Source organism: Sesamum indicum, linkage group LG5 (assembly GCF_000512975.1).
Source record: "Sesamum indicum cultivar Zhongzhi No. 13 linkage group LG5, S_indicum_v1.0, whole genome shotgun sequence".
NCBI classification, from domain to species: Eukaryota; Viridiplantae; Streptophyta; class Magnoliopsida; order Lamiales; family Pedaliaceae; genus Sesamum; species Sesamum indicum.
The window spans coordinates 14,540,321-14,603,596 of NC_026149.1; the positions used below are offsets into that span (position 1 = coordinate 14,540,321).

The window sequence follows — 63,276 nt, forward strand, 5'->3', positions numbered from 1 at the left end:
GGTGGCGGAGCAGCCCAAATCCCAATACAAGTCCAGTAACCACAAGAGCAGTGACTATGAAGATGAAGATCTTCGTCGCTTTGCCCACGTAACACATTTCTCCCTCCTGGAATTTCTCTTTCTCTTTCTTTCAACTATGAACTCGATTTCTTGTGCAGTTCCTCTCACTCTTTTCTAGCTCGAAAAAGTATGTATAGGGTAATTATTATGAGTTGGGGTCTTTTTGTATATATGTGTAGAGGAATATGGATTCTTTCGCAATCCTGTGTGTTGTTTTCCTCTTCTTCCTTTCCAAAATTATGATGTGCGGTGTTGTGCTTTTCTCTTTTTCTTGGTTCTGGGCATGGTGAGGGAGACGATTGAGGGGTGGGGGTGGTTTTTGGTTGGTTGGGAATGGAGAGATGCACTGTATCACGTGAAGCCCATCGAAGGAGAATCTGAGAGGAAAAATAATTGTTAGTTAGTTCTGCTCTGCTTTTGGATGTTTCTTGATTAATTATTACTAGTAATTTCTCATTACTAGGTGAAAGGTACAGTTCCTGGGCTCTAAGACAATGCTTTTCTTATAGCAGACTGTTTGCAATATATATAAACAAAGCAAGTTAACAAAGAGTAAGGGAGTCTTGTGAATCCTCCTTTGATTCTTCACATTTGTATTCTTTTTAGAAGAAAGAAGTGTAAAGTAAAGAAAGAGGAAGGTAAGTCAGTTTGGTAATATCTTGAACAGAAAATTATTTCAAAATTAAGTTCTGCTGCCCTAAATCAATTACATTATAAATACTATTATGTTTGTTATATAATTAACTATATTTATTTTAGTGTGTGTTAATCATATAACAAGTATAATTCGTTGTCTTGTCCGAGATTGAGTTTGACCATAATGTCCCCTAGCCTGGACACTACCCTTTCTGAACAGATCAAACTACTACCGACAATGAGACTGGTAAACTGACTAATCGCGCAGCTGTTCTTGTGGGCTTGGGACCGGGTAGCATACACATATTGGATATGCTACCCGGATCCACCCGAACGCAACAAACTACTATTAGCAAGTTATCCATCCATGTGGCTTGCTGTACTAATCCGAGTTGGGCAGTAGCCAAGACAACAGTTCTATAGCATCTCACAGAGAAGCTTACAGCCGCTATTGTCCGCATCTGCATACAAAGAAGTGTGTGCAGTTCACAAGTCAGGCTCAAAATCAACTCCTATTTCTCAATCATTAAAGAATCTTCCCTGCTCCAAACTCTCCACACTGGAAAATCAGAAGTCAGAAGTCAGAAATCAGAAGTCAGAAGTCAGCCCGGGCTATTTCAAATCCAGCAGCCTCACACCCCATCCTCTATTTGCCTCCAGATCTCCTCAATGCCTCAAAAGGCAGCCCATTCTGGGCATACATGTGGATAGCTGCAATGGAGAAGACATTCCAGTTCCTATAACATAAAATCAGAATCGACAAGTGCGCTACTACTTTGGCATATAACCTAAAATGCATCTGTGTCCATTTTCCACAAACGCATTGCATCAACTCAAGACATATTATCAAGATTGACAGCAGACTGTATGCGGCCTCTGGAATGACAACCAAAGAAATCATTGGCGTACAAAAGCACACCAAATTGACCATTTTCTAAGAAATTTGTATAACAAATCTGATTATTGAAGCAGATTAGAATAGAAAGGATGGATGGAGTGCAATCGAAAGAGAATGATTATCACTCTTCTCAGATCTCGCACAATGAAAAATTGCTTATGCAAACGTCTCCCCGTATTCCACAAGCAGATGAACCTTGGGGAGAGAAGATTGTTATGCTCTCATAGCTCTTGACTGATGTCCAGCAATTAAACTGTAACTGATACCAAATCTTGGGAAGCAACTTTTGATCATTAGAGTGCTCTAAGAACAAGCTATATAATAGAAGAAGCATATAGTCAATTTCACAAGGTAATCCAATCTTGATATCATCTTAAGCATAATAATTCAAATAGCAGCTCATCATCAATCATTAACCAACGAAACAAATGTAAACAAAGTTCGTAATAAAACTAAATCCACCTGCCATAACCAGAATGAAAGATATCAACTACTAAATTCCAAGAACATCTTCTCAAAGATGGCAAGCAACAAAAAGCAGTTAACTGACAGAACAAAAACTGAATTGACAACTACAGAAGTATGCATTTCCACCAAGATCGACCCTAATGAAGCTCTAAGATGGGGAAAAAGCGCAAGTCAGATATCAAGCTGTTTTTCCGGCAACAATATAAATCAAAACTTTCTTATGCCACAAACAAACCAACCACATAATAACAATTCTTAGCTAGAGGTTTCTTGCTTCAACAGAAAACAAAACCAAAATTACTTGCATTCACATATCACATAGTTCAACAAGGGGAATTTCCAGGCCACAGGTAGTCTGCAGTCAAAAGCTCATGTCTCAACGGCAGTTAAATACACTTCAAGAATGAAGAATCAAACTTGATCAATATAAATTCAGATGGTGAGAAAAATTGCTTTAGCAATGAAGAAAAACCTATATAAGTCTGCAAACAACAGACTATCGAATTTCCAAAATCAAGTTCACATAAAGAAACTCGAAGAAGCTATACTTCTTTTTCTGTACGCAAGTAGCACATTAATAACTAGAAAACCTGCAAGAAATGTACAAAGTTACTAATAAAAGTTAGAAGTACCCCAGGTAATCTTGTAAGCATTAGAAGCTGATGAGCATTCCAAATTTCAGTTTACAAAAGAATAATGAATATCAAGTGTAAACAACAACAGCATCTGCATGAATACACAATTCAACTTCATTCCAGAGATTGCTCTAGAAAAAATTAATTGTAAAGATTATAATAAAGAAAATCAAATATCATCAACCCAAGGGGAGATCTGAGAAGGGGGGAGAGAGAGAATGATAATTTGAAGCTCAAGAGTGATTCTCAACTTCCATGAGAATCCTAGTCCTTCTCTGCGCGGCCAAAGTCAAGTTCTTCGCATCAATAAATCGCGATTTCTTAAACAATTTCACGATCTCCTCCACTTCACCCTTCCCACACTCCTCAACAGACACCACACAGACACCACCGCGCCTCACGGTCCTCTCGATATGCCACACGTACCGCCCTGGAAACAGGGAGCGATCCAAGTACGCACCGAACCCGAGATCAAAAACCCCATCAAAAAAAGGCAAGTTATGCGGATCCGCTCGGTTCACCAGCGGATAGGACTCCACCAGCTCCACCCCAGTGACGTCCTCCACGCCCAAGTCCCTCAAAGCCTGTACGGCATGCCCCGGCCCGGCTGATACAACCAGGACCCGAGAGTGATTCGAAAGGTAATTCCGGGCCTCGAGGGTTTTGAAGAGGGAAGTGTAGGACGAGACCGTCTTGGCCCAGGTCTTGGTAGACCAGAGGCGGTGGTTGCGCTTCTCATGGGAGGTGTAGGAGCGGTGGTTGAAGTCGCAGGTGGACTTGGGGAAACGAGTGTGGGGTTTCGGGTCTGGGTCGGACGGGTCGAAGCAGGTGTCGGGGGTTTGGAGGTAGAGGAGGAGAAGGATCAGCGTGGCGACTGTTATGGAGGCGAAGGAGAGCCTGTTTAGGAATACCTGAACGTGCCTCTCCATTGATGGATCATCTGAAGCCGGGATGCTGGAGATCGATTGATGAATCGGGATGATTCATACGGTGTCTTTTTCCGGGTGGTTGGGGCTCTGTAAGAATAATGCCAGAGAGGATAGTAATGTCCGAAGTCATATCCTCAAAGCCGAAAGGCAAAAATATTATTTAGTGGTAATCTATACTAATATAAAACTTAAAGGGCTTTCGTACTCGCAATAACTGTAAATAATATAATAATATTATTTTTTTGAAAAATTCAAATTGCCTTCAAAATAATTAACGGATTCAATTTTTTAAGTTTATATTAATTGATAAATTATTATTTTTTTTTTAATATAATGTATCGGGCTACATATTATATCTCCCAAAACATAAAAAAATATTTATTATATGCATGTAGGAACGATGTATCATAACTGCTAGTGTTCTCGTAAATTAAGTTACTGACAATTATAATTACACTTGGGATTTACACAAACCAGTCATTCTTTTGTATAATTACTTACATCATCCTGACAGCTGAAAAACAGGAATAATTTTTTGGAAAAATTGCATAATACCCCCTTGTGTTATGCCAAAATTGCACAAAACTTACCTATGTTAAATAAATAGTCATAAAAGATCTTGTGAATTTTGAAACCCTGCAAAAAACACTCCCTTTATCCAAAACTGACGGAAGGTGTTGTACACGTGGGGGAAATGAGAGTAGGGGCCTTTTTTTTTTTTTTTTTTCCTATTTCAACATTTTTGATAGTATAACGGTCCAAAATACCCTTCTCCTCCACTACATATACAACTTAACATCCTCTCACTAACATACTACACAAAATTTTAGGTTTTGGGCTGCTGCAAGCTTATTTTTCTCTAGGTAAAAAAAAATTCTAATTATTTATTTAACATTAATTTTTTTAAAATTATTTATTTATGATATTTATTTGTTCTTTTTGTAGCATGTCTTTTGCTTCTCGAAAATCCACTTCGAAAGATGAAACAATTGATTTTACGATATAGAAATTCAAAGTGTTCTTGCTAAAAAAATGCCGCAATTACAGTTGTAGGTCCAAGCAAAAAAAGTGAGGAGAAATTATTTTGTAATTGTAAAACAAACGAATGAAACATTTTTTGTTGGTTGGACCCTATTAGTATTTTTGGAAAGTTTTCACAGTCAACGTCAACACAATCTACTAAATTCGAAGAAGAGGCCCACTCCAGACAGATGAAAATGGAGGACGATTTTGATGAAGTACTATCTATATGCAAGGATTTGACATCTAATATCAAGAGACTTGAAGCAAATGAACAAATGATGAAGGCGTTTTTTTTAGTTCTTGTTGTTTTGCTTGTTGCAATATTATTCAAGTAGTTATATGTTGTAATTTAACGGATGTATTGTATGCCCCAAAGATTATAATATATAATTGTAGGACTAATTGATAAATCCTTATGAAACTCAATTAATTAGTAAATAAATTATAGGTCATAATTAGAATACAATAAAACTTGAACGGATTAAATTGGAGTTCATTATAATATTTGAGGATAACTTATATTAATTAAAAAAATTAGGACGGATGTAATGGGTATTTTGATAAAAGTTTAATTAAACAAATAAAATTATAATACTATTATATATATATATGTAAATAAGATATATATATATATATATATATATATATATATATAAAGAGGACAGTGACAGTGTGGCGAGGTGGACCGAACGTTGTGTTTAAACCTATGTTGAATTGAATTTGTTCAAGGGCATGAATTCGAATTTTGTTACGTTATGTCTCCATGAGATACTACTAAATACTTGTTACTATGAAAAGAGTACAAGCCACGACATCATCGAGATAAAAAAATACAATTTAAATTTTGATTAATTTATTATATTATTTAATTAGTTCGTTTATTAAATATTGTTTATATTGAGCGATTTACTATTTAATCAGAATATTTTACTAGTTTGGCTATTTAAAATAATGTTGAATTGAATATCAAATCGAATATGAAAATGATATCGTTGGTTAATTAGATTATTAAATTTATTAGATTTGAATATAACTATAGCTAATTTATACAATTTCATCATAATTTTTAACCAAATACACAACTCTATGTATTATTGTTTAATTAAATTATATAATAGCGAGAAGTTGGTAGAAAATTAATATAAATATTCTGAAAATTATATTTAAGAAATATTATGTTATTAAAGAGGAAAAATAAGGTTTCTAATGATAACATAATTTAGGAATGTTATTAAAAACGATAGTTATAAATTTATAAGGGGTTTGGTTAAATGATTCCTATGAATTACTTGATAAATTATAAATATTTTTATGAAGCCTAAAAAGTGTATAGATATTAAGAAGAACTAGAACGAAGATTTATATTTTGATAGAATTGAAATATTAGAGAATTATTAAAAATTACACGAATAATATTTAATATTATATTTAAAAGAAATTACAATATTCTCGATATATTAATTGTATGTGGTATAACTCATTACAGGTTACGGGGATAAGGTGAAAGAACTGATAATTATCGATTGAGTAGATAGGCGTTGTGAGGTCGAGGTAAGTAAATGATTAGTATTATCTATATATATTTTCTTTATTTGTGATACTACTGCTATATAGATGTGTGGTTCATGCTGACGTTGATTTATCTGAAAATATATGAGTGGTGAATGATTTAGTTTGATTGACGATATTATGTATGTGAAATGAGAAAATACGTTGAAACATTATGTCTGTTGTTTGATGTGTTGTGGATGTCTAAAAATGAGAGTGTATCGATATATGATTTTACGGTACTATTTGCTTACAAGAATGGTAATATGTGAAAATGAGGGAGTGGTTGGAATTGAATATAATTGTGGTGTGAATACCCCTTGATGTTGTTGAAAAGCCTGTAAGGCGAAGTGAGAAAAAAAGAGCTGTGATGCGATATGAGAAAGGAAATGAATGAAAAAAGCTTTGATGCGATATGAAAAGAGCTATGATGCAAAATGAAAAGTGCTTTGATTCGATATGAAAAGAGCTATGATGCGAATTGAAAGAGCTATGATGCGATGAGCCAGCTATCAAGGGGATTCACTTGAACTTATATAATGGTGAGATTGAATTAATGGGAAAAACACGATATCACCTTCTAGTAAGCAAACTAGGAAAGAAGGGAGTTTAATTGGTTGTTTTATTGCGAGTTAGCTATGTGGTGCAATGAAACTGATTATGTTAGAATTAAACCAACTATATTCTATGCATGTATCCTACTTATCTTGTTTGGCGTTGTATTTGATATACATATGTAGATAGGGCTGGTTATTTACTTACTGAGTGGCAGACTCATTCCTCTGCTGACATTTTTTTCAGGAATAGACTTTGAGGTGTCTACTTGTCGAAGACTAGGTTCAAACGCTATATTCTGTCAGGTCGGGCTAGTACGCAATATTCTCCTCGTTGTCAGTTTAAATACAAATCACATTTTAATTGTATAAAGAGAACGTAAAAGCATGGGGATTACTTGTGATGAATCACCTTGTGGTGTTTGATATACATATATATATATATATATAATGTTGTAGGTTGATTATACCTGTTATGACTTTGAAATTACGTATGCGTATTGATTAGATGATTATGTGCATATTTATATATATGGATACAGGGGTTACTTTAAGTATGACGTTTAGGGAGGATATAGCCCTAATAGTGATAGGGGGTGCTACATATATTTTGGATGTTTGCAATTGAAGTTGATTCCATTTTGGATATATTTAAATTGATTCCCTATAATATATACTTGAAGAACAAAGTAGTACAAAAAATAACAAAAAAAAAATGAATACTTAAATTCCCTGTAGCATAACAAAACACTTAGCTAAATAATAATTCACTGTAGCACAAAAAAACACTTAAACATGCCATGTTAGATTATCAAAACTTCCCCCAAAACACTTAATACTTCATTGTACCACAACTTAAATAAAGCCCATCTTACATTGAAAAAGCTACTACCAAAATACTTAGTTATAACATATACTATGCATAACATAACAAAAGACTTAAATTCCTCCAATGTTCATACCAAAACACTTGCATGATGTGTATACAATAATTGTGCATACAATTTTGCGGTCATTTCAATCTCTCTTCCTAGATGCATCCTGCCCCTTGGATGAGCTTGACCCAGTGCTTCGCCTATACGAGGCAGAAAGGCTTTTCAACTGATTAGTCAAAGTTGGCCTGTTGGATCGACAATACTGTCTTTGAAGAAAGGTACTCGTACTTGAACCTTCAGATCTTTTTTGTATTTTTGATGATGTAGATGTTGGGGTTGGTTGTTTTCCTTCTTGGAGAATTAGATACTGGCACATTGTTGTTGGATTGTGGTTGGCTAGTTGCATGTCTTTGTTTAGGCTCTGGGGGCATCTAAACCAACAATATTTTGATTAATTTACAAGTGAAATATTATTATGAATGAAACCAAAGTCCAAGTTCTATAAATCTACTTACCTCAAATGGTGAACTGAATTGTGCAGACCTTGGTGGCACAAAAGTTGGCCTTCTTAAACTTTGAAAAACTTCATGCTTCTGTGGAAGAATCCACTGTTCCAAGCATTCGATTCAAATTTTCAATAAATATTCAGTCAAAAAGGTAGGAAAACATATCTTTTCATACTGTTATGCCTCTGAATGAGCTTGTTGTCTCAACAACTCTTTCAAAGCCAAATACAAATAAAAAAAAAAATCATCATTAGATTCCTTCTTGTACAGTTAAAAAAGCTAAAAGTTTAAAAAAAATTAGGTATAAAATCGAAGAACATTCTTACCGTTGATTTTGACTTCGGGTACACAATCAAAAGCTTCACAACAGTCACCAACACTCGACTTTTAACCTAAACTACTAAACTTGTGCAAATAAAGGGGAATTTTGCAAGATTAAACCCAAATTAGCGAACCCACCGTGCCCGACCCTGTGAACCCTGATTTTTACTTCGTCTTCCCAATCAATAGCTTCACAACATCACAACACTCGATCTCATACCTAAAACTACTAAACTTGTGCAAATAATGGGAAATTTTGCAAGATTTAAACCCAAAATTGCAAGCCCTAACCTGTCGTCGTCTCCCCCCCTCTTTTCACAACTTGCGTCTGAAGAAAAAAAGGGTATAATGGGGAATTAAGAAAAAAATTAACTCTGTTAGCTGGCACTGATGGAATTGTGCAAGTGATAAACATTTACAATTACAGGGGGGTCTTTTTTGCATATAAAAATAACACGGGGGTTTTTGGCCGAGTTTTCATAACACCAGGGGGTTTTATGGAATTTTTCCTATTTATCTTTTAAGAATATTAATACTTTTTAAGGTGTACATATAATTTTTTAAAAACTATGAATAATTTGTGTAAGTAATTTTACTATTTTTGTGGGTATATATGTAATCATGTAACAGGCCATAAATTAACAAAATTTTATTTTTAGTCCTATAAAAATAGGTATATATTGCATTTTTTGTCTTTTATTTTGAATAAATACATTCGATCCTGAAAATTTTATAATTTCGGGCCATTTAGTCATGTAATTACATAATGAACAAATTAAATCATACATTTATTTGTATAAAACTTATTAATAATTAAATTTATTAAGTTTGGCATTTTTTAGTCATGGGCTTGGTCAGGGAGTTAGGATGCTGGCGGGAAAAAAACTCTTATTCCTCATACCTTGATGTGGCAGGTCTAATGCAAATAAAATGGTTCAGAATCCTAAATTCTCAGCTTTCCCTCTTGCTCTCAATTTTGTCTATGCTTGCAACATCCTTAAACACAAAGAATTTTTCTCTCAATCTACAATAACGGGTTTCAAATACACATTTGCATCAATTATCGTCTTCTTAAGAGCTCGACAACGATTTTAGGTGTTTATTTGACGAGATTTTGGCTTAATTCATTACAAATTTGGCATTTTCTAGTAGGATTGTAGGTTTTAGGGTTTGAGGCAACACAAGGAGTTTATAGAATTAGGAATTGCATCTTTCTTTCAAATGACTAAGTATACCTAGACCATGTTTACTTTAGTATATGAAAAAAGTACCGCAAAATTATAAAACTGACAGGATCAAATATATTTTTTCAAGAAATAATAGACCAAAAAAGCAATATATATACCTGTACTTAATGAAGAGGAACATGAAGTTATTAATAATGTATAATTACTACAAATTGTTTGAATTGTTTTGTTATGAATAATTTTATTTGTACTTGATAATTTACTTTTTGGATTTAAATATTTGAGTTAGGTCATGAACAATTTTATTTATAATTAATATGTTAAATTTTCTTTAATATATATACTTATAAAATAAATAAAAAATAAAAATAATGGGATCTACCAAGTTAGACCCGCCTCGGCAAGTTTTTTACTGGGGCGGGGTGTGGCTTAAGAATAATCAGGGTGGGATGGGTCCTGCGTTCACCCAAACCCGCCCCATTACCACCCCTACTTATAGGATTAAAAATAGAATTTGTCATTCTACATCTATGCTATTAATTAAGTAGGAGGACTATAGAGTAACTCTGTAATATCAGTCTACAAAATATGTATAAATTAAAATATCTTCAATTATATTTACTCTTCACCACCATATTTTTAAAGTTACTTTTGATTGATAATTTTTAGTTCATGCATATTTAATATTAATTAATTTTATCAATTTTGAGCAGTTAATGTTCCTTCTCTTTCGTTTAATAAACTAAATTATAATAAATTTTGTAATTATGCAAACGGTTCATGTGTGCTCCCATTCTAGTTATATTTTAATTGGTGAATTAGTGTTATGATTTTGTAAAATTATCTTTTTGTAGATTTTTTTTGAATGAAGGTTATGTGTTACTTCCACTAGTCAATGTTAACGATATTAAAAGTTTTAGGACGCTAAAATCAAGAAATTAATTTAAGGGACTAAAGTGATTCTAAATACATATTTAAAGGACCAACTATACTATTTTTCCTCATTTTGAGTAAATAGAAAAGTCAAGGTTCATTTGCTCTAAGTTGGTCAATAATCGCTTGAATAAAAAAATTTTAAATCTTTTGTTGCATCTGTAATATTTACCTAATGAACAAAAATAACATATATTAATAGAAGGTAGTATGCAAAGTTAGAAACATAACTATATAAAAAATAATGATTTCAAATGAATACTTTTAAGTTTTTTTTCATAAATTATTCATGTTTTTTTTAATACTTAATAGAAACCTTGACCTTGATAAATGAAAGTGTACAAATATTTCAATCGTCTATCATTGAGAAACTCTTTAACATATAAATTTTTCATTGATGATTTCATCTTATATCCTTTAGGACCAATCATTCTATCAGTTGTACTATTTTTTTAGGGCGGTTGGTAAAAGTAAGTTGCAGTGATAAGGTAGAATAGTATAAAACTTCACAATCATGGCTTCTATGGCCTATTAATATCTCCTTGAAACATCATTCGGTATGGGCAGTACATGGTACAATGATGCATTAATGTTGGTCGATTGAGGAACGTCGGGTGATAGTTCACGACAGGTAGACGTCCAGGCTTTGGGCGCACTTGGAAAATCCTTAGTCGATTGTCGGCATTATGTGGGCATAATGAATTGATGCGTCAGTGCATTAAGGCATGCATGTGAGACATAGTGGGAAACGACAAGCAGATGCGCATGGTGTGCGCACATGGGTGGAACTGGGTGCTATGTACGGGGACTGTTGGCAAACGATGTACACAAAAGTGCCTTTTTTGTGGCATTCCACGGTAGAAAGGCAAAGGGTGTGTGCATGCAGCACCTAATATGCGAGATCCTCGACAGATAATAGATGGTGTGCGCAGATGGGCCTAACGGTGTGCACACATGATCAATAGGTCTTGGCAAACTATTGGCACAACCAAGTCATGGTGATTGGCTAATGGCTAAAGCATGACTATTCCAAAGTAATATGTGGAAAGCATGTGACATACAGTTATGCTTGAAAACTGCTTATCTACATGGTAGCATGGGGCTGCAATTTGGTCCACGTAATGTGGGCGGTTTAGATAGGTTCCCAGTATTTTTAGGGATGTCAACTGCAAGATGCTATATTCTATTATTGGCCTTGCTTTATGCATCTTTGATGAGGTGAATGTAGGTTCATTTTTGTGCAAGCAGTCCCTTGTATTTAACATCGAGGAATAAATTATAAAATTTGAGTTTAGCTTGTAAAACTCTTTAGTTTGCTTGATTGTGTCTTTTCTAGCAATATCGCGTACACTTCTGGGGTGATTCTTAATTCATACTAGATCAGCATACACTATGTGAGTGTGTGCGCGAAAGGCTTAATAGTTTGCGAGTGCTAGACTGACATAGTGGGTGGTAATTATATTTTCACTGCGTAAGCCCCTACGGCACCTATCGTATTGTCATTAATACTCTAAAATTAAAAATTACAGCAAAAGAATTAGGATCATAGTGTAAAAGTAATTTTTGTGTAACTTGCTCCACAACAATTTAAACTAACAATTGCGGCTGTTTGGATTTCTGTTGGAAGCGCCTAAAGTTTCGAGCCTACTAAATGTGATAAACGAATGAGGTCAACATTGCTCATTTTGTTGCATCAAATAAGTGTTTTCCCCTCCATCACTGTGCAATCCACTCAATACCTTCCTACCATTGTTGCCGAGGCCAGTGCCACTCAATCTGCCTATGAAGGTGCCGACACCTAACGAATTGTGTTGCGTATGTACACTGGAAACAAATGTGGATGCATTTTTGTGGCTTGATGATCACATAATAAAGGCGTTGGATCAACCTATTGTAACCAAGGTTTGTCACAAGTCGACAATCGTTTCAAAATTGCTAACTAAAGGATAAAGACATTCCTTGAAATCTTTAATGGACCAAGGAGCAAAGAATTCCACCTCATAGAAGGGATTGCCCACTGAAAACGATGCATTGCTGAAGTTGTGGAAAACCTCCAAGTACCACCTTTGCATTTAATAACATCGAACCGATGGAAGATAAGTTGAAACATCAATGACTTCAACTGCTGCAGTGTTAGGCCACCTCCAATTCACATTGTGAATGACTGAGGACAGTTTAGCTTGCTCATCTACCCTATAACCAAAGGTACTCTATAGAAATGGTGGATCAATGTGCTTATGGATGCTACAGATCCTATCATAATCAAATGCTCTTTCCATTGCGCACAACATACTAAATCATAGGTAAAAGTGCAGCCATCTATTTCATCAGTTATTTTCCAACTCCAGGCTCCTATCAATTTCTAATTATATTATGATTACCGCATTGGTATATGTCAATTTACGGTGTATTGCAACATATGCATGAGATTTTCTATTCTTTTCCTAAAAATCACAAAATTCAAGAAACCAATTCAAGAGAAATTTTACTAAATCATCAAGTGGAAGAAGAATGCCAAAGATATTAAATTGATCAACCTGGAATACATGTTCATTCTCAATCAATAATTTCTGGCATACGACTATGTTAAATTATTTAAGGCACTTAAATTTATTTTAAATGTAAAGAAAAGGACACATGGGAGGGATTCTTCACTATTGAATTGCCATAATAATATCCTTGACAAATAATTACTTTCAATTCTTTCCTGTAGTGCCATACCTGACAAAGCAAATTAATAAAGTTAGAGATTGGGGAAAAAATAAAGTTAGAGAAATTGCTATTATGTGAGACATAAAAGGGCACAATAAACACCAAACTTATCAATGAACATAGAATTGTAAATTATTAGGCATTAACATTGATATGAGATACATCCATGTGCTGATGTACATATTGGTTTCACATTCAATGAAAGTATAAGTTCAGGGAGAAAAGTGGAGATGTATAGCATAAGATTTCAGAGCCTTATGATTTATTTTGTATTGCTTTTGCAAACCTATTATTTATAATTCCCAACTTCTTATCTTTTGAGTAATGTTGAATTTTGATTGGCAATAGTAGATAAGTTTTGATAAATTGACTTATCTTTATCACTAAAGGAAATTTAAAAATTAAGGTTAATTGTACATTGTTTGTCATGTCAATGAATATTGAACTTGGTTTAAGAAATAATATATGGGGTATTTATAATGGTATTGATAGTTTTAGAATGTGGTAGGGTGTATGTTTTTATTATGTGGCTTGAATGTATAAAAGTACTTGTTTACTCTTGTAAATAAATGGATACTACTAACATATACATGAGGGGATAATATGGATTTTCATTCAATACTTTTTGTTATATCATTCGTGAATTTTGTCTAATAGAAAGATCTATTTGCATAACGGCAACAAATGTCAATTATTCAACCTATAGGGATGTACGTGTAATTACACCAAATTTTAATGAAATACGGTGCAATTATCCCTTATATGAATTCCAATATTAATTCAGTCTCACCATCTAAGTGTGTGAACCTATTCGAGTAAGAGTATTTGCAATAGCTTAATATTACTACGAAAAAAGAAAAGCGGGATTTGGGGTGGATTGGACGATCGTTCCAAAGCCCGTTCCATATAGGAACAGTCCTTGGCACTCTTGAGGAACTGAAATAGGTTGCTGATGTCACGATCCTCCTTTTTTTGATTTATGGTTTTGAGACAGCAAAAACATTACCAAGGGTATTCTAAAGAAATTGTTACAAGTTGTGTTCTTAAAAACGGTCCAAACTTGTAACGATAAATAATTAAAACTCAATTTGGAATGCAATATGAAAGGTAGGGACGGACAAGAGAAGACTGATCCTAAGTGTGAGAAAAAACGTGATAAAAATAACAGTTGATAAATCTATTCCAAATTGAAGTACAACTTGGGATACTTTTATTACGTAAGAGAATGAGTATTATAACGGCTGTTCCTATGTATGTTTTATTTCAAACAAAATATGTTACAAGTATCGTGACAGAAACTGTTACAATGTGGAATGGTTTTCATGTATTAATAATATATATTACTGAAACCGTTCTAAAAAGGGCACAACGACTATATTTTAACGGATATATAACCGTTCGTGCATGTGTTCGTAAGACTATTATAGATTATGCATCAACGACTATTTTATAACAGCTATTTTTGTGTGCCAGAAATCATTCCAACGACCGTTCAAAATTTTTCTATATATATGTTCCTTTATTTCCATTTAATCTCACTATCTTCTTCCATTCTTCTTATATTCTCTCTATTTCCTAAATCTCTCTAATATTTATTGATCTCTCACTATCCCATTAATAGTTGCATACTCTCGTTCATCAATCTTTCTCAAATTTTTATTGATATTTAAAGTTATTTTAATTAGGTAACAACTCTCACCCTTTTTCTTTTGTCAATTGCTTATATTTGTTGTACTTTTGTGAATTGAATTTAATGTTATAATATATATATATGTGTGTGTGTATGAGTGTAGGACTCATAATGTTAAAACAGATGAGCAGATAGATGTATGAGAAGAACTTGCATAGGAGGGCGGGTCATACGCTGGAGTTTGTGGATGGTGTTATTGCATTTATAGAATGAGCCAAGTCTCAACATGCATATATGGATGGTGAGAAAATTAAGTCTACATTTCGGAAGTGCAAAAACGAAATTTTCAAAATCCCGGATGAGGTAAATTTTGACTTGTATAGTTTTATGTCGGAATATTATAATTGGAGTTCACATGGTAAGAAGAGGGTGCAGGAGTACTTTGAGGCCGTCACCGCGCCCCTTTTGCAGGAGGAGCAAATTTCCATTGCTCATGAGGAGAAAGGTACCAATACACACTGGGGTGATGCGATGCAGATGGATTGGGCACAGAGGATTATTTTCGATACTGTCGGGCTGGCTTTTTGGTCTAATCATAACTAGGATGGTGTGCCTGATGATGGTACAAGGTCTTGTCCTACTGATGTCGGGCCTAATTCATATTACGGCAGGGCCCCTATGATTATGTGTCTGGGTTGGTAGATCGATTTTATGATGTAGTGCATGCTACCGAGCAGCCGTTGTGGAATGGTTGGACCAAATATCAAATGGCATCTATTTATTGAGTTGGTGAATATTAAGTCCAAGACTCATTTTTCTGAGCAACATATGATCGAATATCCTAGTGGGCTAATAATATATTGCGCGAGCGACCACACCTGCCCCTCGATTACCATAGTATGAAGAAGTTGATAAGGGACTTGGGTTTACCTGCTGAGAAGATTGATGAGTGTAAGAATAGTTTCATGTTGTACTAGAAGGACAAGATTCATCTGGACTACTGCAAGTTTTGTGGAGAATTTAGGTACAAGCCAACCAGGGAGCGAAATCTTAATCACAAGAAAATCCCGTATTCCATTCTTAGGTACATGTTGCTTACCCCTTGCCTGTAGAGGTTGTATGTTTTAAAAGCGATTATCAAGCAAATGACGTGACATGCCAACCATTAGACGAGTGCGGGATCCATGTGCCATCCATCTGATGTAGAGGCATGGAGGCATTTTGACCGGACATATCCTGGTTTTGTAGCAAAGCCCCCTAGTGTTAGACTGTGTTAGTGCACAGATGGGTTCGCACCGCACGGACAGTATGGTCATATATATTCATGTGGCCAGTTATACTTACATCGTACAATCTCCCACCGAGAATGTGCATGAGTTTTGACTATATGTTCTTGATGGTGGTGATCCCTGGCCCTTTCAATCCGAAACGTTTCATCGATGTTTACTTGGAGCCGCTGATCGAGGAGTTGCAGAATTTGTGGCATGTGGGTATATTGATGCACGATAATGCAAAGAATGAGACATTCATGATGCGCACCATGAACTACCTACCCGTCTATGGGATTGCATCTGCATGGAGTACCACTGGCATTATTGTTGGAATAGGTGACCAGAAAGCTAATTGGATTAGCGGTTTTGGGAACTATTCAAGCGATCTTTATTCAAGTAACATTTCCCGATAAATATGTTAAGTATTCATCTTTGATATATGTATCTATTGTGCTTACCGATTACATTAAGCATTGCTTCAACGTCACAATAGATGCCCACAGACCATTTAGATAACCCATGTAGTTGGGTTGTGCATTGGATGGCGACTGAAACCAACTTCTGAGTGTTGGTCATAAATGTTCCAAGTCGAGCACCTTGAGACTGGGCATTGAGAGTCCTATTAAGACTTGTATTAAGTAGTACATTCATTGGATGAGTGTCATGTTTCATCGACGACAGACATTGGACGTCTATGCAATTTCAGTGGGTTAGTTGACAAGGTGGTCAACTGGCTAAACTGATTCGCGAGGATCGTCATATGGAAGCCTTGAAGGATTGATTAGTATGACTTGAGTCCCCGACTTCCATAGTACGAAAGTAGTCTTTAGACTTGAGGAACAATGGCAGTCACATGCGAACGATTGTTGTATCTTGGATCTATGCACGAGGTGATTATGTCACAGACATGATCAGTATAAGTCTTGTCCAGTGTAGTCAAAATGTGTAACGAGGACAATGGTTTCCAAGAAGAGGATCAATCCCCTGTCTGTATGTGACAGCAGCATCTCCTATACACTTGGAGACGTGTTTATGCCTCACAAAACCTGTAGCTACTATAGTTGATTGAATAGAAAATAGTTTTCTATGTCGAGCAATTAAGCGAAATAAGGTCTAAGGTATTAAAGCATATTTACCTAGTTTAGGATGGGAACTAACACCAAATTAGATCGAATTTAATTAATCGGTAGTGTTGGACACTAGCCCAAGTCTAGCTGAAAGGTGAACCTATAGAGTCACACAAAAATAATTGTGGAAGGACTAGGAATTAATTCCAAAAGATGTAAATAATTGGATTATTTACATGTGGGATGATGTATTGAATGGATAGCCTAAGATTAAATTAACTGGATTAGTTTAATTGAACTTGTCTTAATTAATAAATTAGATTTATTAATTAAAGAGAATCGGACTTATGTCTTTAATTGGATTAAATGACATTGGGCTTAATTTAGTTTGGATATATTAAATTTGATTTAATTAAATTCATTGGGCCTTGGATTTATTTTAATTTGATTAAATGAAACCTAGTTAATTGAATTAAGGCCCACTAGCAATAGAGTTGACTTTTATTGTTGGAAGGAGGGTTGGTCAAATTGCACTTTTGAAAAGTGTAGACTTGACCATATTTGGAGCGCTTCTTATATGACATGATTTGATTATACCATATAGGAAGGGGGTTGTCTTATAGGTAGGTGGAATATATCTAGATACATTTACACCTTCTCATACAAAGTATATATATGTGTTATCATCATTATTCGTAAGATGATAACACATAGTGAATAGTGTAGAGAACATACGCTCCATCTCTCCTCCCTATGAAATTCGACCACCCCTTTCTGTCTCTCTCATCCCTTTTGTTTCTCTAACTCTCTTTCATCTAGGATTAAATGATGAGTAGTGAGAATTTTGATGAAGGGAATACACTAGTTAATAGTGTAGTTCTCTTCGATCATTTCTTCCAACCGGTTTTGATTTCTTCTACCAAAGAGATCAAACCTTCTTGCCATGGTGTGGTGTGGATCATTTGTAGAGGCTCCTATGTCAGAGCCTAGGGTGAACCTTTATGCACGATTTCGGGTTGAAACATAAATGAGGTAAAGTTTCATTTAAAATACCGCTCTCTTTTGTTAGATTTATCTATAGTCTTGTACATTGGGATTTGTTATTTCTTTTTTTTTTAAATCCACATACTACATCCAATGCCCGAGAACACCAAGGGTACACCCCTTGGTTGGTCGTAGATTAATCTTAATTTGCATATTTTATTACCGCTTTATTTTTTTTCGCGCTTTCGTTCATGCGTTCCCGGGCCGATTCACTTGTTTTTTTCCTTATAGCTATGGGTTGTCCAGTTTGTATGGATGACACTCGTGCATTCTATTTGTAGAATGGTAGGAAGGTGTGCTACTTTACTGCTACAAATAGTTCCTCATCCAAGACCATCTGTACCGTAGTAAGAAAAAGCCATCCACTAAGAACCGAGTAGAAAGGAAGATTGCATGTCAAAACAAATCCGCGGTTGGGTTGCAGAGTCCAGTCCTATAGTTGGAGTACCGTTGGAACTCCCACCCAGCTACAGTAGCGAGCATAAGTGGAATAAGAAAAATATCTTCTAGGATCTTAAGTACTGGGGAGCGCATCTGATATGACACAATTTTGGTGTCATGCACATTGAGAAAAATATGTTTGACAATATATTCAATACCGTGATGGACATAAATGGAAAAATGAAGGACAATCTGGATGCAGAGAAGAACCTGAAGATCATATGTAGTCTTTAATCGACCGGAGCTCGAGGTGGACGAAAGGAGACCGAACGTGATACCCAAAGCCGTATATACCATGACGGAGGAGCAGAAGATGAGGATATGTGAATGGATTAGTCATCTTAAGTTTTATGATGGTTACGCATCTAATTTGGCTCATTGTGTCGATATTAAGGAGCTGAGGATGCACGGCATGAAGAGCCATGACTGTCACATATGCATACAGAAGTTGATCCCAATTTCCTTCTGTGAAATGCTTCCTAAGCATGTGTGGAGTGCGTTGACAAAAGTCAGCCTTCTATTCCAAATTATATGTTCGATGATGCTGGATTTCAACAAGGTACAAGAATTGGAAGGTAATGTCGCTACCATCTTGTGCAATCTCGAGAAAATATTTCTGCCATCTTTGTTCGAATCAATGGAGCACCTAATTGTTCACCTATCATATGAAGCGCGCGTGGGAGTGCCCGTGCAATACAGGTGGATTTACCCATTTGAGAGGTAAGTACACGAGTTATTTTAGTTTTTTTAAATAGTTCTATTGTCATATATTTTTAATAAATATTCATTCGAATAGATTTCTCCGAGACTTGAAAATAAAGGTGAAAAACAAAGCACACTTCGAGGCGTCAATTGTTGAGGCATATCTTGTTGGAGAAATCGGCCTATTCACTTCTCACTACTTCGAGTTGCAGACTCTTTGCAAATGGAACAAACCTCGTACAAGTGATGACCTCACGATGAATGACAATCATATCCAACAATTTATTTTCAATCACCCTGACCGAGCAAGTGGTGCCTCAAAGAAGAGGTGGCTTAGCGCCTCAGAGCATCACATAATCTAAATGTAACTCTTGTACAATTGTGAGGTAGTCACACCATACTACGAGTAAGTGTAAAGATATCAATAGTTTATAAAATTCTTATTTAGAGTTTTAACCTATATATTGATATGTATTCTATTTTTTTAATACAGGTCATTCTTGAATGAACTCTACGAGCACCATCATTCGGAAGACCCCAACATTGAACTACTAGTAGCTACTGAATTTAAGGATTGGTTCAAACGTCGTGTAAGTAATGCCTTATGAATTGTGTCATAACAGTGAAACCATCAGTCCTCAATTTTTTCTCTAATATGTGCATTGCAGGTGAAATCTGAATTGAATTACACAGACAACGAGCTGTTGAAGTTGCATTACTCGGGTCCTATCGCTGAGGTCACAACATTCCTGTGTTACTTTATGAATGGTTACAATTTCCACATTGAACGTCACAGCGTAGGCAAGTCAACTATAAACTATCGGGCGTGTGTGAAAAGCTCATTTTATATAAACATAGACATTGATTTCTACGGGATACTCGAGAGATAGTTTAGTTAAATTACCCACTTAATCCGAACATGCACATCATTTTGTTCGAATTCCGTTGGATCGATCACCTTGTTGATATAAATTTCAAGAAGGTATACCAAAAGGATGAACCATTCATCCTAGCACAACTAGTACAAATATACTACAGGAAATACCCTACCATGAAGAGAGACAGAGTTGCTTGGATGGTTGTATGCAAAACCAAAGCTTGAAGAGTCATCGATGACTCTTGATGGACTGAAGTCGAATTTTAAGAAGAGGAAACAATACCTACTCCACAAGTTGTTACGGACAAACATAGTTATGACCAACATGACCCAAATGGTATACAATTAGCCGTTGATCTTTTTGTTGCAAATCATCAAGGAGAATGTACATCCTGCTCGAAAAATGGTGAATCTGATAGCGAATCTGACGAAGATAGCTTTGACGAGGATTACGAGATTGAAGAAGACAATAATTATGATTGAAAGTTTACTGTTTCTCTGATCAAACATTTGTAAAAATTTTTGTAAAAATTATTGATTAAATATTTCTATAATTATTCTGTATTAATAATTATATATATCTTTTACAAAATAGTTTAAATTAGGAATGGTTATAAGTAGCCCACGCCGTTCCCAATTTGAAACAATCCACAAAAAGACCGTCCTTTCAATTACCGTTCCTTTTTGTAAGTGAATAATGTTAAATATCAAGCTGGAACGGACAAATAAATAATAACCATTCATGAAAATGTTACAACATTCTATAGAAAAGCGAGGGAAATTCAAAATCTAAGAACAGTCAAAATAAAATAACCGTTTCTAATGGAGTTCAACACAAATTTATTTTGGCGCCAAATAGAAAGTGGAGGAAAATTTATATTTAGGAATGGTTGTTAAATATTACCACTCCTAATATGAATATTATTTAAACCGTGCATAAAAGAATAAACAAACCGTTCCTAATATGAATATAAAGCAAACCGTGACTAAAAGCATAAACAAACCGTCCCTAATCATAACAAAAAATTCATAGTTCACTTCCCGGGTACTATATTTGCGCATCCACGAGCCTGATTAATTCCAAACTTAAACACATATAAATACTACATATATGTTAATATATATTGCGGTTTGATTTAAATCACATGGTCTGATTGACAATTGCATCGTTTTGAACCTCGTTGGTTGTGAATCAGATACGATATCTCAATATCCGTATAACAAAAATGTCCAAACTTCATCTAATGTAGTCTTTTGTCGATTTAATTATATGTAATGGTCTCATTAGGCGATCCAGTATAACAATATAAGATGCTAGTTACATCTATTTAAGACTAACAATCTTGGATATACAAATATACTTGATCTGCTAAATATGTATCAATTTAATAAAAAATATTATATGTGTCCAATGGTCTTAATTAATTTATGGTCTACTTTTCTCTGATCATTAACATGTCCAAAATGATTTTTCCTTCATTTATTATTTTTCAGTTGAAAAGGAAATATATTTGGCACTAAACTAGGAAAAGTCGTGTTAAATATAGGAACGGTTATTTAAATGCCCTCGTCATACGATGTCGTTTTCTGATAAAATGACATCATTTTGTGTGTATTGGACCGATTTTAGGAACACTTTTCCTGACCATGCCAAAATGAGTCCAAATTTTCGTCAATCCACTATACAAGAAACAACATCGTTTTTCTTATTTAGGAATGATCTTGGTAATGTAGTTAAATAAATGACCATTCCCGGACCGTACCAAATTTTAGGCAAAATTTCACTTTTGGTCCCACTAGATAGGGTCGTTTTCACTTTTAGTCCCTCGCTTTACGTGGTCAACACTTGTAGTCCCAAAACCTTAAATTTTTAACACTTTTAGTCCCGCACTGTTAAAAACTGACGGAAACTGCACGTGACAGTCACGTGCCGTTAGTCAGCTGCTATCGTAAAAAATTGGTCAACTGGTAAGTTATTTCAGACTTTAGGCAAAATGTTCTTCTCCCCTTTTCCCCAAGTCCACAAAACAAAGTCCCTAAATCCCTAATCCCCCAAATCCCCTTTCCCCAAATCTGAAACAATCATCCCAGTTTTTGGAGTAAAGAGTGGCGGAAGAAGATGAGCTTGAGGCACCAAGTGCTCGTCGATTTTCTAGACCCTAAGTACGAGAAATACAATTAGTAAACTTGCAAACTCTTTTTACGATTTCAATGATATTGAGGAACATGTACTACTCTGCTGGGCCAATCTGAAATGTTGGATAGCTTTCAACTTGGGTAGGGTAAACGCTATAGCTGTGAACATGCTTTAGAAATTCTAAATTAACTTTGATTAGATGTGTTGTCAATTCTCTTAGATTTTGAAAATGAAATAGCTTTCACCAGAATGAGTAAATTCAATTTAGTTTCCTTAACATCTTCCTACTATGAATAGATTTTTCAGGCAGACTTTAAAGTTGGAGATGAGAATTATATCCAATTCATTTTTTTGGAGAACAAGGCTGCGGGAATATTGTTAAAATAATTTCGAAGGCTTACGAGAAATATGTTGTTGTGTATGTTATTTTTGAGATATTTTGTGGTCCCCCGATATTATTGTTTTCAATTTCTGAGGATAAATGGGTTTGTTTTTGTCCATATGTTGTTGTGTGTGTTGTGTTTTAAACATATTTTTTGTCCCCCAATGTTATTGTTTTTGGTTTCTGAGAATAAAGGCATGTGGTCCATGCATTTGTTTCTCAGAATAAAGGCATGTTGTTGTGTGTGTAATGTTGCTTTATGTTTCTGGGGATGATAAATTATTGTGCATTGTGGTCCCTTTTTCTGATGCATGCTCTTTTGTTTTTCTTTTTTTTTTCTTTATATTTTTCAGGGAATGAACCTTTTATCACTATCATTATGTATCATGGGGGTTCAATTATTCATAGCCCTAAACCTAAATATGTGGGTGGGATTAAAAGTAAGTTTGACTTTGTGGATGTATTTAATGTTACTGTGGAGTACTTGAACAAACTTGGTGAGAAGTTGGATTACATGGGGCCTAAACAATTTTACAGACTACATTTGAATAAATTTACACAACTCAAGTATCAAACTGATATTGTCAAATTTACTGAAGCATACAGTCCCAAAAACAGAATTTTTACGTTGTATCTAGAGTGCGTAGAAACCCCAAATAGTCAGCTTGGTTCCTCAAACCCTAATGTTGAACCCCAAATGCAAACAAATGTCCAAAAAGGGAAGGGGGTAGTAGTGGATGATGGGAATGATTCTGAATTGAATGAAGTAGAATGGGATGAGGTTTGCAGACTAGTGGATATGTACGCAGATGGTAATGAGGGGGAGGGTACTGGGACAGATGATGATGATGAGATTGGGGTAAGTGAAGGGAAGGGGATGATGAGAATGATAGTTTACAGGACTCTGAGTATGATGGGGAGGGTGATGATTCAGATGGTTGTGGGGATGAGGAAAGTGGTTAGGAGGATGTTGAATCATATGACAAAGAGGATACAACATCAGGTGATGATGTATGCTCAAGTGGAGATGATTTTGACTCTGTTGCTAGTTTTGATGAGGAGAAAAAAGAACCTGATCATGTTTTCAATTCTGTAAACAAATATGATCCTCACTTTGAAATTGGGATGATATTTAGTAATAAAACAGAATTGAGAGAGGCAATCCACAATCATGTTGTGTGTACAAAGAGGAGTTTGAAAATATTCAAGAATGATAAAAGAAGAGTTTATGTTAAGTGTCTCGGGGATGGGTGTTAATGGAGAATGCATGCACTTAAATTTGGGGAAGAGAGTACATTCCAAATCAGACAGTATAACCAACACATAAATGTGCTAGATCATTTAATGTGAAGAATGTGAATAGCAAATGGTTGTCAACCAAATATGAAGATGCTTTCAGAACAGATCCTAAAAGGAATGTGAAGGGGTTTAGAAAGAATGTTAATTATGTAGTTGAAACTAATGTTATTTATGTGCAGTCAAGGAGACTTACAAGATCTATGTTCATTGAGTCATCCTCTGGACCAAATCTTGCAACTTCTCAGTCAAATACCACTGGAATGGTAAAAAAAATTCTATGTTCATCTCCTTAAACTCATTTTTCTTAGTCCATGTTCATCTCATTAAGCTGATTTTTTGTAGATAAGTGAACACATGCTCCACAACTTTACACAATGCTCAAAAAGTGAACCAATCTTCTATTAGTGGAGTCCCTTGTCTCACAAAAGGAGGAAAGAATTTTATCACAATGATAAACTTAAGTGCAGCATTGGATGCAACTAAAAAGAAGAAGAAGAAAATAGCTAAGAAGGCAAAATGAGATGCATTGGCAGTAAGTTTTTTGGCTTGTATAGCAATAGATTTTTGATGACTTGTTGGCAGCCGTTTTTGGTTTGTATAGCATCAGGTTTTTTGCTTGTATTAACAAGGGAAATTTGTGAAGTTTCAAGGAACAAAATATTGCTAGTTATTATAAGAAGACTTTTGTTACTTTTGTCAAAACCAGTGCATTTGAGTATATTTCTTGTTTTTTTTCAATTTAATTTATTGCTTTTGTGCAATTTAGTTTCCATTTTTATTGCTTTCAGAATTTATCCTTACACATTTAAACACAACATAAACTATAATTACTTGCAAAAAAGGCATATTCATTAGTCCTTTTACACATAATTGACCATTACTAAAAGGTCATCTAGTAATATATAAGAACATCAAATAATGCATAATAACTTAATTGTTCAAGCTACCAACATACATAACAACAGCAAAAAAAATCCAACCATTCAAAATTTGATTTCTTCGACGCAATTTTTGAATTTCTTCTTCTTGCAAATTCAATTGGCGCAACAAACCGGGAATTATTACGGTAGCTCTTAAGCACATTGGTGGATCAAACCACATAAAAAAAATCCACATCCACCTCTACCTCTCCTCGAAGAACAAGTATAAAACCTTCTACCTGGGTTGTCATTTGTCCATGAGGTCCTCAAATGAGCAGCTTTCTGACAATAGCATTCAATATTTGAAGAATTTTGAGATGTTTGTGACATCTTTTGGCCTATGAAAAAAAGATGAGAATGTTGTCTGGTGTTTGTGGGTTGTTTAGATATATATTAGCAAAAAAATGTGTCTTTGGCGCCATTATTTTCCTCCAAACACTGTACACAAGCATTGTAGTCTGTTTTCAGCACCAATTTAGCAGCTGACTAACGACACGTGACTGTCACATGCCGTTTCCGTCAGTTTTTAACGTCACGGAACTAAAAGTGTTAAAAATTTAGGGTTTTGGGACTACAAGTGTTGACCACGTAAAGCGAGAGATCAAAAGTGAGAATGACCCTATCTAGTGGGACTAAAAGTGAAATTTTGCCTTTTAATATATAAGTGACACTTAGTAGATTTTTCTTCACTCTCTCTCTCTACCGACAACGTTTGGGCTCCCCCCTCGCTGCCCCTTCCTCTTCTCTTCCTCCATTCAGTCGTCGTCGTCGTCCATCTCTTGTTGCCTCCTCCTCCGCCTCCACTCGTTGTGCCTAGGTTAGTTTAGTTTATTTTTATTTTCTATTATTTTTGCTGAATATTTTTAGAAATTTTTTCATCTTGCTACCCTTTCTGAGACCATTCACACCCTACTCTCCTTTCTAAACATTCAACCTTAGAAACTATTAGGCCTATTACCTCAAAATTCCAAGGAGTAAGAATATATCAAAAACTTGCAAAACTCATTTATTAAGATTATGAAGAAATTAGATCTCCGTATTCTGGACCCTCACAAATTCTCACAATTACCAAAGAATTAAGTCTGATTCACAAACTATGAATTTCTTTATATGGATATATCCAGGAGTTGCTTGACTTTGATACCATCAAGTACTAGGATATCACAACCGAGATAAATTTGAGTATAACAACCATTACTGAAACTATGCAAGGAAATACAACGGATCTCAAAAGAGATAAATATACAAATTTATATTATAATAATTATGGAATAATAATTAATTAACAAAATATGAAACAAGAGTTTGAGACAAGTATAGTTGAGAAAAACTTACTGAATTTTCGAATTTGGATACATAAGGAATTTTATAGAATAAACTGGATGTACAAATATATGAACTATCAAAGAAATCCGATTTCTATATTCTTGTGTATTACAAAAGAACTGAGAAGAAATACTTTTGGCAAGAAGCTATTGCTAGAGAGTAGTAAGTGTGTGTGAAAAATGCTCAAATTTTGGTTTTCTCTCTTCCAATTACCTCCATCTAGTGAACCAATTTTGGATTTTTGTTGGAGTGAATTTGATGCCGAAAAAAAAGTAAAAAGACATGGTGTTTTTCTCATTTTGTTTGAGGAGAAAATGTTGAAAGGCTTTGATAATCCTGACAAGATACTAGTGGATAGTTTTTGTTGCGAATATTCTTGAATTCATATGGACTTTTTCCCCAATTAGACAATCAGAGGATGCAATTTGTGAAAATTTTTCAGTAGCCAATTTGTGAGGTGTTGGCTGGGGCTCCTTTAGGGGGCATATTTTGAATGAAAATGGATTTTGTTGAAAGATGTCCTCATAAAATTGTTGAGTTTTTGGTGGATCTTCATAGATCCTGTTATGCCTTTGATCAAGGAATGTTTGTCATTTCTGCTGGATCACTTTAAGTTTATCCGTTGATTCGTTCATCTTCAATAATTACATCAAGATGAAAATATGATTTTTCAAGGTATGGTGAATTTGGGAAATTGGCTGGTGTGGAATTTGTTGGTGAACTGGTTGGTCTAGTAGTAGAAGTCCCTGCAATATTTTTGTACGTTTGGGTAAGTTTGGAAAGAGCAAGAAGAATTGGTTTCCCCAATGGTTAAAGTATAATTTGGAAAATTGAGTATGTTAGTTATCTAATTAGTTGGAGGGCATTTTTAATTTTACAAAAAAAAAGTGTGACAGTGTCATTAACCGTCATTTGTTAGTATGTATCTCCTTTTATTTTTATATTAGTATAGATTATTATAAATTAAAAAATAAAAAAGAGAATTATTTCCCACGTTATAAGTGACTATAACTTAAAAACAATGATAGAGATCAATATATATACTTTCGATCACGACCAAACAAAATCAATACAAGCTTAGGTATCGACCATGGCTAGCCAACATTGTCATGATTTTTAGCAGTGTAATTTCACTTTTCATACCAAAGTATACCCCTTTTCAGTTTGAGTACCTCAGGTTTTCAAGTCATTAGATTTGATATCCAATGTTTTTAATTTTCATCCGCCTGAGTACCCTCTATTAAGTTGACCGTTAAAACAAATGATCAACCCAATTTTAGAGGAAATAGGCGTGAGCTTGTCTATATAAGGACATATTTGGCTGTCATTTTATTCAACACACGAAAAAAATTCTACTTTGATTCATTTTAATTTTAATTTTATAGTTGAGGATAATAATTTAAAATAATACATATTTAATTCAAATTTTAGCAAAAAAATACTAATTCAAATCGTTATAGAAATATCAATTCAAACATTCCTCCGAATTCAAATCATTATGTAAACAAAAATGTGTACTTATGTAAACATTCCTCCCAATTAGCTGTTTGTCATTTGCACAATAGTTTGTGGTTGGGACAATGTTTTTTAAGGCAATTGGGTAGGATTTTTTGATTGAATTGAAGGGGATAGAATTTGTAAAGGTTTCTGATTTTGAGGACTTTGGGGTTTCAGCAATTGCAATTTTTCTGGTGTATTGGAGTCTTGAGAGAAGAGTATTATAATTTGAGAATTTGAGATGGACTTTTTCTAAAGGACTTACCTTTAGCCTTGATTCTTTTGTTGATTTTGACATTCTTGCAAAAATTTTCTTGTCAAAAAATCAAGAATATAATTGCGAGTCCCCTTAATATATTCGATATCAATATCAAAGACTGATAATAAAGCTTTTCATCTAGCAAAAATTTATTTTGAAACTAAATTGTTGACATCCTTCGTAAGCACATTTTTTGGAACCCTACAATCTATTTTTAAAAGAAAATTTTGATTTAATAAATCATCTTGGAATTTAGAAATGCATAAAACAATAGATAGATTTTTTTTTTATTATAGGATAATTTTGGCTGCAGTCTTCTCCAAAATAATATTGTACTATCGTTTCTTTTTCTTCAATAATTTGACTAAGAATGCCTCCATATCCTATTTCAGATGCATCTGTTTGGATAATTTTAGGTGCAGTGGGATGACATATACTTAAACAAAGAATTTCTTTAATTTTTCTTTTTAACTTCTTTACTAAATCAATATGAAGTTGATGACCATGGTGGTGGAGGAGTTTTTATCCTATCATATAATGGTTTGCATATTTGTCTAAGGTTAAGGTTTATGAGACATAATTTAAAACTACTCAGAAATCTTTGTAATTGTGTTTTATCTAGGACTTGTTCTAGAAATTTTTCTCCAAATTGTAAAGATCTTTGGATTGGGAAAATAGTTACTTGGTGGATTTGATGCCATAAAAATATGACATTTGTTTGGAAGAATTTTGTTTTTGGGGCTGATACAACAAGACCATTTTCTTTTATGAGTTTAAGGAAAATTTGCAGATTTTTCTAGTGTTTTTCTATATTTTTCATTAAAAACTAAGACATCATCGATATAGACTATGGTAAAAGAGGTATATGGGTAAAAATATCATTCATAATCTTTTGGAATTTTAAGGGAGCATTAAAACTAAATGGCATAACATTCCATTCAAATTGGCTAAAAGGGAGAGGAAAAGCTATCTTATAGCTATCTTTTTCATCTATTTGAATTTGCCAAAATTCAAACTTTATGTCAAATTTAGAAAAAAAAAATTGCATTATAAAGTCTTTTAAGAAGATCTGACTTATTGGATATGGGATACTTGATCCATCTTAATGCTTTATTTAGAGACTTGTAATTTATCACTAACCTAGGAGTTCCCCTTTCTAATTCAGCATTTCTCTGAGCATAGAAGGTTGAACAAGACAAAGGAGATTTTGAAGGACGAACTAAATTTTTGTTAAGAAGATCTTGGATTTCTTTCTTACAGTATTCTGATAATTCTTGGTTCATTTGGATTTCCCTAGCTTTGGTTGGAATTTGTTCTTTCATCAAAATCAGTTTCATATGGGAGGGTGATAAAATATTTTTTTCTTTCCCAAAAAGTATTTTGTAGTTCAGAATAGACTTGGCTTTGTATTTGGCTTTTGAATTCAAGGATTTTCTTTTGCACAAAAGGAGCAGAGATTTGTTCTTCTATTTTCTTGTGAGAAATTTCATCCTTTTAGGAAAAGAATTTGTTTTTCTTTATTATTAATGTTTTCTTGGAATATGAAGGTATCTTGGACAACTTTGATGTCTCTTTGGGTTACAAAAAATTGAAATTGAAATAAATTTCTTTCCCATTACTTTGGTTCTAATTCCTTTAGAACAAACATTTATTGGATAGAGCATTTGAAGGAAAGAATTTTCTAAAATTATTGGAGTACTAAGGTCTTTAACTAGAACAAAACTGGTTTTGGAAACAAATTCCATCATTGAAAATATTTCTTTTGAAAGTTTGAAATTAATTTTAACAATGATTGAATTAGCAGCTGAAAGTTTTTCTTTGGTTTTTTGCAAAATATTTGGTAGGGATTAACCCTTCTTGGATGCAATTCATGTCAGCACCTGAATCCATTAATGCAATAGCAGTTAATTTAAAATCATCAATAACTAGATTAATTTTTACGTACCATTTTTGGTAGACAATTCCAGAGATAGAGTTGACGAATGATTCTTCTTCTTCAGAAGTCTTAGATGGAGATGCTTTACTGGAATTTTCTCTATAAATATGATTTTGGAGTTTTATAATTAAAACTCTTGTTGTAATTGGTCATAATTTTCTTTTAGAGTTTTGACCTCTCTTTTTAATTGTCTAACTTCATGTTTTAAATATAATATGGAGACTTTAGAGTTGGAGGATTCAAACATATTCATAATTTATGAAAAATCTGTTTTGGGAGGAGGTTTCGATTTCTAAGGAATTTCATTTGAGATTAATTCTTGGAGTTTATGAAAATAAGTGTCATTGTCTTCAAGATTTTGAGTTTTTTCAATAAGATCTAAGATTAAGAAAAATTGATTGGTTAAAATAGCTATTTGTTTATTACAAAAGTATAATCCTGGGGGAGACCCAATACATTTATTATTTTCTTCTGGGTTAGAATTCTGGGACTCTTCTTCTGAAGAAGTATACCCTTCTTCTTGTTCGACTTAATCTAATTGTTCTTATAGATTGGGGTTTTCATATACCATTTCAAATATTTTTAAGTCTTCTTCATATAAGATATTCAACAATTGATTTGTTAAATCTTCTCCTAAACTTAATTCATGAATTTTTTGTCTCGTCCTACAACTATTGGCATAATGACCGGGCTTTTGACACTTGTGACAGATAATGGAATTAGGGACTTTTGAATATTTTTTCTTAGGGAAACTCTTCTTTGAAAATTAGACTTAGAAGGGATTTTAGAAAAAGGAATTTTCTTTGAAAACTTATACCTATGGGTGTTATGGTGCTTTGTTTTTGAAGAGGGTGATTGTATGTTTTTAAATCCAAATTTTTCACACTAACTTCTCAGTTCTTTTCTGGTAGTAAGGTTTTGTTTCTTTAATTGGCTTTTAAAGTAAAATCATTACATAATTGTAATCCTACCAAATTAACATTATTATTATAATTTATCCATAAGAAAGAGATGCAATATTTCTATATTTTTTCTTAATTTTCTCACGGACTTTTTCTGTAAAGAATTTTGGTAAACCTAAAATAAATTTTTCTTTCCAAAAATAACTATCTACATCACTTCTATCATATATTTTTGATAGAAAAACATCTTTATACCATCGAAAACCATAGAGTTTTCTGACTTTGTAAAAATTTTGTACTTCTTTCTTGATATATTTCAGAATTACCGATAAAATGAATGATAATAGTATAATTAGAGAGCATATTGCATTATGAATTGGTCTCCTATCATCACTATTAACAATATTTTCTTTTGCATCTCTTTTAACAGTTGAAAGAATTTGGATTTTTGCTTCAGGAGTTATGGTATTATCCCACCATCTTTTTAATCGACTGCTAAACCCTAAAATAAGATTTTTTGCAGCGTCTTCATTTGATAGGCATGCCCTTTCTTTATAAATATTTGATACCATAACCATTTATTTACATAAGCTAAGAATTTGATATTCAGATAAGGTATCTAAATTCCATTCATAAACTTCCATTAAAGGATCTAAAATTTTGGACTTCTTTTATCCTTAGATCAGAGGGAGTTTGTTTGTAATAACTGCTGTAAGATTGCAAATTTCGGACAGGGTAAATTGAATTTGGAATTTGTTTTTATCAGAAGCTTCAAGATTTTGTTCAATTATGTTAATGATTTTGTCTTTGCCTAGATCTCTTAGTCTTTCTTGGATTCCTAAAAGAATGAATTTTTTTTTAATTTAATTTTGGTATATAATCATAAATTTGAAAAGGAAGACTATCAGCAGTAACATTAAAGATTGGATCTTTGGAAGTAATTATGGAAGAAGATGAGGGATTCAGATCTCCTTTTCTGAAATTTCTTCAACCTTAGTTTCATTTCGATCAATTATTTTCCTATAGAATGGAGAATTTAATTTGAGAAATTATTTTGCTTGGTATAACAGTACTTACCTCGTTGGTGGTTGGCTCACTAACAGGAAGGCACTTGATGACTTGACCTTTTATGGAGATTCCCGATTCCTCTAATGGTGGATGTTCATTGGAGACTGTTGACCCATCAAGTTTCGTCCATTTTTTTTAGAGTTTTTTGGATGAGTGTTAATTTATCTTCTCCATATGTTTGACATAAATAAGAGAAAAAAGGAATATTTTGTTTAATGTATGACATAGACTCATACCATTGAAATTTGATGTTTGCTCGTTGAGATTCAGAAAAACTACTCATGAACCATTTCCTATCTTCTGAAAGAGAGTCTTTTTTAAGAAAATCTTTATCAATTTTTTGTAATAGTAAGGATCTGTGGGAGTGCAGAATTCGGAGGTCCAGTATCCTCATAATCTTGATAAATGGGTTGTGCAAGATTTTGATTTATTCTTATTCCCTAGAATTTTGAGGTAGTAGGCCTAATAGTTTCTTAGGTTGAATGTCTAGAAGGAATAGCAGGGTGAGAGTTTTGTTGTAATGTTTTAATAATTTTGTTTATTTTGCACGAGACGCTCCAGAAGCTGATGGACGATCATCAACCCAGCCCACGGTCGACGACCATGATACTCTGGCCGTATCAAACGCTTTTGGTGGCGATGATCGAGCAGCAATTATGGCTAGCTGCAGTCGAGGGCAAGAACAAGAGTCGTGTATTCGGCCTTAGTTCTGAGGCCTACGCCTCCAACCGGATATTCACCATCTCCACCGCCACCGCCAAACTTGGACATGGAGGATCACATGGTTCGGGTGGAGATGATGATGGTCGACATGATGACCACAATGAGGTCCATGCAGGCCAGCTCCTTGACTGGGGACCATCACAGCACCTCTCCTGTCCCGAACAAGGACGATATGGACATCGCTGATGAGGAAGATTGGATAATATTTTATATTAATATAATATTTTTTTCCTAATGATTCATATTCATAATGTTTATTACATTCCATTATTTAATATGTACTCAATTACTTAAAACCATACATATAATTAAATTTAATAATAATTATAAAAATCTAATTATTTAAAAATTTTATAATGAAAAAAAACAGGAACAATTTTAGTAATTTTAAATAAAATATTACAAATTTTACAAACACCACCGTCCCAAATACCATTGCTAAAATAATTCTACAAAAGTATTCATAAAAAATTTTGACTGTTCCTAAATTCATTCCAATCAAAATAATGCATACACCATAATGTGTTCCAAAACAAAATCCTAAAACAGTTATAAGAGACTGTTCCAAATAAATAAAAAATCGTGCCTAATAAAATTCCGAAAATTGAACACCATACAATTCCAATGACCGTTCCTAAATATATCACCATCATAAATAACAACAATTCCAAAATTCAGCCAAAAGTATTACAAAAATAGTTCCAAATTTATCCCGAATTAAATTATATAACGTTCCAAAATTTATCCAATGTGTTCCTATCAAACAAATCAAATTTTCATATTTAAATACACTATTAGGAAGGGTCAAGACTGAAGAACAATGTGACACAATGGGGAATGGTCCTCCATCAATTGTTCCTAAATTTTAGGAACCTGTCTATAACGACGGAATGCATATCGTTCCAAAGACCGATTCAAATTAGTTTCTTCAATTTCAAATCATTCCAAAAGGCAAAAAAATGTTCCAAAATCCGGTACAAATTTCACATTTTTTATAGTGTACAATTAATTATCATTTTTTTTTTGTTAAAAATAAGTTGAGAACAGTTATACTTTTGAACGACACAAATTAAGTTTATTTAAGCCAAAAATTATATATGGTTGGTATAAGTACCGAAAGGGATTAATGATTTCGTAGAAATTCTCATTGCCTTTGGAAAGGAATTAGTGATTCCATCCCAAAAACATGGTATTAGCTATTCCTCGAGCTTGGGAATGGAACTTTTTTCTTCTTAACAAACCTTGTCATTTCATTATACAAAGAATTAATATTTCTGGGGTATATTTTACCAAGTATGGTTTTTTTATTAATCCAAAATATTGTTTTGAATTAATAACAAATTATTGGGAACAAAAAATTAATTCATTGATTTTTATATTTAGTTTTAATTGTTATTAATCTAAAATATTTCTTTTTTTGAGTATTGAGACATAATTGTAAATGCAATGTGATCCAATAGATTCATTCATTTGTTTGCTCAAATTAATGCAATTTCTTTTGCAGAAAATACTATCTATGTGTAGATTCTAGCAATAAATTATTTTTTAAATAAATAAATTAATTTTTTCATATATATTTTTTAATAACATATAAGATATTTTATAAATTGCTTATAACATTCTATAAGTAATTTTTTAAAATATTACTATTACCACAAAAATTATTTTATTCCATCACTAATCATTTCTTTCTAATTATTAATTGTGTGAATGAAATCAATTAAGGAATGACAATTTCATCGCTTTTTAATTTTTTATGTATACTAATCATATGAATGCTATTCAAATATGATTTGTTTTTTTATCTTTATTCAATTCCTAAATTCATTCCATTCTTATATACCAATTATGCCCTAAGAGTTTTCTAGACAACTTTTACGGTTTATTAATAAAACTGTACATATTAAACTTTTTCCTCAAACACTGTAACTTTACCTTTTTTCCACTTTCCACTTCTGTTTTTAAAACCCTCTCAAATTTCGCTACAGCTAAACTTATAATTTTTTCTACAGCTTATTTCATGAGATAGTTACACCACTGTCTTTTGAAATTTACTTCTATTCAACAAATGGATACATCAGTTAGTCAAAATGTACGAAATTCACTGATATCAACAAAAGAATTGATGAATGAAAATCTATATTTATCCCAATTTTTCATTCAACTCTTTTGTTGATATCAGGAAATTTCATAAATTTTACTAATAAATGGATCTATTGATTAAACGGTAACAAACGTTGGGTATATTAGGTATAAATTCTCAAATTACAAAAAATATACGTATAAGAACTCCAACCCAAAAATAAAAAATAATGTACTTATTTCTATTTCCATTACAGAAGATGAAACCATTCCAAACATACCCTAAATACTTCCCAGCAAAAAGCCCAGAGGGTATCTACTGATCTCGGTTTGAGATTGTGTATTGAATTTTTGTTCACAAACTCACCAACACTTGGGCAATTCAAACCCCAACACAGATTCTCCATTGATTGTGTGTCCTCGAAATTTTGGCACACAACAAGTCATCATAGAGCATTTAATCTATGGCTTGGATCAACATTAAATGAGTTGACTCTTTTTCATGTCGCAGCAAAGCCATAAAATTTTGCCCTTCCTCTCTCAATTCAACTCCTCTTCTTTTCTTCTATGTGACTCTCCCACCATGGGGCGCAAGAAGCTCGCGATGCGGCGAATAGAGAACCCGACCTCCCGTCAAGTAACGTACGCGAAGCGCAAGGATGGCATTGTCAAAAAGGCCAACGAGCTGTCCGTCTTGTGCGACACGGATGTTGCCCTAATCATGTTTTCGCCCACCGGCCGCCTCACTAGCTTCGCTAGCAACGGAAGGTTGAGACATATTCTAAGTTGTGCTATATAATAAATCATCAGACTGAAATTTTTTGTTTCAAATTTTATTATACCTTCTATTCTATTTAGAGTTAATTACACTTAAATTATTTCTAAAATTATTAAAATTATACTTTTTTTTCAAAAAAAAATTGAAATTACATTTACACCTCTGAATATTCTAGATTTACACCTGACCCCCTTCTTTTAGGATTTGGATGAAAAATACTGACGTAGGCAAAGAAAAATACATAAATTTTTAATTTTGCACCTCATTTAATATTTTCATAAATATTTTTATACTTATAAAGGAATAAATCGTAATATATTTATATATATATACATGGAGTGAGGTTCACATTATTACAGTTTTTTCTTCAGAAGTATAAAATTATTAATTACATCAAAATATTTGATGAGGGGTAAAATTACATCAAACTTTCTGCTTATTTCAGCATTTTTCTTCTAAATCTTAAGAAAAGAGGATCAGGTTTAAATAGTGAATTCTCGAAGGGCATGTAAATGCAATTTTCAAACGTTTTTGATAGAAAATGTCATTTTGCATTTTCAGAGGAAGTCTAAGTGTCGTACATACAAAATCTGTTTTTTAAATGAAACAAATGACGTAATATTTGTATTCATGGCATATATATTACATAAAATAAAAGATATAACGGAATTTGAATAAAAAATCCAATTCGATATATCATCCTGGATTTTCCACCCTTTCCACCCTTTAGTTTAGGATCTCCTGAATTTAGTAAGAATTTGCGGCAATTAATTCAGTCGGATGGTGAAAAATTAAAAAAGAGATAATGAAATAACATTTTTTTTACGGGTTAATAGCAATTTACCCCCGTATGATATTGAAAATGAGCATATTACCCCATATAAAAAATATAGCAATTTACTTCCTATATTTTTTAAAAAAAAATTGTATTTTAAAAAATACAGGGAGGTAAATCGTTATTTATTTTTTTATAATGGGATAATTTGCTCATTTGCGATATCACAAGAGGATTGCTTGCATTTTTTCCTTTTTTCGACAGATGTATAAGCTGAGTAATAAGTGCTTAATTCTTTGTGAATTAATGAGTGTTTTTGGTTGAGAATAACTTATATTTAATTTGTTGATGAGCAGGGTTGAGGATATCTTCCTTCGTTTCGTTGACAGGCCTGATGAGCTAAGAGGAGGGTGTGTGCTTAATTCTACCATCATTGTTCTAACCTTTTTATTTCATCCAATTAAAATTGCTTTTACTTAAAAATAATATATTATTTATTTCAAATAATTGTTCTAACAATTCTCTACGATTTGTTTCACATCCATGCAGGCCTATTAATAATGAAGAGGTACGTAACGTACGTCGATAATAATTTCGTATCGTGCTCTCTCTCTCTTTCTTTTTTTTTTTTTTTTTTTTTTTTTCTTTCTTTTTTTTTTTTTTTTTTTTTCTGCATGCATTCATCCTCATTCACGCATACGTTCAGATTTTGAACTTTAGAGGTATTGAGGCTCAAACCACCTACTAGGCTGTGCTCTGAGGGAACACCTAACATTGTGTTTCAAACACTATGGTTTGGAAAATGGGTGAATAGCAATTTATCCCCATGTAATATTGAAAATGAGCATATTATCCCCCTATAAAAAAAATATAGTAATTTACCCCCCTATACTTTTTAAAATAAAACAATTTACCTCCTTATATAGGGAGGTAAATTACTTTATTTTGAAAAATATAAGGAGGTAAATCGTTATTTGTTTTTTTATAAGGAATAATTTGCTCATTTACGATATTACAAGAGAGTTGTTTGTATTTTTCCCTCTGAAAAATAGAAGATTTTTTGTTTGGTTTCATTTTCAAAAGGCGATTTCAGTTATATAAATTTTAAATTGTGATATCATGTCTCGTTAGGCGTTTTGCTTGTGTGATTTGATCATAAATTTCAGAAAATCAATACATATTTTTATATAAAAAGTTAGGATTAATTACACTTAAATTCTTTTTGAAAGTGTTAAGTTTACATTTTCTATTATAAAAGTTTTGAAATTACACTTACACCGTCTCCGAAAATTTATTGTCTACAGCTAACTCTTTTTTTGTTAGAATTTAGATGAAAAATATGATGTTAGCAAAATAAAATTACATGAAATTCCAATTTTTTAACCCTCATTTAACGTTTTCATGTAATAATTTTGTACGTATGGAAGGAAAATGTAATAATATTATCCTCATTCCATATATCTATGTTACATTTAGGATAAACTACAACTGTCTCTCCTGAGGTTTCGTACATAATTACGAATACCCCCTTGTTGTTTGAAAATTTACTAATACCCCCTAATTTTAATAGCAGTCTAACAATTAGTCCACCTCATTAGGTTTTCATCTATTTTATGGTGAACTGACCAAAATGCCCTCGTGAATTAAAAATTATAATTTTATTTATTTTTTAAAATTTTTTGATTTTTTTATTAAGTGGATAATTTTTTCATGATCTTTAAAAAACTCATCCACCCTGTTCGATTTTTTTATAAATATTTAAATTTTTTTAAAAAAATAATAAATACAATAAAGAAAAAGTTGACAATTTCATACCTCCATCCAAAAATTATATAATTTCTTCAAACATCAGGAGGGGTACTTGTAGTTTTTCAAATAACAAGGAGGTATTCGTAACTATGATAAATTTCAGGGGATGTTTTCGTAATTTATCCTTATATTTATCCCTTTGTAACTACAAAAATAGACATAGGAATGTTAAATGAGGGCAGAACTAAAAATTTATGTAATTCTTTTTTTGCTTACGTCAATACTTTTCATTCAAACTCTAACGGAATGGAGTCAGGTGTAAATTGAGAATTTTCAGAAAAGGTATAAATATAATTTAAAAACTTCTTTAAAAAAATATAATAGAATATTTTTAGAGGGAGTTTAAATATAATTAGCTGCTAAAAAATTATTACATAATACCTTGTTTTTTCATTAGAAAAAATTATTACATATCATTATATTTGAAAAAACATGCCACAAAAAATATCATAATCCAAAATAATAAAAAAAAATCACTTGAAAATATGAAAAATTGAAAATTGAGATAACAAATCTGTATTTTGATGTATGTACTGACTTTTTCATTTGTACGTATAGTTCTTGTCTCAAAGGCTCAAGCAATTAAAGTACGAAGGAGAAATGCTGGAAAAGATAGCAATGTACGTAACTATACCCCTTCTCTCCTTCCATACACATAATTTTATTTTACACTCAATCAAATTATAACGATCTTTTCTGAAAATTAGCATATTTATAAGAAAAAAGTATTATTTTAGTCCGATAAGTATGCCTAATTTTAACTTTAGTCCGATAATTAAGTTCATTTTTGTTTAGGTCCAGTAACTTATGAAATTGCTTACATTTAGTTCTTTGTCAGATTTTCGGACAATTTTACCCTTATACAACATGTCCACATGCACTCATAGGGGTAAAATTGTCCGAAAATATGCCAGGGGACTAAAAGTAAGCAATTTCGTAAGTTACTTGACCTAAACAAAAATAGACATAGTTATTGGACTAAAATTAAAATTAGGCATACTTAACAGACTAAAATAATATTTTTTCCTGTTTATAAATACTCCTTTGTTGTATGAAAATGCTTTTAATAGTCGTCTAAAAACTCCTTTATAAATACCCTCTGATTTTATTAGTCGTCTAAAAACTAGTCCAATCCGTTAATCACCTTTAGATTTTTATTCATTTTTTGTGGTGAACAAACCAAAATGCTTTTGTGGCCTAAGAATTATAATTTTATTTATTTTTTAAAATTTTTTTGAATTTTTTTACGGACTGAGTGGATAATTTTTATTATAATTTTTCAAATTTTTCATCCACTCCATCCGATTTTTTTTTTTAAAAAAAAATACAGTAAGAGCAAAGTTGACAATTTCATACATCTATCCAAAAATTACATAATTTGATCAACTATTAAGGGATATTTATAGTTTTTCAAACGACGAGAAGATATTCGTAATTATACCACAAACCTAAAGTGAATATGTTGTAATTTACCCTTTACATTACTTAAGATAATTACATTTCTGACCAGATTTTCTCTTTGTTTCGCATGAAAATTATATCGCCTTGTTGATCTACTGTCCAAAAATTCCAGTATCGAGGTACCATCTTTTTATTATGAATTAATTATCATTAAAAAATAAAAAATTATGAAAAATATTAGTTAATCATAATTGTGCTGCGACTCTTAGTCATTGTTTGGATGAGTGAGGCAAAATATTATGCAAATATTTTGACCTTAGCTAAAAATTGGGATAATTTTATTTTTTGGTACTTAAAATAAACCCCCTTTCCAGTTTGAGTACCCCAAGTTTTCAAATTATCGAATTTGGTACTCAAACTTTTTTTATTTTCATCCACCTAAGCACCCTGAGTTCCCTTGAATGTTAACACAAAGGGCCAACCCAATTTTAGAGGAAAAAGTAGGCAGGAGCTTGTTTATGTAAAGACATGTTTGGCTGTCATTTTATTCGGTACACGAAAAAAATATGTTTTGATTCATTTCAATTTCAAATTCATAATTAAGTACAATAATTTAAAAATAAATACATAGTTAATCCAATTTTTATCAAAAAAATACCAATTTTACTAGAAAAAGCACTTTTTCTTTTCTTTCTTTCTTTTTGCACGGCTAGTTTATTTGAATTATTACTAGGCGATTATCTTTACATTCACTACACATTTTTGTTTTCATAATAATTTGAATTCGGAGGAATATTTGAATTGATATTTCTATAACGATTTGAATTAGTATTTTTTTTTGCTAAAATTTGAATTAAATATGTATTATTTTAAATTATTGTCCTCAACTATAAAATTAAAATTAAAATGAATCAAAGTATAATTTTTTTCGTGTGTTGAATAAAATGGCAGCCAAATATGTCCTTATATAGACAAGCTCACGCCTATTTCTAAAATTGGGTTGATCGTTTGTTTTAACAGTCAACTTAATAGAGGGTACTCAGGTGGATGAAAATTATAAACATTGGATATCAAATCTAATGATTTGGAAACCTGGGGTACTCAAACTGAAAAGGGGTATACTTTGGTACGAAAAGTGAAATTACACTGCTAAAAATCATGACAATGTTGGCTAGCCATGGTCGATACCTAAGCTTGTATTGATTTTGTTTGGTCGTGATCGAAAGTATATATATTGATCTCTATCATTGTTTTTAAGTTATAGTCACTTATAACGTGGGAAATAATTCTCTTTTTTATTTTTTAATTTATAATAATCTATACTAATATAAAAAGTCACTTATAACGTGGGAAATAATTCTCTTTTTTATTTTTTAATTTATAATAATCTATACTAATATAAAAGAAAAAGGAGATACATACTAACAAATGACGGTTAATGACACTGCCACACCTTTTTTCGTAAAGTAAAAAATGCCCTCCAACTAATTAGATAACTAACATACTCAAATTTCCAAATTATACTTTAACTAATATATTAGTTTTCTTTTTTTTTTTTGTTTTTTCAATGTAATATATTTATTTGTATATTTGGCTCTTATTTTTATAATATATTTTAAAGTATGAAAAATTATTTATTATATACATGCAGAAATGACTAGTATTCAATAAAACAAGAGAAGATTACTAACAACAAAAATAGGTCATATTTTTAATCACTAGAAGAATCATAATATTTAATTTTAGTTAATTGTTGTAGTTAATAACAAATAGGCATAGCAAATAGTTATTGACCATGACCACTTAACGGTTGTTGGTTGTGATTTTTGTGAGGGTGGCTAAAACATTTAGCCATGGCAAATATTTTGACCATGGCTCTTAACCGTGGCAAATAATTTTTTCATGATGGAAAAGCTAATTTTTTGCATCACTTTTATTTAATTATAATTAATAGTAGTTGACATTTACCAACCATAGCTGTTAATATTGTAGGTAATAGTAATTTTTTTTTTCTACTGAATATTGTTACTAATTATATATATTTAGTGACAAAAAAAATTATTTTGTCAAAATAATAAGTTTCTCGATTTTATTAATGATTATTATTGTGTACAAGCTTATATCATAAATGACGGTTAATAACACGGTCGCACTAATTTTTAAGTATGACAATTATACCTAATCAGATAATCTTAAAAATTAATTGTAATTTCTTTTTCCTTTTTGTTAACAAAAGTGAATTCACATCAGTTTTAACACCACCACACTGTTATTTTTTATTGTGTTGATAATACCTTAACTTGGTTTCTTTTATATCTTTCTTTTTTTTTAAAAAAAAAGAAAATATCATTTGTTGGTTTATACATTTTATTTTGCTCTTATTTCTAATATATTTGAAAATATGAAAAATTATTTACTGTATATATGCCGCAGGCACGACGTGCCATGGCAGTTAGTAATAACAATATAAAATTTATTGTCGCTTAATATATATTTACTGGGACTCGAAATTGCATTTGACCAGTGTCAAAATTAATTAAAATTCAGGATCTTGAAGAAAAACTGGATAAACTCAACAGGAAACAACGTGAGTCACAGGAGAAAATGAGGTTAGAAATATTAATTACACTTATATATTATTAGTTATTTGTTTTTTATGTAGCCGAGGTTTTTACAAAGGGATAAAATTGAGAATTTTACCTACGGCACAATTATGCACCAGGTGAAATACCATTTTCGAGGGAGGTTGTTTTGTGAGAAAAATGGTCCCTTTAATGAATAATGGTCATTTTTCTCACAAAAAGACCTCCTGGAAAATTGTGTTCCACCTAGTGTATAATTGTGCCGTAAGTAAAATTTTCAATTTTATCCCTTCGTAAAACTCTCGACCACATCAATTTTTTTATTTTTTGTGATTATTACGAAAGTGGGGGGGGGGGGGGATAAAATGGAAGAAAATTTACGTTTGTTTATTTATTAAACAGGTATTATGAACCTGATATAGAGAAAATCAATTCAGTTCTGGAAGGTGGAGTGTACCAGCAGTTCCTCACAAGCGCCCTTCAGCGTATACAATTGTCCAAGGTTAGTGTTTTTATTTTCAAATCTAATTTTCAGTATTTTCTGATATTGAATTTTGTATGGAAAATATGAATTTGTTTGGATAAAAGAATTTGACTTGATTTTTTATAGGTATGAAAAATGAAAATATGTGTGAACGGATCGATTTTCATGTGTTTTTGAATATGAACCGACGTGATTAAACAAAAAAAGGGTGAAATTAATACACTTTGTCCTGGCCCCTCGACTATTTTTGACGTAGTATTTACGGAATAATTACGATTTTGGTCCTCGAATATATTTGTTATTTTTGTTTTCAAATAATTTGATGTTGAAATTTTGATCCTCGAATTATTATTTTTTTGGCATTTTTTGTTGTTTTCGTTAGTGGGTCGCTAATGTTGACGGAAGTGTGCATGTGCCATGCACGTGGCCGTCTGGTGGAAGAAAATAGCGACTTTCCTCTAATTTTGTAGTCTTTTTCTGCCGTACTGAGTTTCTGTTTCACTATAAAAAGTTGAATTACAACATACTTTATAAATGACGACGATGTAAGAACTAAAGTAAATCAATACTACTTGATGTAATCAAACAAACTAATACGAAAAGCTTCAGTTTTGACCATACTTAATCAATATTTAATATGATAATTTAGCTATAACCAAAATATTTGTCATGATTTTCGTGTTACAACCAATGTTTTGACCTCGTCCCTGTAACAAAAATAGCTAATAATTTGCATAGTCGTTGTTAATTAGTGTTCTTCTTGATTTTTTACTTTTGATCATAACAATTAATCATTAGAAAACTATGGGATAGAATTAGTGGTGAATGGTAGTATCAATTTTTAAGCTTTTCGTGTCGAGTACATTGCGAAATATATGTGTCGTTAGAAGAAATTTAATATTTGATCATGGCTAACTGTAATGATTAAAGATAAATAGCCATAGTACACAGTTATTGACTAAGCCGTAGTCTTTGGAAGTGTGGCTAAAATATTTGTCATAGCTAAAAGTTATGACAAAAATATTTATTGTGGCTTATAAATATGACAAAAATAATTTTCATGGTGGATAATCTAAATTTTTGCAGCAATTTTATTTAATTATAGTTAATAATAATTATTTACCCCGAATTTAGTCCATAACTAATAAATTCTTAATTTAAAAAAAAAAAAAAGAACCTTGATCATGCATGAGCATTTATTCATGTTGTTTAATCCTTTATTGTAGGCCAAATTGCTAGGCAACCAACTTATTCATGAAAGGAATGAAAATGCTGAGGTAAATTCTATTTTACTCCCCCGTAAAAATTTTAATAGAGACAAACTTTTCTCAATAAAAAAAAAAATAAAATAAATAAATGACAACGTGATCTCTGAATTTTACAAAAGAAAATTTATTATCCGAGTCGTGTTGCCCTTTTTTTTAAAGTTTAGAGACACATTGATCTCTTTTCTTCTCGTGGGACGTCTTTTTATCTACTATTATATTTACAGGGAGTTCTGTTGTATTTATATATATAAATATAGGGTGAATAGCAATTTACCCCCTGTGATATTGAAAATGAGCACATTACTCCCCTATAAAAAAAATTTAACAATTTACTTCATTTTAAAATCATAGGGGGGTAAATTATTGTATTTTAAAAATACAGGGAGGTAAATCGCTATTTGTTTTTTCATAAGGGGGTAATTTACTCATTTGTGATATCACAAGGGGATTGCTTGCATTTTTTCCTATAAATATATGTGTGTGTACATTTTGGGAAAAAAAATACATTTATGGTCCCTCAACGATATTATTAAAATGATTTTGGTCCCCTTTGTTTGACGAGTTACACTTTTGGTTCTTAAACTTGTCAATTTTGAACAGAGTTGGTCCCAACCGTTATGTCTCCTTAAAATACTAACAGAAATATGCACGTGAGGTGTTACGTGGACGTGAAAAAGAGGGGAAATAGATAGGCTTGATTTTGACATCAAAATCAGGTATACATTGCTAGCAGCAAATTTAGTGTCAAAATCAAGTGTATTTCCTCTCTTTTTATCGTCCATCGCATCTCCATTAGTATAACGGTTGGGGGCAATTTTGTTCGAAATTGACAAGTTTAGGGATAAAAAATGTAATTCATGAAACAAGGGGACTAAAATTGGTTTGGTGATATTATTGAAGGACCAAAAATATAATTTTTTCATGTATATGTTTTATATTTAGCAGTTAAATTGGTAGATGCAGGCAGCAACAGTCCAGATGGAGGATGCTGTTTCAGTGACTGATCACTCTATTGATGGGAACCAAAATGGGTATTTTTAGTTTTATAACCCCTCAATTTTTTATTTTTCTTTTTGAATTTTAGAACGTATTTCTAAATTTTAAACGAGGGTAAATTACAATGACTTCTCCTAAGGTTTGACAAAATTACGAATACCTTTTCTTATTTGAAAAATTTATCAATATTGCCCTTGAATCTAACGATTGTCTAACAATTAGCCGAATTAATTAGGTTTTTCATCCATTTTTTTATGATGAACTAAACAAAATGCCATTGTGTATTAAAAATTCTAGTTTTATTTATCTTTTAAAATTTTCTGACTTTTTTAATAGATTGAATGGATAATCTTTTGTACAATTTTTAAAAGTTTTTCATCCACCCTGATTGATTTTTCTACAAATTTTTATTGTTTTTTTGAGAAAAATACAGTAAGGGTAAAGTTGACAATTTTATATCTTCATACAAGAATTACATAATTTCATCAAATATCAGGAGGTAATTTGTAATTTTTCAAATAATGAAGGGGTATATATTAATTATGCCAAACCTCGTGAAAGGTTGTTGTAATTTACCCTTTAAATAAATTGGATCATAATAATGTAGGTTCTAGGAAAATTCTTGTTCGGATAAGGTTTGGCTGATCAAACCAATCATAGAGTAAGTGTATCACACTTATTATGTGATGGTTCATTTTCATCAAACTATACACCAATCACACTGGTTCAAATTTGATCGGATTAGATCCAGACTAGAATTTCCTGTAGGTTCTATTTGGTTTCATTTTTAAGGAAAATGGCTTTCTGAAAAAGAATATGAGAATGAGATTATTTCTAATTCTGGATAATTCAATTATGTATCCTATGATTATAATAAAATTATAAACCTTGTCCCTAGAGTTAGAAAAATTATACTAACACCCCTGAATTTAATTAAAACATCAATCTTTGAGAATGTCCTTAATACAATTATTTAAACATTAAAAATATATTCTTTGATTTGCATATAATTAAGGAAATATCGATTTAATTATTTCTAAACTTGAAAATACATTGGGTGGTTCTTAACATCGTGAATACGAAAACTAAAAATGGAGAAAGAAATGTATTTACATCTCAATAGAACGATATTTTTTTATAAAATACACTTTTTAGGGATAATTACATTGTTCGTTCTATAAATCTATACATTTTTTAGACTTATTGCTAACAGATTTCTCGAAGATAATTCCATAACTTTAAAAATTATCACATTCAGTCATCATGTCAGCTTCCATTAGAAAATTGAAGGGAAAAAATCACGTGCAAGCAATGTAGCCATGTCCCTACATTCTGCAATGATATCGAGCACGTGACTTGCACGTCGTTGTCCCGTCAATTTCCTAACTAAAGTTGGCAGATAGATCGAAGTTAAAACTTTGGACTATTGTCGGTAATTTAGTAAGTAATAGAATTGAAAATGTACTGGACCTAAGTTATGTTACGAAATATGCAATTTCCTCGACATTTTTAAGACATGAAAAATTTCCTTTTTTTTTTCCCATATGATCAAATTTCAATAATTTCTTAAATAATTTGCTGCATAAATGGCTTTGTTTTCAGGATGAATTCAATGAGGGATATTGAAGATCAGAATGGAACAAGCTTATCAATGGGGCCTCATCTAAGTCTTAGCTTCATAGAAGCACAAAAGCATTTCAAGAAGCTGCAGGGAAGTGAGCTGAGCACTCCAAGTTTTGACAATTATAATTGATTTTCATGCATATGATCATCAACTCAACAATATATCTATATGTTTCATAAATCACATACATATTGAAAAACTTAATTTTTGTATGTGCAATATTACTTGAAAATATTAAATGATTCTGATGGTGTCGGTACATCGATATATTATGCTGATGTATGATAAGGCCTATTCTTCTGTTGTACGGGTTGTGCAGTGGGGTCCACATTGAGCTTATGTACAATAACTTCTGGATTGATGTCTTTAAAATCTGACATGCTCCAGGAAAACATGTCCACGTTTTTTCACAAAAAATCGATCATAATAGTCTCCAACCCTCCCATCCAAGTTCTAATTCGGGTAGTTTTGCTTAGATCCCCTTCAACGAGTTCAACTGCCTTGTGCTCCTCACTTGGCTTCATGTGGTTTGCTTCATAAGGTCTTGGTTCGGGGTTTTCTACAACCTTTCTCTTCTTCTGTTCGGATCCTCCTTTTACCGCGAGATTGTAGCATTTTCTTGCCTCCTTTCGATCGCATGACACTTCACCCACACCATTATCCGTTGGAAATTTTATTTTCATGTCATACGTCGAAACCACTGCTCGAAAGGAGTTTAACCTTGGTTTCCCTAGTATCACATTATAAGTGAATGGGTTTTCGACCACCAAGAACTTAACTATCATCGTTCGGCACCGAGGCTCATCTCCCATAGAAACAGGTAATTCTATCATGCCCAACGAAACGACCTTGCTGCCTCCAAATCCCATAAGAGGAGTTTTTACCGGTTCAAGCCTAGCATTATCAAGCCCCATCTTATCTATCACAGTTTTGAATATGATATCTGTTGAGCTCTCACTATCAATCAACACTTTATGAACTGTGAAGTTCGCTATATCCATCTTAATAACCATTAGATCGTTCAACGAGCCTGTGTCCTGAGGTCGGTCTGTATTGCTGAAAGAGATCGCCTCTTCCTCCTTCACATTCAATACAAATTCCCTCTTTCTATCCGATCCCGAAGCTCTCGCATACCTCTTTCTTGTTCTCTAGGAATCGCCTGCACTCGAACCTCCTGCTATTGTATAGATCACCCCCTTCGTTGGTGCATTACTTCTGTCTACCGGCGCTTTATCCGTTCTCGCAGGGCCTGGGTTGCGATCCCGACTTCTAGACCTGCTTCTCCTTGTCTCATCTCTTCTCGTCTTGCAACCACTAGGTACACGATCCCAGAAATACCCCTGCCTGACCAACCTTTGGATTTTGTCTTTTAGTTGAAAGCAATCCTTTGTGTCATGTCCCCTTTCCCAATGGAATCTGCAATATTTGTTGGAAATTTTTTTGGAAGGGGTATACCTGGTGTGTCTTGGCCATTTCAGCACATCAGCATTTTCCACTATCATCAAAGCTTTAATTCATGTCATTGCCAAAGGCGTATAGTTATGATATCTGGGCCGGTGTTTCGCAAATTCTGTCGTTTTTCGACCTCTAATTGCCACCTTCACGAGTGCACTAGGTCGACGAAACGCTTGATCCCTTTTCCTTCGCTCCATATCTTTCATTGCATTCATCTCCTTTTTATCAATATATTTCTGAGCTAACGCCATCAACTGCTCCACATCGCCCGGGGGGTCACGTGCTAGCGCAGAAGTAAAAGGACCCTTCTTCAGCCCATGTATCAAGATGCTTACCATCATATCAATCCTCAAATCTTGCACCTCCAATTTTTCATTATTAAACCTCCCCATGAAGTTTTTCAATGACTCGTCTTCCCTCTGGCGAATGTTGAATAAATGAGTTGCTGATCATTTTTGCCTCCTTTTACTAGCAAAGTGAAAACTGAATTTCTGCACCAACTGTTCATATGTTTCAATACTTCCGCTGGGCAAACTAGTGAACCACTCTTGGGCCTTACCTGTGAGGGTAGTTACAAACAACTTAGCCATTATAGAACTTGATTGCCCGTTTAAATTCATTACAAGTTCGAACGCAGCCACATGTTCATGAGTATCCCTCGTTCCATCATATTTCTGCAGATCGGGCATTCTAAACCCGAACTCCACCACCTGAGTCAATATATTGTTGCAAAAAGGAGAATTCTTGTTATGAGTGACCAGCTCTCCTCGCCTCTTCAGCTCGTCAATTTGTTTTCCAAGGAGTTCAATTTGCTTTCCCACACTTTCCACTTCTGCGCGAGATATCACAGGCTCCCTTGCCTTAGCTCTGACCTGGCTGCTCGAACCCGCTTCTGAGGGTATTGGTCCGCGACTTCTCCCGTACTCTCTTCTGCTCGCTTCTCCTGACAATCTTTGAACATCTCTGCCTCCAAACAATTGCCTCTTAATTGTATCCTTAACCATGGGCGTGGTCGCCCTCCTCTCATACGCCACTATAGCATTTCTACTCTCTTCTTCCATCATCCTCTGGAGTTCATCTCTTGTTAATTGTATCATTGGAGCTCCTCCCCTTACTGGCGTATCTTTCTCTGCCACATTCCTCCTCGATGAGCCTTCCATCTTAAAACTGGCAATCCTCAAGTATTTCCACAGACGGCGCCAACTGATCTTGATCGAATTCAACGACCTTGAAGGTTGACCTCTCGGATAATTGCTAACTCCACCAAGATCGAGTATTGGGTTCCTGAGAATGAAACAAGAACGTGAAGCTCGTCGGGTACGTCCCCGACAACAACCCTCTGACACTCAAGTTAGTGTGATCGAGGTAAAAATGTGCGATTAGAAATAGTAGGTAGAAAAGTCTATGAATCAGTTACCCAAAATATAGCATTTTGGGGTATTTATAGGGCCCAGATGGATACTGTTGTATGGGCTACGTATCGCCATCTAGTGAACCGTCACTCTCAATCGGACGAATCTCATGTCGGGGTCTTCGTATAAGATTCGGATCCAGATTGCAAGTTGTTCGACCCACCTTTATAAGGTACGCGGGTCTGATATGGCATAATGACTAAATTGCCCTTCATTAAGAATAATTTAGGTATTCTGCATATAAAATGGGTTTTACCCATCAAGTTGATATAAGAAGGAATAAGATGCACAGCAGAAGCCCACTCGCCTACTTAGACTTCAAGTTGAGGAAATGCGCTTTTAACTAGTCGTTGGCTTCTTAGCTGCTTAGTCGTTATAACGCTTTTATAAGTGGTTTTGCAATTTTAGTTAGTTTAGTTGTCAGCTGCAGTTTGTCTGTTAATTACAGTTAAAATAAATATGTATATATAGCCCTATGTAAAACGAAGAAGATCCATCATCTTCCTCTTCTAGTAATGATTTCAAGAACACAAATTCCAATCAATGGAGAAAGCTTTCCTATCCTCTTCTGCTTAGTCGTGATAACGATTTCAAGAACACAAAGTTGAACTCTCAAATTTGGTGAGTTGAACCTATAAAATCTATTAGATCTACTTCTCATATTTAAATATGTATTTCTGTACATAAAAACATATAAATTCAAAAATATTTTCAAAATTCTCAATATACTAATCTATATATATATATATATACATTTGTACATTTATACGAAAATTGAATAAGAGGAAATTCAAAATTAAAAATACCAAAAATATAAAATTTTAAGAAATAAATACTAGAAATAAAAAAATAATTGAGGCGTTTTATGTACATATTGGATTTTCTATTGTAATTTACGTTGCATCTTCTATTTCGATTTATTATTTACAATTTTTTTTCTTGAATAAAATTAATAACATGATATTTATACACAAAAATAAAATAAAAGATACAACACATAGTAAAAAAATCCAATTTGATTTATATTTAGGTTGGTCTCCTCGTACATTGCTATTCATTGCAGTGGTGCCAACCATTGACCTTAATTGTTCTCTCTTGTCTATATTCCTTTGTAATTTAATTACAAGACCTAATTTATACGCATTTATTTATTTATTTATTTATCTCAGACTCTGTTATATTTTTTATTTCATCATTTAATATATATATATATATACACACACAATATGTATGCAAAATATTTTTTAATATAAAATAAAGGTCAAATTGCATAATACCCTTAAATGTTAGACAGAGGATTCTTAGTGCTTCTTTAGCTCGCTCTGTTAGTTCTTGTGTGTTATATAGACTTTAGCGTATCCCTTGGTCTGTCGAGGGAGACGTCACTCATTGAGCACTGTTGTACTGTACGGTACTGTTTATGTGATGAAAATTACATTTACCTGAAAAAAAAAATCCTATTTTTTTAATAAATAGGTAAGGCAAAAACCTGTGTTTAAAAAAATCCTATATATTTAATAAATAGGTAAGGCAAAAACCTGTGTTTAAAAAAATATAATTTATTATGATTTATATTCATATAGATGTTTAAATTTGGAAAATACATTTTAGTATATTAATTTTTCTATTGTGATTTTAATTTAATTTTTTTAATTTAAATCAGAATTTTTTTGCATTTTTATATTTAAATAAATATACTTAAAAATAAAATTATTTACTTTTTTAGCTAGGCGGGATAAAAATCTAAAAACAATCATAAAATAACCTCAAAATAAAAGAAATAATGGAGTGTGATCTTATAAGATCAACAAGAATATTTCATTCAGATTCCAAAAATGGGTCAAAATCTGTCAAAAACCAATCTATTTTGCACTGAACCCGCGCAAAATTCTTCCTAAACCGAAGAAAAGTTTTGCGCAGGCTTTATCAAAAAAGGGATTCTTAGCTTATTTTTAAAATACAAGAGGATTTAGTCTTTTCGAAAAAGTACAGGGGTGAAATGGATTTTGGCCTAAACTAAATGATATAATCTTTGTACATACTAGCTGTTGTGCCACATCATTTCTATGTGAATATGATAAGTAATATTTCAAGTTTTAAAATATATCTTAAATAAGATAAATGTATATATGTCAGTATATTATATTATATTAATAAAAAGAAAGAATAATTTATCAATTAATGTAAACTTTGAAAAGATGAATGAGTTAGTTATTTTATCATGAATGGCATTTTTTACTTTACAAAAAAACTGATGCAGCAGTGTCATTAACCGCTGTTTGTGAGTGTAGGACTTTTTTTTTTTTTACTAGTCATTGTGGCACGTCGTTCCTACGTGCATATAAGAAATAATCTTTTACGCTTTAAGATATATTATAAATAAGAATAAAATATATAAATTATTGATAAAAAGAAAGAAAGAAATAATAATTTAGCAATTAATGCAAATTTTGAAAAATTGAATAATTAGTTATTTTATCATGAAAGATACTTTTGAATTTATAAAAAATTGGTGTGGTGATATCATTAACCAGTATTTGTGAATATGAATGAATTTTTCTAATAAATGAAATATTGTGTAGAGTTTTAAATAGAAAATTAAATTTATAAATTCTACAACTAAATAAATTAAAAAAAGTATAAAAAGGAAGCGGATGTGATCGAAGACAGAAAGGTCATGGCAAGTGTACTTCACATTAAAGAACATTGACGCGTTTTTATTTTACCAAGATCTAATTTCTATATATATATATATATTAAGAAAGGAAAAAATACAAACAATTTCCTTGTGATATCGCAAATGAGCAAATTACTCCTTATAAAAAAAAATAAATAGCGATTTACATTCTTGTATTTTTTAAAATACAACAATTTATCTCCCTTGTTTTTAAAATGAGCAATTTACCTCCCTATATAAGAAGGTAAATTACTTATTTTAAAAGTATAGGGGGATAAATTGCTGTATTTTTTTTGGGGAAGTAATGTATTCATTTTCAATATCAGAGGGGTAAATTGCTATTCGAGTCAAAGAGAAAAATGGGATTAGGAGAATATTATTTTTAAAAAATAAAAAATTAATTTAATTAATGCTTTTTAATTTTTATTTTTGAAAATAATATTACATTTAGAATATTATTTATTTTTTTTCCGGACGATCATCTAAATTTTGTTTTGAGTAAAGAAAGATAAAGTGGGACAGGGGGAATTATATTTTTGTTTTTATAACTCAGCAAATTAATTTAAGTTTTATTATTTGATTAAAATAGACAAAAAAATATTTAATTTTATTTTTAATTAATCGCAAGTGTTTCTTCTCCCCGTAGTTCTTCGCACGTTTCTTTTTCTTTTCTTGTCATTTTCACATCCTCGTCTCTTCCTCGCCTCCGAAATACATGCAGCAATTCAACGAACAAAACTCCCAACGGAAATTCAATTGCTGACCCGATAACGCATTGGTTTTTGCCCGAAATCCTCTGTAGAAGAAGCCTTAAACAACCCTTTTTGATGAATTTTTATTCAAAATTCTTTGAATCAAAACCCGTTTCTGAATAAGGGACCCCATTTTTGTTTTCTTTTTTTCTTTTTTCCAAATTTTTTCCTTCATTTGGAGGGCCAGAGAAAAGGATTATTTTCTGGGTTCCATTAGTGAACTTCATTTGCATTGAAGGCAAGAATCCAAAGAGGTCGCATGCAAATTTGTGGGGTTAGGAATGGGCGTTGAAGCATTGTTGGGAATTTTGTGACGTTGAAAGAATATATAAAAAAGAGGCCTGTATTTGTGTGCTTGAGGTAGAATCTTTCTTCATCCTTTGTTTTTTGGGTTGGGAATTGCTAGATAAGCTGAAAATTTTCTGGGTTTTTTCCCCTTTTGGTGTTCTTTTCTCCCTTTTGTGGGGGGCAACGCATTGAAACAAAGAAGATTTATTGGTATGTGCATGCATAGCTGTAGATATGGCTATGTGTGTTCTCGTTTGGGTCCAATCCAATGAGGACGGAATAGTGATCATTTGAGAAGCGATGGACATCAAATTTGTGGTCTTTTTTGTTGCTTTTATCTCTGTCTTTGCGGCAAATGGTTCAGAAGGAAATAGGAAATTAGCAGAAAGTTTCCTAGACAATGGAGGTTCTCTGGATGTTCAGGAAATCGATAAAGACAAGGTATGTGAATTCGGGTCCCCCCCCCCCCTGAATGTGCTAGAAATTGCAATTTGTCTGTGCATTTGTTGCTTTTGTGTTGATGTTACCATTATGCAGCAGATTGTGATACTGGATATATGAAAATTACTGGCTTCTATATTATAGTCTGCATTCTCTTGTAAAAAATGCTTTATTGATAAAAGATAATGTTGAAAGAAAATGCAGCATACAGAAAATCGGGTGAGGTTCTATGTCCAAGTTGGTCATACTTGCCTTGCATATCTTGAGGTGTATTCTCCATATACAGAAAAACAGATATCGACCCTTTTATCTTCAGTACGTTCGGAGGTGAACAAGAAAACTAGATTTTGGACTTCTTCATGCTTCTGCAGGGTTGAAGGCTGCTCTTGTTCCTCATTTATTCTGCTCTATGCTAGAGATTTCTCGATAAATTCATATTAAGTTGTAGGCCAATACAAGAGATTTTATGTTATCCGTGATCATTTCAGTGAACTTTTGAAAAGGTAACTTTTTTCCTAATTTTGAACTGGTTTAAAAGTTTAGTAACTGAAGTCATATCACCGACGTATGTTAAAAGATCCAGCGGACAGAATTAACAAGTTGGGTGATGAAGAACTAGCATATCATCTTGCGGCACTTACAACCTTTCCATAAATAAGAGTAGTTTAAGATTCTGTGGTTGCTAATTATGGTGCCATGATCACTTCCTTGTGATTGGATGACTGTTATTCCTTTGTTTTTATTGCATAATCTGATGTACATCTTTGTGGAATACTCAGCAGTTTCTGTTCAAGTGAGGTCCTCAACTAGTGGTTTAGTTCAGTAACAGGACGAAAGTTATGCTGCTACAAATGCACCAGTTTCTTTGGCAAATTGAGTTTTGGTTTATGAGAAATTAACAGAAGATGAAGAACTAGTTGTGTTGAAATAGTTCTGTAATGTGTAAGCTGATACAATCAGTGAGACTGCTATGTACAGTCAATGTGCAAGATTTTAATTTTGTCCGCATGTACATACGCTAGCCAATGCTAAATGAATATTAAACACAACAAAAAATTAGAATGGATCTTATTTTACAGAAAAGGCAAAGATGCACGAGCGTGTTTGTTAAATTGTTATATATCAGGTTAATATTCTTGAAAGAGTATCAAAGCTATAAAGTTGTATCTTTGTTCCTGCAAAGATATCTTAATGAATACAAATCACCACCGAGGTCCACATTTACTTGTTCAATTTATGCGAATTATGGATACTGCATTTCTGAACTTGTATCTTCAATGAAGTTCTGGTCGGAGAATATGACAGGTTGCTTCCAAAATATTTTATGACATCTTTTCTGGCAGGCTGAACAAGTATGGAAGAATTGCAGACAAGAGTTAAAAGATTTGGAGCTACATAACTGGCCAATCAGGAGTCAGGATGAAGTTGAATTTGATCCAACCTCGTTGGTGAAAAGAATTATACAGAAGACTATAGCTGATCTGCCTCCAAAGAAGAAGGAAACTGCTTTGGCATGTCTGAGAGAGAAAAAATTTCCATCCCGTGTGTTGAGAGATGAGCAAGAAACTTGGTCAGCTAAATATCAAAAGCTGCTTTCTGGTTTGGCTAGTATACCAAGAAGGTTACTGAGGCGCAAAGTGCCCAAACAAGTTGTAAGAGCTGCTGCTGCCCCAGTTCCCGCACCTCTTCAGTCTCCGGTTAAGCCCCCCTCTCCTCCAGTTAAGCCGCCCCCTCCATCTTCAGATGACGCGCCCCCTTCTTCTCCAGTTAAGGCGCCACCTCCTACAGATCGTGGACGAGCTCGTGCACCACCGCCACCAGCCGTTGATAGTCCTCCAGAATTACCAGACGTTGATAGTCCTCCAGAATTACCAGACGTGGATAGTCCTCCAAAATTACCAAAACAAGTTCCACCTCCATCCCCCCCACAAGTAAACAAGAGTCATGCAAAGTATATTCTAATTGCTGCAGTTTCAAGTGCAGTAGCGGCACTTGCAGTTTTTGCTCTAATCGTACTTCTCTGTGGGAAGGAAACTAAGATAATTGAGCCAAAAGATGAGCAAAGAGACGTGAAGCCTCTTCTCAACTTAAGCACCAGTAATATTTCTGCAGGTATCTTACCGACCATGGTTGAGTTTTTAGCATAGATCCTGTTGGTTATGTTTCATTCTTCCTAGGTATAATTTATTAATTCAGGTGCTGCAGTAAAGTCCAAAGCCACGCATAGTAATACCGGCAGTAAAGATTTCAAGCCTTCTTCAACTGCTGGCGGTTCATTGGATGCTAATCTCAATTCTTCACAAGCTGAATCTCTGTCAGAATCTCAGTCAAAATCTCAGTCAAGATCTCAGTCAAGATCTCAGTCAATTAAAGGTAATTCAGAATCAGATACAAAAACTTCAACCTTACCACTTCCTCCAGGAAAACAAGCACCTCCACCTCCAACTTTCCAACCACCACCAACTCCACCTACACCTCCACCTCCACCTCCACCTAAACCCCCTGCTCCCGCCCCTCCACCACCTCCTAATGTTCGTCGTCCTCCAAATCCACCAGCGCCTGCAAAGCCTCCCCCCCCACACCATCGGCGATCTTCTACAGGAGGGACGAGTGTAGTTTCTGATGAATCTGATGCTCCGAAGGCCAAGTTAAAGCCATTCTTCTGGGATAAGGTTCTTGCAAACCCGGATCAAACAATGGTCTGGCATGAGATTAAAGCAGGGTCATTTCAGTAAGTACTTTTACTGAGTTTGTGACTAGACTTAGATTTTGGATGATGTTTCTGAAGGACACTTTCTAATTTGCAGATTTAATGAGGAGATGATGGAAACACTCTTTGGATATGTCCCAGCTGATAAGAACAAAAATGAGCAAAGAAAAGATTCACCTTCCTTTGACCCTGGTCCACAGTTTATTAAGATTATTGATCCTAGAAAATCGCAGAACCTAGCAATTCTTTTAAGAGCATTAAATGTCACAACAGAAGAAGTTTGTGAAGCTCTCAACGAAGGTACCTTCTATAGATTTGGCAATTCATTCAAATGCACTGAATCAATGTTTATCTTGTATTTAGATGACTAGTGTATAAGAGATGAACATGGGAAAGGAAATTACTTTGTTTATCTGGACAAGTAAAGTATGTCCCATGCCGGATGCTCTTAAAATTAATATCCTTACTATTACCTCCTCTAGGATTTCCTCAGGAAAATATATTGAAACTTCAATCTCTATCTACACAAAGATTAGAGCAATTTTACTTCGCTGCTGCATTGTCTGTTATAACACCAGTCTAACTAAGCAAAACATCGCTTGAACCGGTTGCTTTTACATCATAGCTGCTTCTGTTTCTCTAATCCTCCGTTTCAAATTATTAAACATGTCATAACAATAATTTTTGGCAGAAAGCGATCATTTTATTCCTTTCTAAGAAAGAAGGAAAGGAAGAGAGAAGTACAGGCACAGGACTATGTGAACTGACAATTTACAGCCACAACAACAGATTAGCATAGTAGTGAATTTAGTTTCCATTTTTCCCCGAGTATAGTGTAGACCTCAGTAGGGCAGTAGAATCATTTGGTGAATATATTATTAGTTCTCCAGCCCTTTTGTACATTCCATTTTAGTTATTCTATCCGTTTGTAAGTTAGTTTATACACTTTTAACTTCTTTGATGGAGTGTTATAAATAATATTCATCAGGTAATGAGCTCCCACCGGAGCTCGTCTCGACTTTGTTGAAGATGGCACCAACAACGGACGAAGAGCTAAAGCTTAGGTTATATACTGGAGATCTTGCTCTTCTTGGCCCAGCCGAGAGGTTCCTCAAGGTCTTGGTTGAGATTCCATTTGCCTTCAAACGTCTGGAAGCACTGTTGTTTGTAAGCACATTCCAGGAGGAATTTTCTTCACTCAAAGAGGCCTTTGCATCTTTAGAGGTTTGTTTGCAGCCTATTACTAAAACACACTTTCCTTTGCCTAATACGAATCGCATTTCAAGTATGAATTTTTTTTCATAAATATATCATTAATAGGAACTTAGACAGACTAATCCATGAATTTCCAACTGAACTCTTGCCAGGGATTCAAATACATATGGTGTAATCTAGTTAGGAAGAACAATGATGCTTTTCTTTGGATAAGAATTTTACACTGACTATTATGATTTTATTATCTGAGGTGTCAAAAAATCATTTGAAGAATGACAAGGATTATAACGCTTTACCATTAGATTTGCTTACTTTTTCATGGCTAGCATCTTACCAGCAGAGGACCATATTGGCCTGCAGATATATCTTTATTTTTCCAGTATGCTAAAACCATCACATACATTTTGTGTCGTCCCTTATCTCATTTGTTGCTTTTACTGGTGTTATTGTGAGGCAAGATCATCCTACCTGTGATGTTTTGGTGGAATTAACATTATATGATCGCTTTCAGGTAGCATGCACGGAGCTCAAAAACAGCAGACTCTTCCTGAAACTCTTGGAAGCTGTTCTCAAAACCGGAAACCGCATGAATGATGGCACATACCGTGGTGGTGCTATGGCCTTCAAGCTCGACACTCTCTTGAAATTATCAGATGTGAAAGGAACAGATGGAAAGACCACACTACTTCACTTTGTCATCCACGAAATAATTAAATCGGAAGGTTTAAGAGCTGCTCGCAGATTAAAAGAGAGCCGGAGTATGTCCAGTGCGAAGACAGAAGATTTTGCTGAGGATCCTTCACATGAACTTGAAGAGTACCACCGAAGCCTTGGTCTTCAAGTTGTTTCTGGGCTTAGCAGTGAGCTTGCGAATGTAAGAAAGGCTGCAGTCTTTGATAACGAAAATCTAAGTGAAGCAGTGGTGAAACTCAATCATTCACTTGTGAAAATAAAACAATTTTTTGAAACTGACTTGAAAAGTATCGAGGGAGAGAGTGAGTTCCACAGTAATCTTTGTGGTTTTATTCAACAATCAGAATCCGATATGATATGGCTGGCAGAAGAAGAGAAACGGATAATGGATCTGGTGAGAAAGACAGGAGACTACTTCCACGGTAAGGCCGGAAAGGACGAGGGCTTGCATGTCTTTGCAATTGTCCGTGATTTCTTGTTAATGTTGGACAAGGTATGTAAAGATGTGAAAAGCTCCTCAGCGTTGCCATCAAAGACGGCAAGAAAAGAGACTGTAGCATCATCATCTTCGCCACCTTCTCAAGAATCACAGTCTGAATCATCGTTGGATATGCACCGACAACTATTCCCGTCAATGAGGGAGCAGCAAATGGATGACGACTTCAGTTCGGATGATGAAAGCTGACCTCTTCATTTCACTGTAAGCAGAAATTTCATTGGTTTTGGAATTACACTTTGTGCAGCTATAGGCCTTTTGGGCCGGTTGTAGCCAACTTTACGTGTCATCGGCTAATCATATCATCGTTTTCCTTGTAACACAAATAGTCTTGTGTGAATGCACTATCTAACCGTATTCGTTGATTGCCGTGGGGGTTGAGTTAACTTTGTAACAGATATAGTCCCATGCAGGACTGACTTTTGAAGGTTCTCATACTTGGGGCTCACTTGGGCTCGTGTGGAGATGCGATCTTGGGAGGTGATCATACTGTTGGATGATAGAGAGCCACTCGATGACAAGAATATACAAGTGTGAAAGGTTATTGCGATACTTCTGTAAATGAGAAATTAAGCGACGAAATTAAGGAATTCCCTCCTCTTATAAGATGTAAATGAGAACACCTGTTGATCATGCTTGTGATGAGGTCCAAACCTTTTTGTGTCTCTTGAATCTGAATGGTTGTTACTTGTCAGGATAGCAATGTCACAAATTTATACTACATCAATATCAATGCCTTCTTTCATGGTTTCTTCGTAACTTCTTTCTCAGCTTTGTGTATGTATGTAGATATCACCATCTGAACTTTAACTGCATTATGATTCTAAAAACTTTGAGTAGTGTATCAAAATCATAGAACAAATTAGTGTTGTAACTGAAGGGCAATTTCAGAAGAAACATAAAATATGTATGACTTTTCTTATCTCATTTTGAAACATATACTTACTTTTTGGGTATATCATTGACAACCTTTGATGTTAGATAAATACACAAATACCCCTATTTTTTTAAAATTATAGTTACACTTTTTGAGGTTCCTGTTTATGCACAACATTTACATAAACACTACCTAAAGTATATTACACTAACACCCTTATATAATTTTAGAAAAGATAAGGAATGTTTCTGTATTTAGATCTAAGTTCAAAAGGTGCCGGTGAAATTTATATATATTATATTCATACTAAATAATATATCTATTTATATTCTAGTTAATGAGGGGATAAATGCAAAATTGGTACTATACTATAGGCTACTTTGCGACTCCGGTAACATACGTTCTAAAATATCCTAATTTAGTACCAAAATAGAAGATATGGCAAAATTGATACTGTAGTTTATGGAAGTTACGATTATAGTATCTTAGCTTCTGGATTGACAATTTCATTACCATACCCTATCTTTTGATAATATATTTTACTCTCTTAAGTTGGTGTTTTTTGCAGATTAGTCCCATAGCTTGAAAATGGTATCAGAGCATAGATTTATTGAAAAAATAGTTGTTTATATTATATATTGATATTTTAACCACTAACTGAGAAGACTTTTCAAAGTATGGAATCGAATGAAAATATGAGTTACAATGACAATAGAAAATATTTTTAGACTCTCGAAATACAGAGAAGGATTTTTCTTATGAAAATTCTTGAAAAATTTGACAACAGTTCAGGAAGGATTAAACTAGATCTTCTCACGAAAGAAGAAACAGAGGAATATTGGTTGCTAAATTACCATGTCCAACATACACTACCAGGGAATGCAGTCAGACGTCTGTTGGAATAGGTGAGCAAAGCCAATTCGATTGGCGGTTTTGGGAACTATTCAAACAAATTTTATTTAAGTAATATTGTCCCAACGAATATGGTAAGTATTTGTCTTTGGTACATGTGTTTGTTGTGCTTACCAATTACGTTAAGCACTACTTTGACGTCATGACAGATGCCTACAGACCATGTAGATAAACCATGTAGTTGGGCTGCGCATTAGATGGCGGCTATGAAACCAACATCTGAGGGTTCATCTAAAACGTTCCAAGTCGAGTACCTCAAGACTGGGTATTGAGAATCCTATTGAGACTTGCACTGAGTATTGCATTCATTGGATGAGTATCGTGTTTCATTGGCGACATACATTGGACGTTTATGCAATTCAGTGGGTTAGTTGACAAGGTGGTCAACTGACTGAACTGACTCGCGGAGATTGTCATATGGAAGTTTTGGAGGTTTGGTCGGTATAACTTGAGTCCCCAACTCCGATAGTACCGGAGTAGTCGTCAAACTTGAGAAATCTTGGCAGTCACGTGCATACGATGACTGTATCTTGGATCTGTATGAAAGCTGACTGTGTCACAGACATAAATATCATAAGCTTTGTCCAGCGCAATCGAAGTATGTAGCGAGGACGGTGAGTTCCAAGAAGAGGATCCTTCCCCTGTCAGTATGTGACAGATGTATTTCCTATGCACTTGGAGATGACGTTCACGCCTTATAAATCTGTGGCCATAGTAGTTGATCAAATAGGAAAAAAAGGTTCCTATGTCAAGCAACTTAGTGTAACGCAGTCTCGAATATTAAGCATAGACACCTAGTCCAAGATGGAAACCAGCACCAAATTCCATGCCCTAAACTAAGGCCAGGAGACGGTTGATGGGGACCTTACCCGTATGGAATCGGGAGCCTAAATATTCACACGGGCATTCACCCAGTCTCTAGTGCCATGGACTGTTCCTAGACGGCCACCCATGATAGCAGGCTTTACTTGATCAACGGTTGATTAAGAACGACTAATTAAATTAGATTTAATTAATCGGTAGTGTTAGACACTAGCCCAAGTCTAGTTGAAAGGTGAACCTAAAGAGTCACACACAAATTACCGAGAAATGAACAAGGAATTATTTTTGGATTAATTTCACAAGGTGTAAGTAATCAGATTACTCACACATGGGGATCCATTGATGGATAGCCCAAAATTAAATTAATTAAATTAATTAAATTGGGCTTCTCCTTATTAGTTAATAAATTAGATTTTATTAATTAATAAGAGATAATTTGAGTTCATATATTTAATTGAGTTAAATGGACTTTATTAAATTGGATTTAATGAAAATTCATTGGGCCTTGAATTTATTTTAAATAAAATCGGCCCACTAGCAAAATTGATGGAAAGAGAGTTGACCAAGAAATTGTATTTTTGAAAAATACAAACTTGGTCATAATTAGAATCTTCTTTATTTGGAATATATGGAAGAGCTTATAGATAAATGAATGTATCTAGACACATTCCTATTTAACTATACAAGGTATATATATATATGGATTGTGCATAATTATTTAGAAAATAATTATTACACAATACACAACATGAAATCTATCCTCTCCTTCTCTCTTTCAGCCGCCCCTTTTTCACTCGCTAGGTGAGAGCTTGGCTTGATCCGTTCTAGCAAAGGGTTCCAGGCCTTGTTCATTTCGATGTGGTGTGGATCATCCTTTGATGATTCCTACGTTGGAATCTCGAGTAGACTATTCAGCGAAATTAGCCAGTTGGAAGCTTGAAATTTGAAGAGGTAATTTCGATTTTAGTGCTTCTCCCTTTATTTTCTCAACCATAGCCTCATATGAATTATTTTATTGTTGTTTATTTCATACTACACCGAACGCCTGGAACACCAAGGGTACACCCCTTGATACAACCGTTTAAATTTTAAATTGCAATTTCTCATCTCTCGATTTCGCTAGCGCGTTCCAGGGCCGATCCGCTTGCATCTTTCAAGTGGTATCAAACCTCAGTTCGATGTAGAGGCTATTGGTTTTGTGTGATAAGTATGAGAATTTGTTTTACGATTTTTTTTAAGCATGGTTTTATTGCTTATATTATTGATAATTATGTGTAGAAATTAACTTGTTTAATTTTGTAATTATTTGGATGATTTAAATGTTTAAGAAAAATTGAATTTTCCTATAAATACTTGATTTTTATTTTCAGTTTATTGTGTAGAATAAAAAAGTAAAAATTTTAAAAGCATTGTAGCAGTGAACTGTTGGCCGGGAACGCGCAGAGAGCAGGGCCGCACGCACGCATTGCCGACTAGGCAAGCTGCAGGCCGACGGCAAACGACTGAGCCATTTTCGCCGTTTTTGTAGAAAATTCGATTTTTTGAATTCTGCATATTTTTTGAAAATTTTAATTTTGCTGATTTAATTTTTGGGTTAAATTGAATTTTTTCTAAGATTAAGTTCCTTAATTATTTTGGTTTATTTTGTGGATTGTGGATGCACATGTCTTGATCATCCTTTTAACTGCAATTTTAAATTTGTGTTTTCTTCATATAATTATTCTTTTATATTGGCTATCATATCTTTCAATTATGCATGGTATGCATGATATATGTCTAGCATGTTTAATTGGATTATTATGCTAGTTGGATGACAACGTATGATTACAAAGCCCTTTGATCGTTAGTATGTATTTTCATTTATTTTGGGTGGGCCTGTGTGCCCCTTGTTTTATATCTCTCATTTTCTCGTTTTATGTCTTGGAATATTAAGGCTTGATTTCCTCCCCAATTATGTACTC

General features: G+C 33.4%; 4 protein-coding genes across 4 annotated transcripts in view; 2 read left to right on the plus strand and 2 right to left on the minus strand.

The window, feature by feature from the left end:
• The window catches only part of LOC105162759 (extensin), a 507-nt gene extending 410 nt beyond the window's left edge, over positions 1 to 97 (minus strand). Inside the window, exon 1 of the mRNA XM_011080881.1 lies at positions 1 to 97. This exon is cut by the window's left edge and continues 410 nt beyond it. Coding sequence (XP_011079183.1) covers positions 1 to 97 — 97 coding nt within the window.
• Positions 2,931 to 3,626, minus strand: LOC105162643. Its single transcript, XM_011080725.2, has one exon. The coding sequence runs from the start codon at positions 3,624 to 3,626 to the stop codon at positions 2,931 to 2,933; it is 696 nt and encodes a 231-aa protein (XP_011079027.1).
• On the plus strand, positions 35,432 to 46,694 carry LOC105162760 (agamous-like MADS-box protein AGL104). Its single transcript, XM_020694129.1, has 8 exons — positions 35,432 to 35,616; positions 36,758 to 36,811; positions 36,951 to 36,969; positions 42,159 to 42,220; positions 42,596 to 42,695; positions 43,904 to 43,954; positions 44,903 to 44,976; positions 46,544 to 46,694. The coding sequence occupies exons 1-8, from the start codon at positions 35,432 to 35,434 to the stop codon at positions 46,692 to 46,694; spliced, it is 696 nt and encodes a 231-aa protein (XP_020549788.1).
• On the plus strand, positions 52,777 to 59,438 carry LOC105162644 (formin-like protein 3). Its single transcript, XM_011080726.2, has 7 exons — positions 52,777 to 53,590; positions 54,934 to 55,702; positions 55,787 to 56,321; positions 56,398 to 56,600; positions 57,289 to 57,524; positions 58,027 to 58,908; positions 59,118 to 59,438. The coding sequence occupies exons 1-6, from the start codon at positions 53,450 to 53,452 to the stop codon at positions 58,891 to 58,893; spliced, it is 2,751 nt and encodes a 916-aa protein (XP_011079028.1). The 5' UTR covers positions 52,777 to 53,449; the 3' UTR covers positions 58,894 to 58,908; positions 59,118 to 59,438.

Excerpts from the sequence above, each read along its gene's own strand:
- LOC105162643 (XM_011080725.2), bottom strand. The coding sequence starts at position 3,626 with ATGGAGAGGCACGTTCAGGTATTCCTAAACAGGCTCTCCTTCGCCTCC.
- LOC105162644 (XM_011080726.2), top strand. The coding sequence starts at position 53,450 with ATGGACATCAAATTTGTGGTCTTTTTTGTTGCTTTTATCTCTGTCTTT. Across the intron at positions 56,322-56,397 it reads ATTAAAGCAGGGTCATTTCA|ATTTAATGAGGAGATGATGG; the intron begins GTAAGTACTTTT and ends TCTAATTTGCAG. Across the intron at positions 56,601-57,288 it reads TTGTGAAGCTCTCAACGAAG|GTAATGAGCTCCCACCGGAG; the intron begins GTACCTTCTATA and ends AATATTCATCAG.
- LOC105162760 (XM_020694129.1), top strand. The coding sequence starts at position 35,432 with ATGGGGCGCAAGAAGCTCGCGATGCGGCGAATAGAGAACCCGACCTCC. Across the intron at positions 35,617-36,757 it reads AGCTTCGCTAGCAACGGAAG|GGTTGAGGATATCTTCCTTC; the intron begins GTTGAGACATAT and ends GTTGATGAGCAG. Across the intron at positions 44,977-46,543 it reads ATTGATGGGAACCAAAATGG|GATGAATTCAATGAGGGATA; the intron begins GTATTTTTAGTT and ends CTTTGTTTTCAG.